Consider the following 67,152-nt stretch of genomic DNA (forward strand, 5'->3'; position numbering starts at 1 on the left):
CAATTAGATAAACAAATACAGTACTGAGTATATAATGGGATCCTTTCAAGTAAATTATGCTTCCTAACTCATGTGTAAAAGAAAAATGACTTTTAATGTTTATATTCCTGTAAAGTAAGAAACCATCAAGGCTCTCCTTCTGTTACACTCTAAATATTAAAAATAAATAAATAAATAAAATTAAAGGCGGTTTAAATGATGTCCATTTTATGACGTGAGCAAAGGAATAAAATAAAGTCAGGCTGACATTGCAGCTTTTCTGCTCACTGTTACCGGAGAGAGAGGGAGAGGAAAAAAGTTCTCCGTTCTGTTCTCATTTACAGTAGCACAAATCTCCAGGAACTGCCCTGACTTCAGTTGGTTATTTTGGATTTACAGCAGACTGAGGGAGATTAGAATTTGGTCACACATGAATGAAGAGCAGAACATCCACATTTACTGTAAATGTCTTTTCCTTTCTTAGGTACACAAAGGAACAATGCTGTCCTTAGCTCATGTGCTGTTGGTTTACCTGAAAAATGAGAGATATTTATGCAGGTACTGAGTGGGATGCCACAGAAAAGCACATACTGTCACCTTCACCAGCAAACACTTCCATTTTATGTCCATAAAGAACCACACACTCTGCAGGATCAGGGCGTTAGGCAAAAGGCTAAATGCATACATACAGCATTATGCATCCAGTGATGAGAACCACCTGTTTGTGAGTCTGTTCTATTGTTTCAGCCAAAGACTGGCTCTAAGTCACAGCAATCTCACATGCAGATTCATTAGCATACATGGACTATATGTCTTTAAAATACCAAGTAGAAAACTGTAGTAGTTATTGCAGAGCACTGTTAATGAAACAACACATAATTCCTGATCTTGATGAAGGAGGGCATTTTCTACGCCCAGCTTACTCAGTTACGACATTCTAAGATCTAAACTCAGCAGCAAAAAAAACCACAGCAAACAGCTCTCTATAAATTTAGAACCAATGACTTCTGCATAGCTTTAGATCCCTGTGCCCTCATTGACTTACTCAGCGTATGGCCAGTGACATTTCATTGTCTTGACACCTACCGATTTTTAATACACATTCCTCTTCCATTCTGCAGGCTTTCTAATGAAGTCTGCAGGCAAGGAATAGGCATTAAGAGAGGGAACACAGCAAAAGCAATGTCAAAACAGGCTGCATGAGGAAATCAGTGGAGATTAGGGATGGATATCTGGGGGCTTGCTTTTGCTGTGAGCATGCTAATGCCCAAATCTCCAATTGAAATGCACTGGATAGTTTTTCTGAGGCCTCTAAGGCCATAGTACAAACTAATAAATGCAGTAAAATGATTCACAGATTAAAAATGTGGAGTTTATCTTCAATTTCTGTGCCTTTTTTGGGGTTGTTTTTGTGCTGAGTTAGAACCAATGAATTGCTATTGTCCAAATGTGTAACATTTATTAAAAAAACACTGCCAAGATTTCAAAGTCAAGCACTCAAAAGTTAGGAAACATCAATGCCAACAGTTTTGAGGGTCCAATTTAAAATGGCTTGGATTTAATTTTTCAGAACCTTATTTTTCACACAGCCCTTCATATGACTAGTGGACTGATCTCCAACTTCTCAGTGGACTCCCAACAGTTCAGCTCAGCTGCTTCCAGGTTCCTTGCTGAACCATCCGAACTCAATCAGCTTGACTCTTGTTTGTTTCCTGACTTTAACTCCTGCACTTAAAACCTGCTGCCCACCTCCTCCACTATGGTGGTGCTCTCCTCACTGTGCTGTCCTTCAAGCACTCATGCTCCCTCTGATGAAAGCTAGCTCTCTTGAATTAGGTTGTGCAGAGCTTAGCCTGTCCTTCCTCAGAGCCCTTCCCCAGTTTGCTTCTAACCACAAGAATCTTTTAGAAGCATTTAGGCTGTTTTGTTCTGTTTTGATACTGATGACCACAATAAACTTGTGGATTCCTAAGCACTACTGCAGTACAAGTAAATATGAAAATAATATTGCACGCTTAATGAAGAAGAGGCAGAAAAATTTCCAGTTGTGACTGCTTCCCATTCTATCTCATAAATCAGATATAAACTTATATTGAAATATGTCAAAACAAAAGCCAGGTACTTGCTCCCTACATCTGGTAGAAAACAACCCTCTGACTATATTTTTCTCCTTTGGAACATCGGAATTTACTGGACAGAAACGTTTCATACAGACAAGTATTCAATTAAATTCCTCTGGAAAAGAAGCAAGCTTCCCTTGGAGCTGCGCCAGCCCCCGGCTTCTGAGCAGCCCAGCTGGTAGTCTCCCGAGGAGTGGGGCTTCCAGCTCCCACAGCTTCAGCAAATCTTGCTAGGCAAACTGCCTGAAGATAAAGACCCCTGGGGCTTTTGATGCCTGCAGTCCAAGGCAGGCTACCAGGCTCAGTGTCACAGGGATTGGAGAGCTCTGAGATACCTGGGTCATGGCTGGAGCCATGGCCAACGCTCAAGCATCCAGCCACTCAGGCTCCAGTCCTTTTCACAGGCAATTTCAAGCAATTGGAACATCAAGATTCCCTGAGAAATCAAAATACTTTTCTCCTTCCAGCTCAATTGCATACGTATTGGCCAAAGAAAAGTAGATTCTGTCTTATTCCTCTGCCCTTCTTCAGCTGTTCCTTATTATTCTGTGCTAGCCTGGTTTGTTTCTTTGTATAAACCAATTGTAGTTCTTTAGGGAAATAAGGTATTTTTCTACCTGTATTTCTAGTATAATGGGACCCAGATTGTAGTTGGGCATGGTACTGTAACACAAACAACAAGGGGTTATCAGTTTCTTTTTTCCCTCGTCAGAGAGGAGCTTATTGAAAAATCAAAGTCTTCCCTGTAATCATTTTCACTCTGCTAGCTGTAGGCAACATTTGTTGGATAGTAATTAAAATAATTAAAAAGCATGTGAATTTTGCATGCATATTGTTTCTTATTTTTTCCACAGGCAATGTGTTTGTTCATCCCCCAGCTGAAAAGCTAGAAATCAGAATTTACTTCCACTGTTCTCACCTCCTTCTCTCTATTTTATACCATATTGCAACTTGTCATATTTTGTTACGAATACCTTACGAACTGTCTTATTGACATATTAGTTACATATTTATGTGGAAGAGCTTTTTTTCTCCATCACTTTTAGAGATCAATATAACATGTCATGATATCTGTCTCTGTAATTATACTGAACGTATTTCAATTATATAATTTTTACAGTACATCACAGGGCATAGCACGAGCTCTTTATTTCCCTGCGTAGATGGCTAAATCCCAGCTAGCCTTAAAAATGACACTATTCTACTTGAAACAGGTTCACTATACCCACGAGACAGTTCTTGGCTTTGCAAAGTAAAGACGGTCATTTCTCATTCAAGGAGACTCAGTTTGATTTTCTCAAAACAAGCAGGAGTTAATGAAAAGATCTAAGGGAAAGAAACCAAAATATTCCCATAACTCAGAGTGGTGCTCACCAGCAATACTGTGGTATTCCTGTCTCGCTCATGCTGTCAGTCCTTATGAACCAAACTGCAAACCCATACATGAATAATTACTCTGAGTCCTTCTGACTGAGGCTATTCATGTGATTAAAGCAACTCTGAACCAACCGATGGTAAATAAAATCGTTGGAACATACTGTTACATACTGTAATGTGGACTTCTAATTTTATATTTAGTAATGTAAATGCAAATCATTTAAAACAGCAACACCAAAAATAAGTCCCTCAGATAAGTTACTACTAAAATAAAATAAAAATTTCTCTAGGGCTCCATTTAAAATGCCAGAAGAATTGCATAAGCACGATCCTGACTTTCATGAATGTAACCAGGGTGGTTATGCCCCAGAACTGAGTAATAATTAAAAGCTAGATATTGGCAGCTTCAGGCTTGCTTTACTGCAGGAGCCCAGGGGGTAAACTTTAAAGGCAAACTTCAGAACAGCCACTTCATTACAGAAAGAACCTGCACCTTATCCCCAGAGAGGCACTCACAACATCTCTGTGGCAATGCAAGGATGGCCCATGCTTTCATGCAGCCACCCATATGGATTTATAACCTGAAATTACAAATTATACTGGATTTTGGATATTTTACCCATCTTCTGGCAGCTCTGCTGGCTTCCTTCTGCTCATCACTGTGGGCTTGGGTTATATGTCCCCCTGACATCAAAGCCTTGCTACTAAATTGGTGGGAAACAGTGGGGCTGCAGCACCAAACTTGTGAAGGAAATATTCCCGGTTGTGTCCCAAAGCACACAGAATAAAACAATCTAATAGGGATGCAACTCGACCCTCCGCAGAGTACATACCCAAGGAGCGTGTGTCTATGCATGTTTCAGGGGAAGGGAAGGCCCGTTCCTGCAAGGAAAAATAAAAAGGAAGGTCAAGGAAGTTTTTTTAAAACAACACCAAAAAAATTGTTTAGAAATTTTGCTGGTAATAAAAGTTACAGTGTTACACAGAGCAAGCATCACTTTGAAGGAGAGAGAAGTCTGGTCAACGAATTCCTCTTTAACTCTAATTTTTGTTTTTATAAGAAATCCCAGTGAATCTTCACTTAAGACTCTTTAGTTCCTGACACGAACTTTTAGTTCTTTTTAGTTCTCTCCCTGTTGACACAACCTGCTGATTGTTCTTTCCAGGAAGGACACAAAGCATTCTCTGACCCTTTAGAGCCTCTGCAGGGAAAATTATCTAGATTTTAGTAACTTCCAAAGCAGGTCCAGGACACCACTCATGACAACACTACATAAGGTATTTAGAACCCTTAGAGTTGGAAGGAACCTTTAAAGGCCATCCAGTCCAATTCCCCTGCAATGAACAGGGACATGCAAAGCTAGTTCAGGTTGCCCAGGGCCTGATCCTGACTCACTCTGAAAGTCTCCAAAAAGGCATAACAAAGAAAACCTTTTTAAGGAAGAAAAAGGAATACATTTGCTGCCTTGAAAGGCAACCTGTCATTCTGACGCCTTCTTGTTTTTTGGGAGTCAAATTAAAAGTAGCACTTGGGAAGGAGGTTGTGATGGCACACGGCAATTGGTTTTGGAAGCATATTATCTGCATCTATTTCACTTAGGAGTGTAGTGGTAAACATGGATAGTGATCTGCAAAGAAACTGTGATAGCAAAGAGTCATCCAGGATGTAAGAAGTGTGGGAGCTGATAATCTAGTGTCAATATCATACAAATGTAAATGATATTTATGGAGAATTGCTAACTGAATCCAAAGGATTTTGCAAGCAGTTAAATGTCTGCCTAAGCTGAAATATCAGAACCATCTCTGTTAAGTATCAGACATGAATACAGCAATTGATCACATTGGAATTATGAATGCCTACTTTCACGTTTCTGAAGGAATGAAACCACCTTAAAATAGGAACTGCTCTGAAACAGGAACAGACATGTGGACATGTCTAGTAACACACAACATGGTACAGAGATCTGCAAGCTGACAGTGATCTGCAGTAATTAATCCATATGGGGCAGCACTGAGCAAATGCCTCCCAATGTTCTATGGCATCAAGTTACTCCAGCAAAAGTGGTGAGGACATAGTGGGCACGTCTGCTCTGGTGGAACTTTGTGTGCACCCTGTGAACAGAGCTACCCTGACCCCAGAGCCGAGCTGCCATGTAGCATCTCTGCATTTGCTGGTGCTCGTTGTGAAGTCAGTGCAGTTACATCCAAGTCACAGTTACTGTGCCAATTACTGCTGGCAAGCTACAATGGTAGTGCAAGGAAACAAGAAAGCTGAAGTGCACCTCGCCCATTCAATGCTAAGTTATTCCCCTTCATCCATGGAAGCAGGTGGGAGCAGAGGGGCATTTCCTTCCCAGGATTGTTCTTGGACTTGCTGCAAGGGGTATCTAGACATTAATTGTAACAAAATTCCTGTCCAGACACTCAATACTAGTTTCACCACAGGGAATATTTTCCTACTAATTCTCTCAGATTTCACCTGTGTAGTAGCAGTGACCTAGCTCTTCAAACTTATTGTTACACCCTTAGTTCAGCTGCCTGCTCACAAAGAACACCATCTGATACAGAAGTCTACTTCCAATTACAACTGCAGGTACATTAGCAAGACCAGGTCTGTGACACGTACAACCCCAAAAGCTTCCCACCTAAGGATGGAATATGCAACTCATCACAGGCTATGACATGTTCCCAAAAACATACACATACTCAGAACCTCAAAGTGGTGTCAGAATGTTTATTGAAGACAGCAATCTAACTGGCTGAGCCAACCTGGGTACCCGGTAACTTTTAACATAAGCAAACAGAGTTACTGTAAACTTGCTGTGCACAGAAACCGTGTTTATACTTAAATTGGTCTTGGAAGACTTAAAATAATTTAACAGCAAAATACAGCTTAAGTTCCCAGGAGCTCTGAATGACCTCAAGATCACTGTGAGAAAAACAGAAATATAGGGATATATCCATTGAAGCAAACAGTCATGCTAATATTTCCAAATAGTCAGCTAATAAAATACATTCAGCTACCTACTTGTCCTGAAAGTTTTACAAATATTCCTTTTAAAAGGCACTTTTTTTTTTTTTTTTTTGTTCCACAGAACACAATATTTTGTCACTTGCATGATCAGAACTGACAACAGGCATTCTGCGATGTATGCTGCCTCGCTTACCTCTTAACAAGCTTTGTAATTGCTAAATATCTTCTTCTTAGCCATATTGTTAAGACTCTCACCACCACATTAAGAGATAATAAACTTTATTAATGATTGAGTGGGAAGAGATTAGAAAAAAGAAAGTGATGGGAGGGATTGCAGGTTATTCTCAGTGTTGTTAACGTATTCACAAAATAATTTGATTTATATAGTAACTAAAGCAGCTGTAAGTTGGAAGGGAGGTAATGGAGTGGTGCTCAAGAACTGTAGAGGTGTGGCAGAGGAACTTGGTCAGTGGGCATGGTGGGGGTGGGTTGGGTTTGGATTGGATGGTCTTCGTGGTTTTTTCTCTATGAGCCACCCCAGGTGCAACTTGAGGTCATAATCCCTCGCCCTATCAGTTATCTGGGATATAAAGCACTGAGTTGCACCTCAGAACAACCTCCTTTCACGGAGCTGCCCAGAGCAACGAGGGCTCCCTCCAGCAAAGGCGTACAGGCAGATGGGACTGTGCTTTACCATCCAGGTCCTCATCTGGCAGAGCCTAACACGCAGCCAGAGTCTGGATGAAATTCAGACAGAACTCAGCCCTGACGTTACACCTCTTGCTTCTGTTCAGTGCCGGAGCACAGCACTAATAGCTATCACGTAGAAATATCGGACAGGCAGCAAGCCTTCGATAAAGCAGCCTCATGCATAGGTATTAATATGCACGGAAAGCATGATAAGGCCCCTCCGTGCCGGTGCAGCAGCCCATTTTCGGGATGAAGGCCGGCGTTTCAGCTCCTCTCGGAGCACGGAGGCAGACGGCTGCTGCACGAGCTGCGGCCCCGGGCTGTGCCACACCGAGGCCCTGCCTCGCCCGGCCTGCAGCGGCTGCGCGCGCCTCTGCCCTTCCTCCTCTTCCTTTTCCTCCTCCTCCTCCTCCTTCTCAAGGCGGCACTCAGCGGGATGGACGCCATTGAGGAGCTGGCGCTCCAACCCTGCACCTCCTCTCTGTACCTACGGCCTTTCCGCCTCACCTACCGGCAGGTGAGCGAGCGAGAGACCGCCGGCTCGGCCCCGCGCCCAGCCTCTTCCCCCACGTCCCTCCGCCCCTTCCCTCAGTCGCGGCCGGCGGCTGACGAAAGGGGGAGGAGGGCCGCCGTGCTGCGCCGTCCCGCGCCCCCTCCCGCCATTTTGGTGGCATCGCCCCGCCCCGCATCGGGGTCGTCCTCGTTTGGGTAGGGGTTGTTTGGGCCGTAGAAGTGCCAGCGCTGCTGTGCGCGCACGTGGGAGGCGGTGGAAGCGGGGAAGGAAGTGCCTGTCATGTTTTGTATCGACGTGAATCAGCTGAGCGTCGCTGGGAGCTGGACAGCGCTCGAAACGAGCTCTGCAGACGTGTCCTGTTCTTTGCTCTTTGCTGCTGAACACATCACTTGATGGGGAATGGGATACACATAGATGAGGCGTAGCAGTGAGATAAACTGCAAGGAAGGCCACGCAGCGGCTCAGAGAGCTTGCATCCAAGCAGATGAGCTGATTTTCCTTTTTTGTCTTAATCTCGTTTTTTATATTTTACATTTGGCTTTCCTAAAGAATCACAGACATCAGAAGGGACCTCTACTAAAGCAGGTTCTCTGCAGCAGGTTGCTCTTCTGATTGGCTGGGATTTGCAAACAGCTCTTAAGTTTTGCACAGAATTAATTATTTTTAGGTATGAGAAGGAAATTTGAAGGATGTTCCTTCATACTCTCATTTTTTGGTTGGTTAGGGTGTGAGTGACCCTCATTAGTTTCATTTTCATTTCTGAGTCGTGCTGTATTTACTCAGAAAATAGGATCCAATTAAAATGCATGAAACAGTATGACAAAATTGCATTTAATAGAATACAAATGCCTCGGACAGGTTGAGCATGTTGAGAAGCAGCAATGTGTTTGTTCGCTTGCTGTGATTTGACAAGGGATGGCTTTGCCACTAAAAGTAGTGCACTTGCGTTTTCTGGTGTCTGGCTGCTTGACTTCCTCTTCTCTTACAAGGGTCTGTGCAGCAGCATGGTGAGCTGGGTCAGGGATCTGGTCCAGGTCAGGCCTAGTCTGGTCTAAAGAGAAATAATTTTTTAGCTAAACGAGATCTATTGATTTAGTTCAAGTGTTTATGCTAACTGAGGAGAGGTGGTAATCTGGTGATTAGGGATGAGTGTTTGGGGGCTGACTGAGGGTAGAGATTGTTTCTCTTGTCCTCAACACTATCCTAAAATGAGGGTAGATGGAGGTTTATATGGCATTTGTACAGAAACTAGCGTGGGCCCAGCCTCCTAAGAGCATATGCTGAATGGTGTACAACTGCCTGCACCTGACCTGGGAGACAGGCCCAGGGTTTATTAAAAGCACACTTTTTAATTGAAAAACTGACTTCCCAACCAAAGGAAATGCTAGATATTTTTAGTCATTTGACTAATTGTTTTAAAGGTGTTTAGGCCTGCTGAAAACCTCAGTAAATACGTAAACACTTAAGCGTCTGAATTCTGAAAAGTCTTTTTGAACAAATGGAATCATCTAAATGAGGAAAGTTTAAGTAATAGCATTTGTTACACTGGGAAAACTGAAGCCAGTTTCATAGGTAGTTAGTGAAATGCATGGGATCTTGCTGTAATTGGAAGGCTTGAAGTGCTCTTTCTGATATTGTTTCGCAAAAAGTCACATCCCCTAAAATTCGTTTGTAGTCTGAGGAAGATTTATTGATGCATAAGTTTGTGTTTATCTAATTTTGATGAAGTTTTTGGTCTTACACATTGTTATTTTAAAGTTTTTGGCCTTACACATTGTTATTTTAAAGTCTTACTCAAACAGCTGTATTTCTGAAATAGACATTATACTACAACATAACTTGTTTGTCTAGGGATGCATGCAGGTAGAATTGCAGGTTTTTACCAAGCTGGGCTTTTTTTTTTTTTGTTCTTTTTTCATAACTATTTTTCTTCATGAAGGGAAAGCTGAAAGCATTTTTACAATGTGTCATGTTAAGATTATTTCCAAACATTCAAGAACAATTAAGCTATTGCATGGATACGTACATATTTCATCAACAAATTGCACTACTAATGTGGAGATAATTTTGATCCCATCACTATGGCTAAAACAATGAGGTCTTCAGCAGTTAAATATAAATTTAGATACAGATGATTTCTATCACAGTTTATCCTGCAAGTCTGTTTATATCCATTAAACCTGCATCCCACTGAGCTGTAAACCACCATTGCTCTAGCAAGTTTGCATGCTGCCAGAAATCTGCAGGGTACCAGGTGGTGTGTGTGTGTGTGTGTGTGTGTGTGTGTGTGTGTTGTGGAGGGTGGGGGTGTTCAAATAAGAAGTGCTGAGGGGACAGTGCTGTTAGCTTCTATAGGTTACTAATGCTGAAGATGATTATGTCAAACCTCATCAAGTGGAACCAAGGACTTGGAAGACTTCTGTACGTGTGAAGCTCCCCTGAGCAGCAGGCAGAACTGCAGGCCAGAAGATTGGGGCAGTGTTTCATCCATCTGAATGTTTTGCTCAGTGTCGGGGTGTTCAGACAAGGATCTGTGGACACATGCAGGAACGAAGTTGTGTGTGCCTTGAATCTAGTCTGGTGGTTCCTTTCGTGTTAAACACAACTTGTTAGGTTTGTGCTCAAGTCTAAGGTCTGTCTGCATTCTGAAAGCTTGGATTTGTTCGAGTCTGCAAGAGTAGAAACAGAAGTGCAGTCATAGAAGTCAGTGAACTGCAGGCAGATTTGGTAAGACCCAATGCAGAGGGCTTTGTTTAAAACTGTTTCAAAATAAGAATCTACCAGCTTTTTAGAATGGACCTCACTTTCTAGTTGAGATTTTCAGCCATAAACCATGTCCTCACGCATGTATCAGATGGCATCTGGCTGTTAACTAGTGTGTAGTTGCCCCCATAGTGCAAACTGATCTGTTGTCTAAAATGGCTCCTTTTTAAAACATATATCATCTCCTGCAGAATTCGCTTCTCTACCAGGAACTCCATGGTAAATTTCTTTTCACTTTTTCCCATTGAAGTGTTTTTGCTTTTCATAAATAATTTATTCAAGAGACCAGAGGGATGGCTAATGAGAGATTAACTCTATGCCCAAGGGCTAGGGCATTTCCCTGGGATGTGGTAGTCAGGCTGCAAGATCTTGCTTCAATTAATATTGCTTCCCACATCACAGGAGAGTGCTCTCACTGCTGGGAAACACATTTGTTTGTAAATCTTCAGCTCTCTTTTGTGTATGTTAGCCAGGCACTGGCCTATATTCTTGACAGACAAAAAATAAAAATAAATGTTACAAAGCCTGCAGAGTCTTAAGGCATGGAATAGACTCTGAGTAGTAACAGCTGAGCAGAGTTGAGAAGATTTGGGGCGGCTTTAGGTGCCTAAGTGGGAATCTGCATTTTCTGTGTTCTTAATAGCAGTTGCATGGGGTTACAGTGCTTCTTAATGTTGGATTTGGACCGTAGCATGGGGTTTTGACAGACAGAGCTCTGGTGAATCTTCCTGTAGTAGTATGTTAGTGCATGCATTTGTTTGTCTGCAGTACTGGTAATTACCCTCTGAGAATTAGCAGAAGCAGAAGTATTTTTGCTCCAGCTCTCACTCTGCTGTTCCAGTTCAAACCCACCTTTGCTAGCCCTTGAACCAAATTAGCTCCACACAGGAGTGAAGTGACTTTGCATGTTCTTTTTGTGACCTCTGAGCTGGGAGCAGTGTCCTTCCGTGGGAGGCAGAGTGTGAGCTGAGGAAGTGTCTGGATAAAGGAACAACACCTTGAGCACCTATGGGAACTTTTGCCCAGAGCTCACATAAGAAGGTTTTGTGGATCTAGCCCAGACTTCTATAGATCTGTTTTTGAAGGTTGTTCTGGCAAGGGAGTTCTTGCCACTGTTTCCTTGAATTGTATAAACATATGCATCATTCTGCCCAGGAACTTTAAGAAGTTTGTTACTAGACTAATATCAACTGTCATTAATTTTCAGTGTGCATGTGAGTGAGGCTGTGTTCCAAAACTGTAGAATGGTAAATGGGCATCTATTTCCATTATGTGGAATGAACCTGAAAATTCTGCGTGTCGACATAAGAATATAATCAGTGATGGTAAACTGGAACTCTTTGCTCTTCTGTGAGCTTCACGTCTCTGCAGCAGTTCAGAGTAGTTGTGCTCTTCCATTGATTCAGTGTTTAAAATAATTTATTTTGAAGTTGGATATGTCAAAAATGCTCCCTTTAATTGAATTTTAATGTATGATTCTTTCATTCTGTGTTAAGGGAATTAAATTAGAATCTCTTAAAAACTTTCCCAGTCATTCTAAGGTAATTTTCATTACTACTGTGGATTTTAACACACGATGAACTTCATTATGGAAGGAAAACGCACCTCAGGAGTAGTGTACAATTCATTTGAGAATAAGGCATTTCTTATTTCTAATCCTAGGTTTGATATTGCTTTCTTCTGGCGCTCTGAGCTACCATTCTGCTTCTGTGCCTTTACAATTTAACTGCCTCACAGATACCAAGAAGATTAAGACCCTGATTCCGTGATAAGCTGTGTGCATGTGGAGCAGAAGCTAGACCTGTATCACTTCTGTCATGAAAACTTTGAAGTTTAAAAGAGCAAAGCAGTGCGGTGTTAAAATAATAGAAATAACAATCTGATTTTGCGTTCAGAGAAATGGTTTATATGGTAATAGCAGCGTGAATGTACCCAGCTGCATGAAATGTTCTCTGGAACTTCCGTCTGCTTTTTTTAATAAACATAAAACACTCTTTTGTATTTTGACAGTTAAAAATGATGCTGTCGAGGGAGTAAACGGATTTTTAAGTTAGCTGTTCAAACAAGTAAGTCTACTCTTGAATCTTCAGAAGGCTCCAAGCAGTAGGAAATATGCTACTTGGTAATACATTTATTTTGCACTTCATTTTTTCACAGGAATGGTGCAATAAAAGGAGATGGCTGTTTTCACTGCAAAATTTGTCTCATTTTCTTCAATTTGACGAGTCTGTTATGTCAGTGTATAATATCCATCTTGCTCAGGAAGTCTCTGAGCTGCAAATTGCAGAAGGCTGGGAGTATGTTAATATATTCTTCTTTAGGCATCTTGGATCCTGGATGAGATAGATATTTTCTCTGGCTGATAGGGCTGGTGCTGTGTTGACTGGGAAATTGTGGTTCAATTGCAGCATGATTCTTTTGTATGGCTGGAAGAATAGAATCGTGAAAGTTTCACAAGAACAATGTCAGGGAGTTAAGCATGGAGGGAACACAATTTCCTTTAAAGGGAACAGTATTCTTTGCAGCTCGAGCACAGGTTCAAGAAAAGAAATTACGGAATCTAGGTGTATCTGCTTCTGAGTCAGCTACGTGGCCTTGAATTCAGCTCTGGAAATCTGCACAAGATATTTTTGTATGAGATGTTTATGAATTACCACAGCAGGAAATGAGAAGCGTTACTAAATAAGAGCAGGAGTTGAAAAGAAAGCAAGTTCCCATTTTTGTTTCAGTGAGTATTACGCTGTGTTAAGTATGAATGCCTTTATCCAGCATGCTTTCAGAAGTGAATATAGAGGTGTTTGAAGTAAGCACATGAAAATTAGTTGGCAGCAACGAAACTTGGCATTTTTAGATCAGTCATCTGGTGAGTCAATTAACTAATGTCACTTACCAGGAAGAATAAGGTTGTGTTGTGCATCTTCTGTATCATCCTTGCACTGTGCTGAAATGTACCTACTCCTAGGTAAGTGAGCATTAAAATAGGATGAAATAGTTATTTGGAAGGGACCCACGAAGATCATGCCAAGTCCAACTGCTTGGTTGACTTTGGAGTATCTATGAAGTTGAGACGAAGTATTAGGAGGAAATGTGTGTGTTGTAGTTAGCTTAAGCCAGTACTTTTCGGGTTCTCATACGCTGTTCTGTGAGGGTTGTTAGACTAGCAGGTGGTCCATCAGTCAGCTAGGAAAAATAAACCAGTTAGCAAAAGGTTTTGATGTGTTTCTGAAGGTCTGCAGCTTCCCTGGGAGATGTTTCCAGGTCTGGAGATGAAGAGGCTGCAAAAGATTGCCTGTAACAGCACTACTCTAGTAGCCTCATCTGTGAGGGCTTGTCCACACAAGACTTTCCTGATTGACTCCAAGTCTCATTTTACAACAAAGAGTCTGGTGCTGTTTACGTTAAACCACTTTCAAAGTACCACTGCACTTTGAATTCATACCCTACCTTAATCCATGCTAACTTTCCTGTGCATGCCCTAAGGGAGCAGTAAACTCAACGGAATGACTTTGTCCACACAGGGGTTTAATGGAGTTTAACTAGCAGAATTCAAGTTCATCAAGGTACTTAGTTCAGATGCGTTTTCTTGATGTCCTGGTATAGACAAGCCATAAGAATGAAAGTGTTTTAATTCCATGTGATTGAACCATGTTATAAAACCCCATCATCGAGATCTATGTGTTTTTTTGTTGTTGTTTTATTTAACAGGAGTGTAAAGTAGGCATTTTTGTCTCATTTGGTACTGTCTCCTTTGTAGTAATTGCAGTTAGATCTGAGAAATAAAATAGTGTTCGTGTACTCAACAACGAAATGCTGTATTTGTTTTTCAGTTTGGATCAAAATACATATGTTTGCTTAAATAGCAGATACTTCTTTTTCCCAGCACAAAAAATCTGCCATCTGAATCATTACTTCAGCTATGACATTATGTGTATTATGTATGTTTTAAGCAGATGAACGCTGTAACATTTTGAGTGTTTACAGCAAATCTGAGTATTATGGTAATGAGACCTTCTCTGTCAGTGGGAATATTCTCTAAAATGTCAGGTTTTGATGGTCTGTATGGGATGTAAATATGCCTTCTGATATTCCTGAAAATACAAGTGCGTTTTCAATAACTATTTTACCTCAACTCCTGCTGTATTTAAAACACATTTGTATCTTTGTCTATGACTTACAGAAGGTCAGCTCTTGTGCTCTGAAAACTGCTACAAGCTCATGCTGCATGAATATGCTTTACGCAGCAGGCGTATGAAGTTCGCTGCCTCTCTGCCTTGCACTGGGATTCCTTCTTCTCCATAACTTCATAACAATTTTCCTATCTCAGAACTCAGCTTCTCAGCGCTGTCCCCCAGACATCGATCAAAGGCTTGTTAGCACAGTAATGCTAAAGTTTACTGAAGTTTAAACAAAGTAAAGCTCAGTTTTTCTTAGTGGTCAGCTCATGTCATCCTAAAGCTGCGATCGCTGTTCAAAACAGCATTAATTATTTGTTTCACGTCGTGGTTGCTGTGTCAGAATCCTTTAAATACCACATGGAGCTGAGAGGGAATCTGAGGGCCTGTGACAGAGCAGCTGGTCTGGACATGGGCTGATGCCCTGGTTGACAGGTTGTTGGATTAGAAAGAATATCAAAGGCAGTGAGCAAGATTAGGGATAAGTGAACATCTGACAGCAGTTTGCAGCAGGGGAGAACAGATGATAAACAATGGGAGCGGGGCATGTGGGGGGGGGAGAGGTGAGAAGGCCATGGGAAAAGTGTGGCGGCAATCACTGAAGCTCCAGGTTGCTGAGCCTCATGAATGGGACAGGAAATGGGATTTGCTAGGACAGATGTGCCGAGTGGTGATGAATACATTATAGGGAAATGAGGCTAAACTCCTGAAGGTGAGGGATGTGCTTTCTCTGAAAATACAAAATATGGGAAAAGAAAAATGTGCCCTCTTGGAGAAGTAATCATGGATACTTGAAAACTAATGCAGAAAGAGTAATGCTAGTGGTAATTTTAATTAAATGGTGATTCTGTCGTGTGACAGGCTCTGTGTTGTGTATTGCTGACATGACAGTGTTAAAGCATTATTATATGTATAGCACTGCAAGTATTTATTTTGAACCTAAAATTGCCAAAATGACTGAGAAGCGTGAGCAGTGGAACAGCCTGAACAGAAGCTCTGAGTGTAACACTCAGATGTATATTCTGTATCTGGCATGCATTATGCAGCACTCACATAATGTATGCTTGATCCTGCCACCGTTAAGAGATGTGCTGGGAATCTTGTGAGGTCCTTCCAGCCCTGCATTTTTCTAATTTTGTAAATTGTTGCGTGCTTGTAGGAAATTATACATAACTGGACTGCTGCTCAGAATATTGCTTCTGTACTTCGTGAACTTCTTTGTTTTCAGGTCTTGCTGGATCTTTTTCCTATACTTACGATACAATTATCTCAGAAAGCCAACTGAGACTTTCTGCGTGTTTACTGATAGGGCTCTGTGCCAGTTCACAGACTTAGAATTTCTCCGGTGTTCTTTTGTTTTGTTTTTGATTTCAGTTTTTCAGCAAACCTCATTAAAAAAAAATCATCTCACTTCAGCAGTTTTACAGTGTTTTACTTTAGCAGGAGAAGCAAAAAGTGTGCTTGTTGATGTTCATCTCAGACATGAAAGAAGTTATTTCATAATGTATTCTTATTCAGAAAAAGAGCTTGCCAAAATAAAGTAGGAGAACAAATTGTGAGAGCCAGCAACTGTAAAACATAAAGCTTGGTGTTGTAAGGAGGTGACTTAGCTACAGTGACAGTGCCCACCATCTGCCTTCCTGACTTCAGATCCCTCCCATGTGCTGCCTCCATCCTAAAGTTGAGGATATATGTGTCTGGCCTCCTTCAGTCCCTGTTTGCTCATAAGCCATGTGCACTGTAACTAGCTTACTTAATTTTTGACAGAGATCAGTAACAACAAATAGTTGTGTCCTGTAGTCTGACATAATTAAAGTAGAAATGCTTCATATTGCATTTTGACCACAGTGATGTCGCTCAAGTGCAGCCATTGTGATGTCAGTTGAGTGCTGGAGTTCTTGGGTACCAAAGTTCCTCCAGATCAGTGATCAACAAAGATTGTACTTCACATGGCCATAATAATGACCAAGAAATAAAATGGAAGTCAGCACGGCAAAAAAATAATGGATCTAAACAGTATGCCCTACTGATTCTGATTGGCGTTAAGTACTGTCCTGATCTGTTTTCTTTTCAACTCTGATTTCTACATTTGCATGGAACCAGCAGCACTTGGCCATTTGTTACAAGCAGTTCCCATTTTTAAAGAGCGATTAAGGATAATTTTCTGTTGGCTTGCACGATTGTTTAGTTTAAATCTCTTCAGTTTTAAACTGTTCCAGCACCTCTGTCATTATGAAGCTTTCAGAAATACTGTGCTGAAATGCAGAACAGCATATAAGTCACTCATCAATTTAGTTAATCGCTAATTAATTCAGTTAATTGAATGTCAGTTGTATTTCTCTTCTCAGCAGCAGGTGCATTTCCCTGTACCAGTGCTCCCTTCAGAATAGGAGAGAGTTTAGGAGATGTTTTGGAGTTGCTGCTTCAGTCTTTTCTGTGCCTTACTCCTTTTCCAATGGAAAGACAAGAAGGAGGTAGCTGCTGTTATTGGAATCACATTTCAGTGGGGTCTTTCACAATTGGAAGGTAAAAGTGAAATGAAGAAAACAGCAGAACCTGGAGCTAGTTGCATCTGTCACTTTGAACTCGGGTTTGGGGGGGGGGTGGGCTTGGGAGAAAGGAGAGGATGAAAAGCCCTGAGGATCTTTGTGAGGAGGGTCTGTGAGAAAGTCTTAGGAGAAAAATCTAAAGATTGTTACTAAGCCTTGGCTTCTATTAGCCCCCTGCTGCTGTTCTTCATCAAGTTGTTTTAATGGCTTTCAAAGCAAGTGAGTGGAAAATGGTTTCTCTGGAACTTTAAGGAGCCTGAACTGAAAACTGTCATTGCTTTATAAGTAAAACACATCAAAGATTGATGGAAGAATTGCTTGTTAAACACATTGAAAATTTTAATTAAAAAAAAATGGGAGATATCATAAAAGAGACATCAAATCATCATAACTACCTAAAGGTGAAAGTTTAATGGCTTGTCATCTGCTCAGGAACCTGCGTTAAGTATCTCTTTCATAGCTTTTGTGACCCTCTGTGTATGTGCATTTGTGCAAAATGGCCATGGCTGATTGTTTTTAACTTTTTTTTTCCTTGTGCACACAAGTATAGAATTGCACGCGGTGGTTGCTATGCTTTCTGATTTTCATTTCCCTGTTTGTAGGGACGTCTTCTGGTATGTTGGGGGTTAAAATATCTGCATCTGTACATGAGTTGGACACTAGATCAGATTCTCAATGAATAAAATTGTTTTTCCAAAGAGTTTGATATGCGATTATTTCAGTAACTTGATTTTCTGTACAAAATGGTTGGAAATAGAGTGTATCATCATTAGCACTATTTGAGTGAGTCCATAAGATTTTCATGATGTACAAGATCTGTTTAAATTAGGATTACTGACTGTGCAATCAACTGCATAGAATTTGATAATGCTATTATTTTAGTGATCGATTTCAATAATTTTAGCTGGTGTTTTCGTTACTGTTACTTATAAAGTTGAAATGTATACAACATCATGTTTTGCTGCTTAATGTTCTCAACTGTAAAGTGTTCCAGATTCTGGAAGGCCAGGTACTGAGAACCATAGTATGTGCTCTCATAAACTGGAAATCTGACCTTGTTGAATACACAACAGTGTATTTTTGCTTCTTATATTGATGAGGCCAGGTCTCTATTGGCATTGTTTTTACTTGATCCTAATTAGGGCAAATGTAAAGCAATTTGTCTAAAATTTTCTTTACTTAGAAAGTAAGGTGATTGCAGCTGTAGCAGTGTGGTGGCCGCTGCCTCGTTCCTCCTGCAAGATTTGGGCTGCTGATTCAAATGGCACTTCGCAGCAGTGCAGTGTATACCGTGTAAGATCAGTAACTCATCTGCTTTGTACCATCCCATTCAGTTGAAGAATAATGTGAGAGCCTTTGCCTTCCATTCACTGTAACTAGTCAGTAATCACTGGTACAGAACTGACTGCTGTAGTAGTTTTCAGGATAGCTCCTCCAGAAACTTGATTGTTTCCATAAATAGATCCTTGCTGACGGTGGGTGGTTGACCCATCAGCCTGGAGAACCCTGTTTCTTTTTATCTGTTTTATCTCATTGCTTTCTCTTTGATCTGTGTGGAGCTTCAGTGCTCTCACATGAACCACCGGAACATATGAGCCTCCCTGGAGCACTGTGATACCTCTGTAGCGAAGGATTAATTTGTACAAGTAATAATATAAATGCTGAGGTTTAAGTGTAAGGATTATGTTAGGAGGTGGGGAGCGGAGCAGTCAAACAAGCAGTCAAAGAGACTTTCTCACTAAATGGGAAAAAGATGTTGGAATTCTTTTATTTATTCATTTATTTTTAGAAATAATTAGAAAGAACAGCGGTTGAATGGCAGTTGGCATTGTGTCTTTTCTCCATTCTGCCTATAGGTTCTCCTCTAGCCCTTGTGACACATCAGTGGGCTGACAAGCCATGCCTGACAGCTGGTTGTGCCTTGAGCTGGGGTTGCCTCAGTGGTACGTTTTGTATGTTCTTTCAATCCTAAGAATGCGCCTTGCTCTTGCAACGGAAGATTTGCAATTGTCTGCAGTATTTGTGGAACCTCATTTTTCACTCTCAGTCCAGCCCTGCTAAACGCGTGGAGCAAATCTGTGCACTTCATTCTTTGTCTGAGAATCGAGTTACACCTTTATACGGATGTCTCTTCTGGGTAAGGACCGAGAGCTTGCAGTGTCTTGGTATTCTGTTGAAGGAGCAAACAAAAAGTAGATTTATAAAGCTCGCAGTATTCAGAAGCACTGAACGGACGTGCTAAAAATGCCTAGACCTTGTCTGTGAAAACACCTGTAGTTAAGTGGTAACCTTGAGTTCCAATGGGAATAGAGTGTGTCGGAGGCGTCCCTCCCTGCCTCTGCTTCTCCATGGAGACACCACGGTGCTGCACCTGGCTTTGTTCCCAACTTTGTTGGAACTTAAGCTCTCCCGAGTGCTAACCTTGGTTAATCTTGTTAATGCTGGTTCTTTGTTGGCACGTACCAGATTGGTGTGTGATGCAAGGTGTATTGTTCCTGCACTGATTTGACTTCTGCATCAGAAATATTTTGTCCATCGTAAGTTATAAATAAACAGTTTTTTAAATAACTTTTAAAAACCATACTTAACGTGATGTACGTTGTTGCTTTACAGATGCGTTTGTAAACCAAGTAACTTCAAAGTTATGTACAATTAATTTTCTGCCTTTCTAAAAAAATCTAATTTTAATGATGCTGTAATCTAATATATACACAGGCTTTTTCTTATCTTCAGGTGACAGTGTCAGCAGTTCTAATTTGGCTTTGAAATCACAGTGACATTTATCTAGTGTATGGGTTTTAATGTAGCTTTATTAGCAGTCTGGGAGTGCACTAGTCCAGGGCTGCAGTTGATGAGGGGTAGGTTGTTTTTCTGCTGGTTCTTTGTCAGCCAGAGAAGATGTTAATCAGATCATGTATAAGTTGCAGTAGAATTTGTTACTATGACTAAAGAGGTAGTGAGAAATATTAGACAATTGATGGTAGTGGTTAATGTTTGGCCGAAATAACCAGTGGTAACATATGCTGTGGTTTTATAGGGTTGTCAGTGTTGTTTTCCTTGAGTGGCATAGCAAAATTAATGATGAAAGGACACTTTCCTTCCTCTTCTGGATGAGGGTCATGACCTAGGGTAGCAAAGAAGAAATTACACTTGTAGGCGTAGTGGTTGCCTTGGGACTGATGATTTCAAGATTCATTTTCTCCTTCTACTGACTGCTTTTGCATTTGCTTCTATCCACACTGTGCCTGCAGAGATGGGCTGAGAAGCCTAAATCCTGGCAGTCAGTGGTGTGAATGTCTCCTTCGGGATCCGATATTCTAAATTGGTTGTCCTCAGCAGTCCCGAATTCTTTGGGATTGCTCTAACTGTAAGCAGTCAGGGGAATCATGAGTTACAGGAATGTGATGAGTGTGCAATATGAGTAGAGGAAGGAGTTTGAGAAGTGAGATGTCACGCTACGTAAACTTGTGTCGAATACCGTGTATTGAACGATGAATTCTGTGTGTTGAGTATTACTCTGTTCTGAAACAGCAACCGCAGACATAACCAACCCAGGTAGGTTATATCGAGTGCAGACTGTTTTCCTCTGACTGTCAATGATTATCACTACTCTGATATTTCACAGTTAGGCCCCTTATCTTGGTAACTGTGGCCAAAATGTTGGCTGCCAACGTACCAGAAAAGATGAAAACAGAGGTTTCCTGGAGATGTTTTTCATTCTTTTGGTCTCTTTAAACATTTAAAACAAAGGCTTATTTCATATTTATAGTTAGTTACATCTCAGTTAAGTTGAGTCTTTTGGAAAATGTACTAATTTGTAGGAATAAGGAAAACTCTGGAAAAAGAAATGAAATACAGAGTATGTAGGAGTTCTCAGCAGCTCTGCATTTGGGTGTTTCCCTGTCTGTTAGAGCTGCAGCCAGCAGCCGTGTCTCCTGTAGCACCAGAGTCTGTAAGTACGTGACTGCTAGCAGTGATGAGCTGGAGGTTGTGTGGTTTACACTGGGAATGCTACTCTGGATCCAGAAAGAAGAAATGTAATATACTTCTTTTGTGATTTAAAAAAAATTAATAAATAAGATGGGAAGGGGGGAGAGGTTGGGTCATTTTGATTATTTCCCATTTTTAAACTGTCTGGTTAAAAATCTGAAGTATGCTGGTTTCCTTAATACTGCATTAATATTGAAAAATTGGATCAGTGTTTCTTACCTCCTAGATTGTTTGGGGAATTTTATTTTTAATTTCCCTTAATGTTCACTGGATGTGTGAGGTGTACAGTAATCTAATCAAATGCCCATATTCCTTCTCCGCAGGGATACGCTTTTAATGTTGTCAGCACATTTACTCATTCTGACATAGGATTGATGCAATGAAGCATTACCAATTTCTGATCAAGGTATACCCAGGACAATTGTGTCAATTGCTTCTAGCATCGGATCCTCTTCTAAGATATGTGCATTAATCCCACTGAACTCGATAAACTCTTGAGTGTCCATCATTATTTGGAGATCAAGACTGGAGACACAATCATGGTTACACTTGTCTCACATGGCATGTACCTTGGTGCAATGGCAGCAGGCCTGGCAGTGGAGAAGCTTTTTTTTCCTATGTCTTTTATCCATCTTCCATCTGTAGTGTGGCTCAGCGTGTAGCTAAAGAAGTATTTATGCTGTTAGCAGGGCAGGAGACCATGCAGGAAGCAGGGAAAGGGAGGGTGGTCCTATGTGGATAAAAGTGCTGACCTAGGTCAGCCTGGGCAAAAGAAATCACCGTGGTTTACATTTCCTGAGTTTTTCCTTTTGTCTCTTCAATAGTAAGTTTGCATAAATAAATAAATAAAATCAGACAGCTGCTGCTTTAAAAACAAAAAACCAACGCAACAGTAACATAAAACATAGGAAAAAGATTGTAAAGATACTGTTCGAATTTGTTTGCTGTGGTTACCCTGGACTGTGTGAGATGCGTGTTTCCGAGCACAGTACTTATTTACCAGAAAAATCCTTAGGTGCCACATCAGCTAAATTAAAAACTTGCAAATGACATTGCCACATTCGTTACTAGGAAGCTATTCCTTAGCTATGCCCAGTCAGAGTTTCAGATGTCATGTTTTGGTGAAACTTTGTGAGAAGACAGCGTTAGCAAATGTGGAAAGTCGTGTGTTCCTTTTATCTCCGTGAACTGAGAAAGTGTGTTTCAGACAGGGAAAACACAATTTAATGAGTGGAAAGATTCATGGAGCCAAAATTCAGTGATATTGTAGGAATTTAGGTAAAAGAGCACTGGAATATTCGCTTACAGCTTGTTTCTGAAATCTGCCTGTTAGCAATTGGTCCTTTACTGCAGAATTTGTTGGAATCAACTTGATATTAGAAAAACCCCATCTGTATCTCAGGTTATAACATTACCAACTCAGTATATAACTTAAAATGATGCAAGTGATCATTGTACATATCGAGTTTCTTACTGCAAGTGCCATATCCTTACTGTTAATAGTATACATTTCAGTATGCTGCTACATATTTGACTTTGAATAAAGCATGTATAGTATGTACATGCAATCTATCTTAATAGTAATGCATGTATGATATGTATATGCAATCTCTCTTAATAGTAATTCATTTTAAAAGCGTAAGAAAGCAAGGATAGAAAGGAGATTTGACTTAATGTATTCATATATGCTTAATTCTCATGTTTTATAAATTTCAGTCAGAGGTAAGTGATCTTACTGATAGCTGAATGCCAAACTAAACTGCAACAATTCCATTGTTGAAAAGTACACACAAAAAACAAACTGTGACCTGAAAAGTAAACTTCCAGAGGATTATATGAGAAAGTTTACTTACACATCAGGTATCTTAGTAGTAATTGTTCTGGCAGTTGATGTACATAAAACGAACAAAGTGGCTTGGCCCAGTATTGCATTAACAGTTGAATAAATTAGTGTGTTCTCCATTGTTTATTTTACCTCCTAAAGTGTGAAAAAATTGCACCTTTGAACAGCAAACTCTATTGCCATAACCATCTGTTTGCAGTTTCATTGCAAACTCCTACCAGAATAACCCTCACTTTGAAGAGAAAATTGATATGGGTTGTAAAAATTGTAGTCTATGACCTTAGGTTTCACATCTCCTTTGGTAACTCTGGTGTGGTCTCTACGGGTGTATATTAACATTTCTTCAAGGAACTTTGTCTTCCAGCTAATTTCAGATAAGAAGTCCCTCCATGCCTCAAAGAATTTGCTGTTGCACAGAGCTGAGCACCTTTATCACTCAAGATCCCCGTACATGAAATGAGCGCATTGGTGACCACAGCAGCCTTGCCTTGCTCTGCCCTGCCCTGCCCTGCCCACAAGTGCTGTGTCAGCTGGTGCTGGCACAGTGCTCTTTAGTGAGTAGGTTGATTTGTCCCTATGAATTTTACTGGTCTTGATCTTCCTTACAGAATTGTTGAGAGCCAATTAGCAGCAGTACTTCTGTACTTTAGATGCACCGTTTATTTTTGTTGTATTTGAAAAGCCGTCCATTTGTGTGTTTTTGCATGCACATTCCACAAAGGCACAAATGACTACAACAGTCATTTCTAACTGAAACATTGGAATGCTGGTGAGTTAAAAACTGCAAAATGCCATTATTAGTAATCATGATGCTTTATAAAATAAACATTCAGAATAGTTTAGGAATGAAATCTTAAAGCCTTTGTTTAAAAAACAAACACACCCTCCCCCCCCCCCACAACCCCCCTTTCCTCTTGAGTTTAAACAGTGGCTTGTTTAAAAAACAGTAAAATTCCATAACACTTAAACTCTTTTGAAGTAGTTCTTCAACATCAGCAAGTAATTCTGCAAATTGCTTTTGAAGATGGGGCTTCATTTACTCCAGCATGTGCAGTCCGATGGAGTGGATTAGTGGGTGTGAACTGAAATAGTAATTTAGGCTATTTTGTGTACGTGTGTCTTTCTCTCCAACAGTTCTTATCAGGTACATCTCTATATTCTTGCAATCATTTTGAGGAGACCAAGACTATTCTGTTTAATAGTCACTGGTGAAAACCTGGTATGTATATCATGGCACTTACATTCATGTCAGTTGCTAAAATGTATTTTTTCATTGTTTTTTGTTGTAGAGCCCACTTTTTTTTAGATCATGATCCAGAACCAGCTTGCAGCTTGGTTGCACAGTTGCATGGGGTGGGGTAGGGGTCGGAACAGGGAAGAGATGTGTAACTGGGGTAGAAAAAGAGGCAACCTGAGTTTACGCTGACTTTGCAGTGTTAAGAAACTGTACCCTCAGAATGATTGCAGTAAAAAACACTTTCAAATAAAGTGAGTAGTTATATAATGGGATAGCCAGGCATAAGACAGTTCCCTAATTCTGACACATACCTTCAAAAGGAAGAGGGCAAGCACTCAACTAATGCAGATTAGAATTATTTTATTGATAACTTTTTAAGTTGCATGTTTTTAGGCCAGCTGAAAGTGCTCCTGTTCTTTTTGAAAGATATGTAATATTTCTATCAAATCTGTCAGTTTTTGCCCAGAAAGGTTGTGGATGCCCCCCCTCCCTAGAGGCATTTAAGGCCAGGCTGAATGTGGCTTTGAGCCACATCCTCTGTCTAGAGGGGGATGTGCCTGGCTGTAGCAGGGGGTTGGAACTGGAATATCTTAGAGGTCCCTTCCAACCCAAACCATTCTGTGATTCTGTAGAAAGATGGCCTCTTATCTCTCTGCTTCTCACAAGTCAAACCTTTGAAGTAGGCAAGGAAAAAGGACCCTACAACTGTAACAAGTCATTACTTCAAACAGATTTGAAATAGTTGAAGATGTTTTATTAACATGAAGATGTGGAATATGAATTATCTGTGTATTTTTGACTGTTGGCTTACACTGTTGGTTTTTTTTGTTACTGAATACAGTATTTCAGTACAGCACAACAGCTCCTTCCTCCTATAAACAAAAAGAGACAGATGCTAAGAACTCCACTAATTTACTAATGTAACAAAAATACTCAACAGGAAGCAATGAAACTTCTAAAGCATGTGGAGCAGCTACATTATTTTATTCTTATGCATGAGTCCAAACCTGCTTTAGCTTTTTTCTCCCCATATAATTTCTGTTCTTCAAATAGATTTCACAGAATCATGTTGATGATTAGTACTGTATTTCCTTAAAACAACCCCAAATTCTGGGGTATGGGGATTTTCTGGCATAAGAGGTAATATGTTTGTTTAGATAGCATTGAGAATACTGTGAAAAATACACAGGCAGTGCGTGGTAATTTGATTTGATTGGAAAGTGAAAATGTAAATTATTCAAAGTTGAGTTTGGCCCAGAAGTACATCTGATGTGGGCTCATCACTACTGATACTGGAAATGTTATGCATTGATTATATATAGCGAAGTATTATAGCATTAATAATTCAGCTAACAAGAAATGGTTTGTACTAGGTTATAAATCCTCACAGATTTCCACTGAACATTACTACATGTGACATCAGATTCCATTCAACTGAAAAAGGAAATGTAACAAGGAAATTTCAGCTGATAGGAGCACTTCTGTACTGAGGGAAGAAAGGACGGGAAAGGTTCATGTAGAGAAGACTTGGGGCTGATGTTGTAGCATCTACTGTTCCCTGTCTCACTAGATTTACCATGGGGGAAGTCCACTTTGTGTACTCCAAGAACTATGATCGATAGAGAAGCAACAGTTGATGCACGTCTTCAGGACATGATTTACCATTGTAGAAGCATATATTGTATAAGCCAGGAAGTACTGAATTTCTGAGTTAGTGCTATTGGAGATGTACCTGTTGGCAGATTTTATTGATCATAAAAAGGTGAACTTGGGTGAAAAACATCAAGCTAAGACCACTTAAGTAAATAAAGTAGTGTGAGGCTGCAGGAACTGCCTGAGTTGGTACAGATTTTTGTCTGTCTTTCGGAATCAGTTCCTTGATTCCCAAGGCATGCTTTTCATGTGGATTAACCTGAAGAGCCCCAGCTAATAAAGTGGTGAGTTTGGTGTTCTCTTGCCATTCAGTTCTGGGCAACAAGAGGATACCTCAACAAGGAAGTGTGTAGTGAATCTCCAGATACAGGCAATGTTGTGCACACTAGTACCAAATTGTATAAATACATTTATAGAAGATTAGTTGGATACCAGGAGTTGGATTTGATGATCTTCATGGGTCCCTTCCAACTCAGTATACTCTACAATTTTAGTTAAGTTTGGAAAGTGTGCAATAGTAAATAATAGTGAAAGATGTGTTCATACTTTTGGGAATGTTTTTCTTAGAAGACAGCAAAATCTGGTTGTTCCTGTAGGGAGTTTTACTGCTTTGTGCCATGTAAATTATTAAACAGGGACTGTGCTCTTGCTTGACACTGATGGCTCTGGTTTAAGACCATTATTTGCCAACTAATTCTCTTATCTGTTTTTCTTTATACCTATAGAGTTACTTTTATTGCTTAAAGAATACTCATAACCCTTGCATTAAGGACATGAGCTGTTCTTGTATCTTAAAACAATGAAAATGGAGTAAGTCGAGTAGTGGAGAGTTATTTTTATGTTATATCAATATCAGGAGTTTTATTTTTTTCACAAACATGGAATGTTCTTCATTTCTTGGGTAACTGCATTAAACCCAGTCTAACTGGTAGAAGCTAGGGGATCATTCCTGTTGTCATTTTAACCTCCATAACATGTAGCTTATCTATACAGTGTATACTATGTATCTGCCTTTCTTCCTTAGCTGCCTCTGTTTGTTTACACCAGCTTTCTCTGGACTCTAACTGAATTGTAAGATCATTCAACAGGAACTGTTCCCATTACGTATTTTTAATGCCTATCACAATAGGTCACCAAATGTGTTGTCTCTCTTGTAATGTAAACAGTAAGAAGTTAATCATTGTCAAGGACAGATTTATTTTTTTTCCCTCTTTTTAGTGGCATATGTGAAGTTTGCTTATTTTGGACATAAATCTACTGCATTTTAAGTGATCTGCTTGCTTAGCTTGCTATTAGTTTCCTTAAAAGTCTAACATAAGGAAGTCTGATAAGGTATTAGCCCTTTACTGAGGTGACTTTGGTGATCCTGTACAGTTCTTGGAAAGTTTGCCCAAGCAGCAGCTTCCTCTGGATAAACATAGGAGATGCTCCTGGCCAATGTTTTCAATTCAGTAGCTGTTTAAACTGTCCAATACTTTAAAGAGGAAGAGGAGCTTTAAGCAGGGCCTGGGCAAATATATTTTCCAGTCACATGTTATCTATGCAGAGCTTGTTATAAGGAGGCTGGCTATCATTTAAATAAGTGCAATTCTAACTTATATATATATATATTTTTTTCATGTGGCCTAGCCTCCCAACACAGGCACTGCAGGGAATTTTGTTTTGTAAATTTCTGCCATATTTTGTAGTTTTCTACAAATTGTTTTGTAATTTTTGAAATTGTTTTGTAATTTTCTGCCATAGTGTAGCATGTCTTTATTCTGCTCTATATTAGCTACGCTGGGCTAATCTTCAGTGAATTCCTTTAGTAAGCTAAGGTGATTCTCTGTGTTTAGTAATTTGACAATGTGACCACATCATTCAGACACTACATGCCATAAAGTAGTGGAGAAAGGCAGAGGACGGCTTTATCCCTGGCGCAGTGAGTCTCTAGGCATTTTAGCCAGAAGCAGCATAGTTGGATAAAAGGATGGTATTCGGATCAGAGGCTGCAGACAAGTCCAACTTGTCTGTCATGATGGTGTGAACAGACTCCTGTCTGTAAGTATGGCAACGAGCAGGTGCAGAAAGGGTCTTAATTTCCTGGAGAATGTGGAGATCAGGTATGGGTGGCATCATAAACAGCTCTCTGCTGGTAGGGGTCAGATCTGCTGCACTTACATCCACTGTCAACACTTAACTGAGCAGAGGGCACTTGGCAGTGCATGGTTTTCCTGGAATGCCTAGAGCCAAAAGGATTTGAGTTCTCCATATGTTGACTGGGAAGCTTGCAGTACAGTGCTGTGATTCTAAGTTGTCAATGGCATTATCAAGTCAAACTTGTGACAAACTATTGTGCATTCAAGAATAGTAATTGCTATTCCTGCTTGCTTCTCTGGTTGGAAAAGGAGAGAGTTTTGGATGCCTTTTGTGGAGATTGTCTTCTGACATCTTTCAACTGTCCTTTGTCAAAGGTCTGAAAGACTGTTCTGGAGAAGCACTGCAGTATGCTTTCTCTATTCTTAAACTTTCCTTTCACTGTCCAAGATGGTATATCAGGCAAGATGGACATCTCATCTGACCTGATACGGCTTTCTTATGCAATTGGTTCTTACGTAAATAATATGGCTTCTGGGTAACCTGAAACGAAGTTGTCTCATATGCTGCTGCTTCTGGAATACAGCTTCATTAATTTACACATACTATATGCACTAGTTCAGCATTGCAATATCCCAGAACCTGATCACTGAACACAGAACGAGAGTGTGATTACTTTTTACTATTAAAGATTTACCAAATCAACTGTGTGTTAAACAGTGCTGTTGAGAGTATCAAAATGGCTATTCTGAGCAAATAAATACTAATATAAAGTACTGTCACCGTGTCATTATAAAACGTGGAAGGGTGCATTTCCCATTTGAAGGATAACAGCAAAATTTGTTTTAAATGTAAAGTACTAAGTGTCAATGTTAAGGTCTCACAGGGATCTATTATGCTTACTTCTCATGCTTCATTGAGAGATAGTTTGATTGTTCCTTAGCAGACATTGGAGAATGGACTACTTAGAATAATACAAATAAATATGTATTAAAATGAACAGCATTAAGTGTTTGAGAGAGCCTTTACATTTCACCAGGACACTAAGAGGATGCTGATCACTTGCACCTTTTAATTCTTTGCAGTGGGATGATAAGAGTGCTACCAAAGGCAGAAGACAGGCTATAGAGAATGGGATAGTTTAACAAGTGGTCACAGGTACCCAATTTTTGAAAGTGTGGATTTTGATCAGATCTGCAAATAAATTTTTTGTCTTACAGGTAAGATAGAGATATTACATACAGCTTCACATAGGTGGTTAGAAACTGGTTAGAATTAATGATCTGTGAAGTATGTAAAGCAGCATAAGAATAACTGGTAACTGTTTACATGCTATTAATAATTAGCAACCTTCGTACTACTCTGTTAGAAACAAACCACACGTTGAGTACTCAGCTCCATACAGTTGGGTTCAGATTACATTTTCCTTGGACAATAGGGCATGAATGGTGCTCATTTGAGTTTCTGCCATTGTAAACAATGAGATGTTGGAATGTTTCGTTTGTTTATTGATTTCTTTATTTGGACAGGTGTGGGTTGCTCATATAAAATATTTTTTTAATTCAAATATAGGCAGACAAGAGCTTAGTAACATTGTCCAGTCAGACTGTATCATCATAACCAGCATCTTGAATGGACAGACTGAAATCAATGTAACCTGTTCCTGGTTTTGAGTCTTAAACTAACTAATTTATATTCTAGTGAAAGTTCTTTGTATTGTCCAACTGCTTAGAAACTAGGGGAAAAAGAGCTGTCTTGTAAGATTCTGAATCATTTCTGTTTTTAATTACTAAGTTTCACCATTTACTTCTTTGTTCAAAATGATATCTACATCTATGAAGTAGATTCCCCTGCTGTCCATGGGGCTCTCCCATGAGAAGAGGGTATACAGATCTGATGGATCCCATCTGGTTAACTCATTCCTCCAGGGTTTAATTTTCCTCCATTTAATTTTCAGCCATATGAAACCCTTCCTAAGTACTCCAAAGCAATCAGATTCTATAGGTCACAAAATGATGGCAAGAGGCAAAAGTCAGAAGGATTGTTGCTGGGGTCATACCACAGGAAGTAGTATCACAGGGCTACGAGCATAAATTAATTAGAGGTAGCCTTGAGGTAGGCATGTCTGTCTTCTCCATCAGCTGAACACCCATGTTTTTGTCAGGGGAGGGAGAAACTTCAAAAGGAGCATGGGTGGGCGTACATCTTACTATTGGTGGCAGCAGAAGGTTGAAGCTGGTTAACTGATACGAATGTACATACAGAAGGTGTTATCGCTAGTTCACAGTTTCTCAAATCTCTCAAGTCAAACAGTGAATTAAACTGCAATCCGCAAGTATCCGCAAGGGAGACAGAATACCATGCAATCATATCTTACATGTAGAAATAAATCTGCAAGAGGATTGAGCAGAACTTAAGCATGTAATGCCTTAAATTATCACACAGTTCTGGCCTGTGCTTTTAGGTTACAAATGTGTTGTGTCATAGTGTTTGCAAAGTTGTTCTTCTGTCTGTGACCAGGTGGAACAGATTGGATATACTCAGCTTGATGGCCAAGGGTTTCAGTATTTCAGTTCAGGCTGAGGATTTGCTGTCCTTATTTCTCTTTCAACGGTGTTGCATTTAAGCAGTGACAGGGCTTCTTTTCCGATGCATACATTTGATTCCTGTCTATGCTACAGAAGTTATGCATGGGCATTGATGGAAGAGTAGACTAGAGTTTCTCTTGAGGTGGACAACTGTTTATAATTAGAGCTGTGGGAATGAAGGAAAACCCAGCTAGCAAGCAAACTGTCGCTCTTCCAAAAAGCTTGGTAAACTCATAAAGCTCAGGAGCTTAATCTCTGAACCAGAGTGCTTGTTATCTAATCCCCACCAGCTGTTGTGTACTTGGTAGTCATGACATCTGTAATAGAGCTGAAGGGCCTGTCTATATTGGTTGGCACCTTTACCCACCAACTGAACTTGTTTCTTCTTTCATTGCTTGCATTTACCTGCTTTAAATCACTAACCAGTTGCTTAGGGTTTGATCATCTGTTTGAGCATACGTTTTAACGGAGAGCTTGTGCTGCTCTTCACATGAAGCATACATATTTTAGGTTTGAGTAGGTCTTCAGCTGGTCTGGTTTTTGCCTTGCTAATACAAAGAAGGTATCAACTGAATGGATTTCCTTGAGTCCCATTCTGATTCCACAATACAAACTTAAAGCTGACATAGGAGGGAAGTCTTTTGAGTTGTACAGCTGAAAAATATTACCACAAATCTAATAGACTTACAATAGGTAATAAATTATATACACATCTCTGTTAACTCCTATGCATAGACTGATTCAGGTTCTTAGCCTGGATCCCAAATTAGTTCAGTTGGTGGTAGATGCTGAGCTGTTCTGAAAAGATAAACTCCACTTCTTCAAGTGTACCATGGAAGACCGTAGGTCTATGTGTTATTTTACTGGTTGAAACTTAACTGCATATAACTTCCTAGTACCTGGTGATTAGATTGGGGGGTTTGGAGTTGACACTGGGCTCAGAGTTGGGCCCAAAGACTGTGTTGTATGTTAGCAGTCAGCACAGTATCGTGGATTTGAGCTTTAAAATGCCCTGAGAGAGTTCTCAGCATCTGTAATACTTACTGTCAAAATCCAGAATGATGATCTCATCAATAAAATCAGCTCTACTGAGGGTTTTTTTTTTTTTTTTGAAACATACATGTTAAAAGTTTTGCTCAATTTCGTTATAATCAATTTTGACTTGGAATTATTTTTACTGACACATTTATTTATTTATTTTTCCCCAGAATGGCTCTAAGAAGTTTTGGGACTTTATGAGGACACATGACAGGTAACAGAACAAATAACATTTCTTCCTTTTATCTTTAAGATTTTTTTCACACAAAATTCTCCCAGTGGTGAAATCCTAATATTTTGAATATCCCATTTTTCCTCCAGCTTGAGTTGTCAGATATTAGAGTTTTGGCACGTATTGCATGTGATGTAACAGAGTCACAGAAATTGTAGGGATTTTAAGGGACCTCTAGAGATCATCTAGTCCAACCCCCTGCCAGAGCAGCTCCCTAGACCAGGTTGCACAGGTAGGCATCCAATTGAATTGTATGGAATTCTCTTCTTTGAGTGTGAAAATACTGACTGAGGGAAGGACTCTGCTCCCATACACTTATGTGTATATACGTATACATGGTGTACATGTATATACAATTGTGTTATTCATGCAGATAGATAATATGGACTCAAGTATATGAGCATATTCCCTCACCTGTGAAAATACAAGCCTACACACTGTACTAATGTAAAGGCTGTGAGAAAACAATCTTAAATTATGGTCATAGTGTTTGATTTTGTCACTGGCAATTATTTGGAATGAGACATAGATTCTGTTTCATGTTTAATTGCATCCTAGTATTGTGCTAACATTCTTTTTTTCACTGTTCCATCACTGCCATAGAATGATGTTTCAAGCAAAGCACAGTACCTTTGCAAATATTTGAAACTTCAGACCATTCATTCTGTACAACAGAATACTCTTCTAAGCACACAGAAAGAAATGGATGACTTCTGGCTTTATTCTGTCTTTCCAATTTTATTTCCAGGGAGTTTTTGCACTTTCTCTATCCATTTCTTCAGGCGGAAGTAAATCCTGACTTTAAAGATCACTTTATGCAAAATAATAACAAATCGGGAATATATGAAGCAGACCCAGTCTCAGGCTTATTTACTAATAAAACATTTGACCTTTTGAATTGTATGAATATATGATCTAGTCACTGGAAATCCAAGTATTGGAAAATAGAAAAATAAAAAGCAAAAGTAACAACTTTTCAATGGAAAAAGCTTTTCTGAGTTTATTCATGTAAAAATGTAGCCAAGCACTTACTGCAAAAGTAGCTGAAGCAATCAGTCATCGTGAGAGATGTATTCTTCGTGCATATGAAGTAAGTAAAATCATTTGTATTTTCAGTAATTTTTCTGTCAGAACCCTCTAAGTCCTTGCAGTGAATGTAGGTTCTGGAGATAGATATTTGCATCACTTTGGTGATAATGATACTTTCATCAGTATAAAGATTATAAACACAAGGCTTCCAGGATGTCTACAAAAATATTATATTGATGAAACTTAAAAAAATAAAATAAAAAGCCTGTACTACTTGAGGTTAAGAAGAGAAAAGAAAGTGATATTTCATTACTGAACTTTACACTTGCTTTTGGAATTTGCCTGGAAGACTGTTCTGTCTTTGCACTTTGTCTATCCATATGGGCATGTGCTGGGATTTATGATCACAGATACAACGGCTGAAATGATAATTGATTGCTGGAAATTTAATATGTGCCTTGTACTTTTAAGCAAGTGAATCCAGCTTGAAGTCACAGTGCTGAGAAGGGCATGACTTCCAGAAAAATAATTTGTCATTACTTTTCTTTTAACTTATCACTGTGTGATAACGTGTGAGTATATGCAACTAACAAAGCGGGGTAAATACTGAAGGATTGTTTTTCCATGAACTTCTTGAGAACGGTATTTCTGAAGGACTTTTGTGAACATTTTTAAAATACTTGAGTACATAACTGTATAAAAAGGCTACAGACACATGTCATGCCAGTCATCTCTGGCCACATAACATTTGTTAGCTTCAGATGTACAACAGCTGCCATCCAAACTTATTAGCGATTACTGTTGAACTGCAGAATGCATAATGCTCTTTCACAAGTAAATTCATGGCAACTTCTGAAATCAAAGGTAGTTGATGTGAGCTTTCTCTATAGGAAGTCCATGCTTTTACATAGTCTCTCTTTGTCAGTGGAAATTCAATTATTATCAAATGGGTTAGTCAAAAATTCCTTGTAAGGTTTTGATAAACTGTGTTTTACTGTATCTTTGTAAGATAGCTGTGATGCTAGTTGTAGGGAAAAGTCATTTCTATATGCTGAATTATGTAGGGAAACATATGCTTAGAAGGCCCTTACAGGTTCAAGGGTCTTAATGAAGGATAAGATATTGAAGAAGGGGAGAAGTTTCCATAACACATATGCTGGTGGTCAGGATTTCCTAGTGCATAAAATAAGGAAGTTATGCTCTCGTTCAGGGAGCTGGTAGGAGTTTCCCATAATGAAGCCACCTTTTTCAAAAGTACTTTTTTTTTCTTTTTATTTTCCCCTGAAAATGCCGTAATACCATTTAAATGCTCCATTGAAAAACAAACAAAAACAAAAAAAAAGCCTGTTTTATCTAAATTAAACTTCACGTTGGAATGCCAGATCTGCAAAATATACACGTAAGGGCATTATACATTTACATGCAATTGGTATGTGCTGTATGGACAGTAAACTGAGAGCTTGTGCTCTGAGTTCCTCTGGGACCACAGTGTTTTTTCTTGCTTTGGATGAGGTCAGTGTAAGCCAATATTCAGTAGATTTTTATCAGAATATGTACTTGATACAGGGAAATGTTTAGCAAGAGAGTTCAAGTTATTTCCGTATAAATCTATCCATTCCAACTGTTCAGATGAACAGCTGATTAAATTTTAAAAAGAGGAAAACATGAGGACTGCAGTAGTCATTTCACTTGCCTTAGGTGTGAGTCACCTACTTTAAGACTCTTAAATATATATCAGGAGTGCTCAGCACAAGATCATTTATCCATACACAGGCGGGCGTCACGCTACCACGAGCTGAAATGGTACATTTTTATTAGATTTTCCTTTTTTTTTTCCCTTCTTTCTTAGTTACTGCAGATCTGAATTTGAGCCTTTAGTGCTTTATTTAGTTTGTAATTTATGCTGAACAATTTATGCATACTCTCAATCCCACTATGCTATTTAAAGACCAAAAAAGAGTTGGGCTTTTTTTTTCGAAATTATTACTAGTCACACAATAAACTGTTACCAAGGCAGACTTTCAAAAGCTATGTTGTTAAAAACTAAGTTGCATCATGTGTGGTTCATGTTGGTTGTTAGAAAAAATTTCTTCTTGGAAGGAGTGGCCAGGCACTGCTACAGGCTGCCCAGGGAGGTGGTGAAGTCACCATCCATGGAGGTGTTCACAAGCTGTGGAGATGTGGCACTGAGGGATATGGTTAGTGGGCACGGTAGGAGTGGGTTGGCACTTGGACTAAATGATCTTTTCCAGCCTTAATGATTCTATGATTTTATGAAAAGACAATTGAGTATTGCTATAGACAGAATAAGGAGAATCTCCTGCCATATTTGAGTTTAAAATGATTAGAAGGAAAACCCAGTACATACACACACCCACAGAGAGAAGCCAAGTCCTTGAACACTGTGCAGGAAGGGCGGAGAATCATCCATCCGTAAAGACACTCAAATCTGGAGTAGACAGAGCTCTGGGAAACGAGACGTAGCTCTGAAGCTAGCACTGGGTTGAGAAGGAGGTTGGCTTGGGTGATCTCAAAAGACTTTTAGGACCTGAAGATTTCTATGGGTTTTTTTAATAAGTAAATTAAATATAACAGTCATTAAGTATATTTCTCATCTGATGTCTGTCAAAAAACTGTAAACTTGTCAAGAAAGCTATCAACTTGAAAGCCACTATTCTGCCTGTAAATAATGCATTCATCATAGTTCCTGTGGACCAGCATGTTAGTTCATGTTTCTTTGACACATAAATATGAGTGGTACTTTTCATCCGAATACTCAACTGATTTGCTTCCACGTTATTAAACACATCTTTAGGAGAATCATGCTGAGGGCAAGAGATGAAAATTTAAATGCTGGGTGCTTCTTGAAAATGAATGAAAATTCAAATGCTTGGGTCTTCTAAAAGTACTTAGCAGTTGGTGGTGGTGGTCTTTAGGGGGGAAGAATTGTTTGATTGTTTGAAGATCTCTGCTGTTCAAAACAAATTGCTTGACTGGGAGAACATTTTACTTCTGCAAATTTACAGTGATATTCTGTCAGAAACAGAAATAGACCAAATATTACAAAATAATCATCAGCGTCTGTAACAAAAATCTTGTCTCTAAAACCAGACTCACTCTCCTGTTATATTCCCCCGCATCCTAATTTTGCTATATTTAGTACAGTAAGAGCCTGAAATGTAATACTTACAGTTTTACATTCATCTACTCTATAAAGCAATAGACTTAGTTCGTTTCAGGTTTCAGCAGCTCCCCTTAAACGGATTCAAGGCTTTTAAAAGAACACAATTTGGGAATGGATGAAGGTCAGCGTGGCTTGCTTTTGTACTTGGAGAAATAATGTTCAAGAGCAGGAAACTTTTTTGTAATTGACGAGTAGAAGGACACCTTTCAGATTGGATATAAAGCAAAATTATGGCTGCTTCTCTACTCAGAACTATGAAAATATCACTGTGAAGTGCACCACATTTAAAAGGAAAAATATAACAGAGGAGATTGAACTGCATTGTTAGGTGAGTTCCTCCTAACCCTGAAAATGTCATGTGATGAGGAAGAGGCACTAGGACTCAAAAACTTAGAACAAAGGTACAATGCACACGTACTTCACTTTACACTACAAAGACATGTCACAGTGTCACGGAATAGTTGCTGACTTAAAAATTCTGAATGAAAAAAAAACCTTTGCCTTTTCTCTCTCATGTCTCGAAAAAGTGGGGGGAAATAATGTTGCTGCCTTGTGAGATTGGCTTCTTTGAAGGTAAGAGACCAATTCATTGCTCATTTAAAGCAACTTCATTCTTACTTGAAGTGTTTGCTCAGAGAGGAGGCTGCAGGCTGTATGTGCTGCGGAGATAGCTGACAAGTAGAGCTTCCCATCACTTTGCAGTTAAAAGGGAACAGAGGAAATCTGTGTGGTCTCCCACAGGATCTTGAGCCCCACGGATCACCTGGCAGTGCAGTGTGGGAGGGGAAAGGTGCTCCTTGGGGTGGCTACCCACAGCCCTACTGCCAACCCCATGGCCACAACCTGGGTTGCTGGAGCCAGAGGCAACCGGCTGCTATTCTGGCCTGGCGGCTGCAGCAGCAGTGCTGGAGATATGGTGGAAGTCATGTGCCCTGAGCATGTTATAGGAACAGATTAAATTCCTTCTCCTGTTTCATATGCCGGATCGGTTAGGCTTGATGGAAATTTAATCCCTCATGTATTTTTCTGGTTTATGTCCTGGTGTATCATAAGATGCCGTGAAATTTAACTCAGATGCTTCCTTTGCACAAGAATTATCACAGTAGCTTTACAATGGGTAAAATACAGCCTTTTAGCATCTTTATAGCTTAAAAAATAATTAATCTTTCTTGGATGGCATGTGCCTCTTGTAGTGGTACGTCCTTGTGCTGTAAACCTCCTCTGTGTTTGTAACGTCTCCAGGGTGTGAGTGCTGTGGAGTTCTCATCGTTATCTTCACAGATAGTAGAGCAGATAATATACCAGATGTAGTTCAACAAGCAACAGGAAGGATGAAAAGTTTAGGGAAATAATAGCTGAGAGAAAAAGTAATGATGGCTGGGCATGTTCGTGCAGAGAATGGTGCAACTGAAGAGAAGAACTGCTTATCAGGAAAATGGAAAGGAATGTTATAAAGCAGACCAGAACCATTTCATAGTAACCAATGTCAGAACAAGAAAGAATGGGATCATACAGAAAGTACTTCAGAATTGAAATACTAAGGAAGTTGTTTTTTGTTTTGTTTTGTTTTTTGTTTTTTTTTGCAGTAGGCAATAAGAAAATCTGGAAAGGCATTTTCTGTAATCACTGTCACTGGTAAGAATCTGCTATTAAATCACCATATGGCTTATAAACTACCAAATAGGGTAACATGGTGATAAAATATTTAATCAGGGCATTGATTAATTGGAAAATTACATGAATAAATCATAAAGATACTTAAATGTAAGCACATACATAAGAGGTTTGGTTGATGAGTCATACATTTCTACGTAGAGGTCTTTGGTGGCCAAATCAGAGACATCTAATCTTTACAACTTCAGGAATTTCTCTTTTAAGTATTTTTCAATATTATGCAGAAGAAGTGGATGTATTTGTTTTCTTCTAGAGAGTTAAATCGAGAAGTATTTGTTTGTGAATGATTTTGACTTAAACCTGCTCTGTCTGAAAGGAGTGCCGGAAGTATTTACATCATCTAGACACAGTAACACGGACATAGCCTACATCTAGGAATGGTAAAAGTAATCTTATAAAAACCAGGAAGTATTCTCTAATTAAGAGTGCACACATTTTTGGAATTGTATGTGGAAATATCTCTCTGAAGGGAGGGAGCTATTCAATTGATTATTCTAGAAATAGGGAAAGTAGGTAAAATGTGAATTCTCAATCTGTTTCTCACTAATGGTGGCAAGACTCAACATTTATTCCTGAGAGGACGCTGCTATTCATTTCATTTCGTTAGATTTTTGAAATGAAGTTGCTGGCTTACCCCTTTCTAGCATGGGCAGAAAACTTGAGATTTTTATTTTGTGTGCTGTCCTTGACTTCTGAGATTGTATTAAAACTTTGACTTTTGCCTTTTTGGAATGAAGTCATACCTCTGCCTTTTAGATGGATCATTTAGTGGTCTTATTATGTGATAACATTTATAAACAGTGGTTTCACAAATAATTAATAATTGGAACAAAAGCCCATCAGACTCTGACTTACTCTATGCTTAATGCCCACAAAGATTTATTTAATTAACCAAGTTAGAATAAAACCTGAATTTATTTATTGAAATATTTTGTTTGAAATAATCCCATTGAGATGCAGTGTTTCATTTCCAAGGGTATCCTGGGATACAGGCCAAGATGTGACTCTTGAAGAATGTTATTGAGAGCAGTGTGCTTTGATGTCTCATTTATTTTGCAGTTGAATTTACTTTCTATTTTTTCCTTTGTTAGATGAAAACAGCCTGCTGGGAGGATTGTTTGTTCAAAACAAGTTGTCCTGCACCTTATTCTTTGCCTGGGTACTAATTGCTACTTTACGATTAGATAGAGATTGTTTTAGAATTGCACGTATATGGATTTGTTAGCACTTCTTAAGTCATTCTTCAGTAGAAGAGTGATGATTAATCGAACATATGCGTCTTGCTTTTTGGTGCCATGAACAACTTCCTGCTGCACTTCAGTTTTCTGAAACCAGCCTTCCTTTTGATATTTTTTTTCAAGGTAATATTAATTTTCTTAAGCACAAGCAGCTCACCACTTCAGTCCTGGTTTTACTTAGTATTAAATATTTAATTGTATTAGAGAAAGCATTCAAATTTTATTTGAACACAGAAGTCTTCTAGACATCTCTAATTATCTTTTGCCAAATCCACTTTATCTGTGATTAGTATGAAAGGGTGAATGTTTTTGTCAGGAGCTTATAGCTTTGCTTTTGTAATAGGCTGCATTTTAAGTAGCCAAATGGATTGGTGTTGGCCTTTGAAAAATGTAAAATGCTTTGAAGGAAGACTTAAATAGACCAGTAAAGATTGTGCAAGCACACACATTTAATCTCAGGACTCTGCATTATAGTTCAAGCTCTGGGAAACTGAAGGAATTGCGCTGGAGAATAATCAAAGGGTACAGCTTTATTATTTGTTCTGAAAATGGACTGTTTCCTCTGGCTTAAGACACTAGGTGCTCTAGGTACTGTGATAAAAGAAAAAGACAGTGCTTTAGGTACTATATATTGTAAATCTTTAGGGATGTGCAACTGTGAAGTGGATGGCTCATCTGAATACAGAAGTAATACAGGACGTGTGCAGTTCTTTCTCATGGTCACCAGAAAAAATTCTGAAATAACTTGAGATGGCAAACTCCTTCCTGAAAGATGAATCCTCCCTTAGAATTACTTTTGATCAGAATCATAAGTTGACTCAGAAAGTGATGGGAAAGATCATTTTGTCAGCTTTGTATTCAGAAGACCAAATCCACATAACTTTTAAGAAGAAAAATAAATTTATACTTTGAACAATGGTATCACATCTAAGTGATATTTTTTCTTACTACCTTTCTTTCTTGAACGATTCATGAATCTTCCTATTTGCTCCCTTAGGAGACCATATAAGGAAAAAGTTCTGTATGTATATTCCATATTCACATGCTGTCCAGCTGAGATCAATACATTTATTTCTAAATACTTCTGTGATTGCACACTACATTTATATTCTTCTGTATCAAGGGGATTTTAAATACCAAATATGCTGATAGTCCAGGGAAGGGACAGATGAAATCAATCAGTTATTTTTATATTCCTGCATGCCATTCTTATATTTCTTTATTGTGAATTTTATTTTCATTGTCCATTCTATTTTCACTGTATTTGAGAATGTCAGTTGAATTAACATAGGTTCCTATAGTGCTGTGTGGGTTTGACTTCTTTACCTTTTCCTTCCTTTTTCCCTTTAATCAAATAACATTATTTCTTGAAGTCTCCACTATGGAGCATTATCATTTCCAAGCAGCTCAAAGATGATTATAGATTTTCAAGTAATTCTGAGATTTTTAGCCTTTAGAAGTGGGTGGAAGTGGCTGGTTAATAGCTGGGAAGCCCTGGCTTTCGATGTTAATGCCAGTCTTTTTTAAAGCACTTCATCTTCTTTTATTCAGTTTCGATTAGAAGTATTTGTGACACGAACATTCATACATACCGTGTTGCACATCTACATAAGGAGGGTCCTGAGTTAACTCTTAGAATGATTAAAGAAAGGTCAACTTCTTTGCCCTTATTACCCCATCAATTAGTTAGCATACTACAGTACAAGATTATCTTTGAAAAAGCCTCATCTCCAGCCTTGAGAGTCTCATTTCGTTCACAGAAACACAAGAGAATCTCATCCTTTTCTTTGCTATTATTTAACTGGGGTTTATTTACTTGTTTACTTATTTATTTGTTTTGCAAATCAGCATTTGAAAAGTAGGCAATGAAGTCATGTGTAAGCATAATGAAAGGCTGAATGAATCTTTGTTTATTAAAGGATTCTAAAAGTTTGTCTCATGAAAAGCAATTAGTAAGTGTTAGCAGTTTCTTGTGGATTAGCAGTAGCCCAGGTCAACAACTGACAAATCATCAAGACAGAAATTGCGAAGCCAGTGATTACAAGCTGAAATTCTCTTTCTATCCCCAAAAAGCAACAAGAAGCAAAGCCCATACCTCAGCAAAATCAGAGGAAAAAAAAGCAGGCTTTTAGTATTGGATCTCAAGATGTACTGGTTCTTGTATCTTTGGCAAAGCTCATTTACTGGTCTTAATGGTTAATTCTAAAGAATTGACTTTCTGTCACTCCATATGTGTGTGCACAATTTAAAAAAAATGTCAGTTTTCATCACTTCTCTGCCTCAGCACCGCTGTGGTCAGACCCCGTGTTTTTTTACATCACTTCTAGAAGCACCACCTTCCTTTCTCAGCCATGAGCATGTGTAGCTGACATGTCTTTTCTCTATCAGTATCTGCTCTACTCAAATGCCATAAGGCACCGTTACCAGAAGCTCAATAAATATAGAGCTGTCCTGTGCTCTTGAAAGGAAGAACCTGTTGTTCAGGACAGTGGCATGCCACAGAGACATTTTGTAAATTCTTTTAAGGGGTATTTTAAGATATAAAAGAAGTGTTCAGGTGGATATCACTCTTTTAATGGGAGTTTTAATGGTAGAAGAAGAATTGATCACTCCAAAAGTAATGCCTCCTATTTATTTCCATATTTCCAATACAGCAGATACAAATAGCACAGTAATGCTGTTTGGAAGACCAAATTCTCAGCTACAAAACACTAGTTTTCAACAGTCGCCACCATTAGTATGTGTTTTCTTCTCTGATGAACAAGAGCCTGCATGCTGTGCTCGTAAATATCTGTGCCAGTGGGGGTGACCCACTACCATCACTGCTGCTGAAACACACCACCCACTGCCTTGCTGTGCTCACATCCACTGTTCGGTCTCCATAAATGTTCACCAAGCATCAGTGAGTGTCAGTGGGTGCCATTATTTCTGCACAGAGGAATTAACTTCTTTGCTCTGTATGTACTTCCATGTCAGGCACCATTCTGCTGCCATCTGTCACATGCCAACAAAATGTAATGGAATATTGGTGGGAAGGTTCAACCTCTACTGCCATGCCACCAATATCCACCTCTGACATTGTGGGCAGACATAACAGAATAGGAATCTCTACATTTGGAGCAGCTCTTATACTTTCCTTGTACTTGTAGGCCAGACTTAATGACAGAAACTTATTAGGGAATTCATTGAAAGCCATGGTTATGGGTATCTTCAGTTTACATCAGTGGAAGAGTCTTGCCCTACCTTTATGCCATACTCAAATAACTGTCCTGAATGCTTCAAATGGCTTTTCTTAAGTTATACACGTGGTAACCTGTGGAAATATTTCTGTATTATTGTTTCTTGTGGAATAAAAAATACCAAATGGCATTTATGGAGTGACACTCATCTTAAAGTATTTAATTTTGAACTTTCTCCTCTGTGGCTCTTCAGCTGACAAGAAATACTAGAACTTGTACACTGCAGTTTGTTAAAAAATGTAAATTTATGTTCAGAATTGTTTGTCAGTCTCTCAGAAAACTGAAAGTAATTAAATAGAAAGTTCTGCAGATTTGTGCCATCTCTGTACCCTCTCATCTCAAGATGGTGTGAGAAGCAGACAATTGTAATAACTTGCTGCTACTCCTTTCCAGCTTAATTTGATCTTGTTCCTTAATTCTGACAGATTGTTTTTAATTTTCCCATCTGTTCCATAAAAATCTCAAGTGATTGACTCTTAGCAAGAAAGTGATGCCTAATAGCTGAGCCATTTTTAATGAGTTGGTATGATTTATTTAATGAGATGTGCAGAAGAAAGAAAGTCAAAGGAAAAATTGGGCTTGGGGTGGTGGGTATGAAGAAAAGCAATGGACAGCTGCATCCTTTGGAAGTCCCCACTACTCGATTTCACCTTAGCTCTGGACTGCTGCTGTTTCCACATTCAGGCAGTGTGCTCTGTCTTGAAATTATGATAAAAAAAAATAATCAGTATTCAACAGAAGTAATTCCTTTTTGCCTTTTACTCGGTATTTGATTCCAGCGGCTCCAAAAGCTAAAACCATTGCTTAAAAATTGCCTACAAATGGCATCTTATGGGGCAGGAAACCATCAATGCACACTGTGAATCTTTAAGAATAAAAACCATGAATATAAATATTCTCATTTGGAATTCCCTCTCCTGTTTTGGTCTTTAAATATCATTATAATAAGCTTTAATAATATTTTTAATAATCATCAAATAAGACTTACTCTGTCAGCTCGGTACTTCGTTATGAAATCGAATAATAAATACACAGCTCTTTTACAAGGAAAGTTGAGAGTTTTACCAAATGCTGCAAATATGCCATTGTTAGTATGATCTTTTGTAGAATTCATAAAATAAGGAATTAACTTTCCATTTGTGTATGGTGGGACATAATAAATGAATGTTGCTGTGGTAATAAGCATAACATACACTTCTTCTGCAGGTTTCAATGGGCTACCAACTTCTTTTAACAAGTAAAATGTGGGAGTAATTTGACTGGAGATAGCAGGGAATGAAATAGCCTTATTTTTATGGAATTTTTGACTCGTTGCTATCTAATAGCTGTGTCTCTAGATTGGGTATTTTTGTTGTTGGGAAGAAGGAATCGATTGGTAGATTGCTTTATCTGTACAACAGGAGACAAAAGTGACTTAATTTGGGCTTTGGGAACATTACCCATTATCTGTGCCTCTTGATGGATCTTGGTCAAGGATCTTGTTGCACTGTGGTTTAATAATAAGTTTTCTATGTATTTATGTAGCTAAAATGCAATTCACAAGATGTCAGTTTAATAGTGCTCCATGAATCCTTCATCAAGCATTGATCTGGTGTTTTTTATCTTCTCCCTCAGTGTGTCAATCCTGATCTTCAATACTTCTCGGCAGTGCTTTGTGGTGGTGAAGCAGTTCCGCCCAGGTAATCCTCTTTTTTTCAGATTTACTTCTGCTCTCTAGTGAAGCAAGCTTTTAAGGGTTTAGCAGCTAAAAGTTGGTGCATCTGTGGTGATAAAATCTTTGTTCTATATTCTGTTCTTTGTGCAGTAGCCCACCCTCTTCAGCAAGCCAGAATTTCTAACCAAGGAAATTTCCATTCCAGATGAAATGAATGACGAGGGCAGCCTCACCGCCTGCTTTTGGGACAGTCGTCCTCTTTTGCATGAAATTTCAAACAGCTCTGTGATGGTCATGCAATCAGTTACTTTTATTCAAAGCTCATTCTTGACCTGGCTGGCTGGCAGCTTTTGTTCAGAATTGCAATATTCCTTTTTTTTCTTTTTTTTTTCTCTAAAGTATTTTGTGCTTTTTTTTATGTGTGATATCCTTGGAAACTGAAAATGAGAGAAAATCAGGACTGTTTATAGCTTCATCAGTACAATGACAGGTTCATTTTATGGGATATTATTATGAATATAAGTTAATACCCTCTATTTTCTGACTTTTGAATCAGTTATTTTTATGCAAAGCAATATTTATTTTTTGGATGTTAAAAACGAAATGCACATTGTCTGCATGAGAAGTTGAAAAAAATCACAAGATATTTCACTGACTGTTGCTAAGAAACCATTTCAAGATTGTTTGTGATAGACTTCATTGGAAACTTTCTGGGGTGGTGTCATGCTGTCCTTACTTAGCAGCAGTGATTGACATGCTCGGTTTTGTGCAGCACTGTTACAATAAAAGTGCTTATTTCTCATGAAGCACTGTATTGACTATTATAAGGAGTTTGTTTATCTGTTTATCAGTAATCCAGTGCCTTTTATTTGCCAGCTGAGTAAAATCACTCATGTAGCTGTTGCTCTCTTTGAGGCAATCTTAGGCAGAAGCTGGCATAGATATATATGCTTAATGATGACTGTTCTATCATCTCCATGGAGATGTCAAACCTGGCCTTAGGGGTCAGTGGTCACTCCAACACCCCATAGCATCTCAGCGAATGCAGCCACGTCCCTCTGTTAGGCACAACACTGTAATTTCATTTCCATCAGCTGGTTACTGTCTGCATTGGTGCCTGTTTCTCAGAGCAGAAATTAAAACAAAAGCTTCTCACTGCCTCTCTCAGGGTCCCACGGAAGATGATAACACAGCTTTCTTCTTGCGAGCAAACAGCTGCAGCTCAGGCAGCAGGCTCATCCCCTGCATGTGTGAGGGATGACATATGTGCTTGCCTTGCTTTGGGGTGTGGTGTGCTGATCAGGTTTTCCCATTTAAGTCCGTGCTGTTTCTGAAGGCAGTTGTCCATCTTTGTACATACATCCCCAGCACATTCCCTTATGCAGCACCAGCAGAGTTCTGATGTGGCTGCAGACAGATTATTTTAAACTACTGTAGGGGTAGTTTACTACCTGCTTTAGCAGGGGGTTGAACTTGATGCTCCACATAGGTCCCTTCTGACCCCTACAATTCTGGGATTTTGAGGTTTAAGCAGCTTATTTGACTGGCCTGAGAGAGGTCAAGGATGGAGGAGGCTTCCTGGTGGTATTGAAGTGGCTGTTTGTGACAGAAGTAGCCATCAGAAGATGAGGAAGCAATAGGACACAGCATCAGTGGGTAGGTGACTGCTGGAAGAGGAACTCTGGATTCTAGTTTCTACTCTCTGAACTCTTCATGCCTCTGCAGTAAGCAAACATTGCAGTGAGGAAGAGGAATGCCTCAGGCTTCCATCTGAAGAGTGCGCCATAGCCAGCAGACCACAGGCTGATATTTGATCTGTAACTTGATGAGCTCAGGTGCAACACTTGTGCAGTTAGTTCTCCACCTTCACAAGAGGTCTGAGGGACTCCTCTGGTCCCTGGAACTAGCGGCACCTTGATCTCCTAGGCTTTGCTCCTGCATGAGAGAGGAATGCAGTCTGAACCTTTCCAAGCCTGGTGGTCATGAGTCAATGCTTGATTGAAAACTGAATTTTGGACTCTTTAAAGAAATGACTAGTAAGACTTGTTCTCTTCCTTATTGACAGAGAGAAGCTGCTAGTGTGCTTGAGCGCTGGCATATCCCAGGGTTTTTCTCTGAGGACTGCTGTATCAGGACCTTCTAGGAACATGACTTTGATGTACATGGAGCCCAGTTGTGCTGGGGGGGAAGGAGGATGGCAGGTGCCTGCTGGAATGACAGAAGGGGTTTCAGGGATTCAGCAGCCTAACAACAGAGAGTTACTGTAGTCACAGTTTCATATTTCCATTCCCACACTCTTACCTATATCCTGGATTGGTGCCTGAGTCCTTTATTGGAATGTGTGCTTCACTCCTTTTGTACGTACTGATAACGATATGTCCATACTGACACAGCAACACAGATCACTCTACCACTTCCTGAAGGGGGGATGTGGTGAGGAGGGGGTGGGCCCCTTCTCCCTGATAAATAATGACAGGACGAGAGGGAATGGCCACAAGTTGCGCCGGGGAAGATTTAGATTAGACCTGAGGAAACATTTTTTTTCTGAAAGAGTGGTCAGGCACTGGAATGGCCTGCCTAGGGAGGTGGGTGAGGCACCATCCCTAGCGCTGTTCAAGAAGCGTTTAGATGAGGTGCTAAAGGATTTGATTTAGTAGTTGGGTAGGGATAGTGATAGGAGGATGGTTGGACTAGATGACCTTATAGGTCCTTTCCAACCTAATGTACCTATGAACCTATGAACCTATGAATCTTAAAAGTGTTGGGTTCATCTCAGAGAGATGGTGGAAGTTGCTGTCATTCATAGTAATTCATAGCTTTTGAAAGTTTTTGTATTAACAGCAGTGTGTGCACTTCAAGGATTTTTTTCCCCTCTTCCTTAGTGTGTTTTAAGAAGACAACAGCTCTTCTTGTGTCTATCAACTTAAAAAATAAAAGCTTCTTTTCCTTAAGCATTTGCATCGCAAAGGACTAAATGTACCAACTGCAAACAGTTTTGGGCATCTTGAGCTCAGGACAAAGATGAATTTTAGACACACTTCTGCATCTCATGTTTCTATTCAGACTGATCTGGACAACCCCCATGAAGTGCTGATCTCTTACACAACCCCTGTGAGTTGCCACAGGAAGCCTGATAGAACTCCAGGCACCAATTTCTGGGGAATAGAAAGCACTTGGGAAGTCAACACCGTGGTAATTTATTTTTACGCTCCAACATTTCTTTAGAGATTTTGTTGTGTATCAGTCTTAAGAAATAATGAGCTAATAAATGAGCTAATAATGAGCTAATTTAAAGAACAAAAGGCTGCCTACTGAACTTGAGATCTTTTATATGCCAGCTCTGTAAGATTTAGGAAGGGAGATCAAGTTTTCATTTGAATACCCGGTTACCAAAGGTACATAAAATATGGGTGTAAAATATTTTTGTGCAATAAAGATCATTTCAAGTTTTAATGTAGTTTTATCCGAGGTGTTTTGTAGCACCTTCACAGTAACTGCCCATGAAAAGCAAGGAGATTGACGTGAAATTTCAATAAAGATTCGGGTGGAATTGCATGGGTGAATAAAAGTTACAGTGACCTGGAATTGTCAACAATGATTTTTTGTGTTTACATCCATTCCTGCAGTTTTTACTCAGACAGAATTGCACTTGACATCTGTGAGAGGTTTTGCTTAAATGAGGACTAAAATGTGGCACTTTCTGTAGGAGTGCATTGCTGTGGCAGCTGTTTGTAGATTAGTTCAAGAAGTGTTTTTCAATCTGCACACAGGAATCTGTGCGAGGAACTATATGTTCAAAAGAGGATTTTTTTTTTCTTCAAACAAACATACATGCTTTTCATACCCTTTCTAAATAACAGCTGAGTTGACAGGCTGAAAGACTCATCACTGTGCACATGGTACATTATGTGCAACCCAACTTTCCTGCGAGATATCTATGAAGTTTATATTAAATCCTGATAGCCACATTGCCTAACAAATGGAAGCTGTTAGAAGCTTCTGGGGTGTAGACTTGGACGAGCTAGCTTCCTTCTTCATGTGCATGGACTCATCCCAAGCGATAAAGGCACAAATAGAGCTCAAAGAATAAATTTACAGAGGTGGGAGAAGAGCCTTTACTCTCTAAAGTTCTATTTTCAATGTGTCATAATTTTGATAGGTAGCACAGCTACCATACTCACTGCTTTCAGATGCTCTCATGATTATATCTTCGCACCAAATTTGTGTAGTCTATGTATATTTTTTCCTTTGAATACGAATAAATTCAAAGAAGCCTCTTGTTTCTTTTCCTTATGTGTTTGTCTGTTTGTTTTCAGCCGTTTACATGTGTGAAGTAGAGAGGCATCATCCTCAGCTCTTTCAGAACCAGGACAAGGAGAGTTTCTCCCACCTAGAGGATCCCTTGCCTGCTGTGGTAGGAGTGACTTACGAACTCTGTGCTGGCATCGTAGACAAGCCACACCTTTCTTTAGAAGAAACTGCCTGTGAGGAGATCTTAGAAGAGTGTGGCTATCGTGTTCCCGTTACAAACCTAAAGAAGATCACTTCTTACAGGTAAATAACAGCAAGTGTCTTTCTTGTGTCACCAATTTCTGCAGTGGCTTGAATGTGAATTAATGCTCCCTGTTCCCTTACTTACGTGATGTGTTGGAGCTGTTATCGAGCTCTTAAGAGCAGTTTGTTACAGTGCTAGAAAAATGCCTGGCTTTCCTGGGTCAGTCTTTTTCTACTTCTGATTCTTACTATTCTGATATAAGCTGCCCGCAGAGGGCTCTGATTTTCCAATTGTTTGACTTTGTGGAAGCATGAGAACTTTTGTTGTTATATTTAGGGCACAATTAACACTTCTTTGAATGGTATGGTAATTAATGTCATCTATGAAGATTTTGATGATTTAACAGCCAAGGTTTTACATGACATTTGTTAAATGACTATTGAAATAGATTCTCATGTGTATTATAAATAATTATGAAGAAGAAAAATACAAAATGTGAGTTGTTTCAAGAAAATGAAAATAAAAACTCATGAGATACTCTGCACACTGCTTTAATCCCATTATATCTCCTTCCCAGCTTTTAGTATCCAAAATCTATGTTTTTATTTTACAGAGAATGCTGCAGGCTTTTTCTTTTCTTCATTGTGCTTGACATCTCCATTGAACCAGGCCTTGTCATTGGTTTTTAATTTGGGAATTGAATACAAATCCACAGCTGTCAATCCTGGCAAATGTTATTTCCTGCTGGATTAACAAGCAGTGCTTCTGTTGAGGGGAGGGGTTGAATCACAGGAGCTGTGTCTTACAACTCCTTGACACTAGATCAAGGGTTGTTCTGCTGGAAGAAAAAGTGCCTTCCAGATTTATGAGAAAAAACTGTCCTACAGCATTTCATACGTTGGGTTACGCTGGTGGGCTGTACCATACAGATCCATACACTTGTACACACACCCTCAAAGTAAGAGTGCAGTCGAATTTCCATAGTTGTTAGTGTAGAAGTTTGGCTCAGTAACGATTCTCATCCTGCTAAAATTGCATATATTTTTGGTTGTTCAGTGCCTTTTTCTTTTACATGTTGTTGTTGTGAGGCTTTTTGTTTGTTTTTAATTGCAATCTGACTTGCAGAGAGAGTATACAATGGGAGCTTTCTGTGTTGAGACTCAGCAAAGGATGCTTGCTTAGTATGTTAATCCCCCAGTCTTGCTTTGTGTATGTGGACACAGCTTTCTGCCCATGGAGATCCATGCTGAAGTCAAAAGATCCTGTATAGTATTGACTTTTTCAGATTCACATAAAAGGTCGAAGCATCAAATATGATGTTTTTACAGTTTCTTTGTTTGACTTACTGTGTTGTGTATTAAAATTTGATTCAAAATGTTATGATCTTGCTGTCAGCAGTGTCCTGTTACTCTTCCTTCAGCCAAGCTGGTGCATCTCTTTGATCTTTGAGCATCTGATGCAAAGGGAAGAAATAATTGGTCCCTCTAGGCTCTGCTAAGGACATTTTTTTCCATAACAGCTATATTACATATTAGAATTTCAGGGCTTTTTCTAAGTGGAACAGATTTTTCCAAATGGTTTATGCTGTTTTGTGCTGCGACCGTCAATATAAAGAGATTAACAGAAAGTGTTACATGAATGTACATGCATGCCATTAATAGTTATGTCATACAATTCTTTTATTATTTGTCATCCCAATGATCTGTGTAATAGTTGCTCCATATTATCAATTGATCCGTTGCAGCAGTTCAGAGAGAAGCCTTGACAAATGGAATCGGAAGGAATTTTGGGAGGATCTCCTGTTCCAAAGAACAGGCTCAGCTGGATTTATGTCATTTCTAACAAGCATGCATCTGTGCTTTCTCTAAAATGACATCATTTCATAGCCTTTCCAGGCATTCTGTCTGAAGTGTCCTTATATAAGCAAGGTTTTCCTCATATCTGGTCTCATTTTCCTGCTCTTCATTTCCAGGCTGTGATTTATTGCCTTCTTCCCAGCGGACATGACATACATCTGCACCTTCCATGTATTTGCTTGAGCATATCTACTCTTGATTTTATTTTTGTCTATGCAAAGCTATCGTAGTTGATTTTACCTTTCTCTTTAGACCATGTTTTCTCAATGTCTGATCATTCTTTCTGCTGCCTTCTGCCTTCTTTCCATCCCATCTGCATCTTTCTTAAGTAGAGCCTGAAATGCAGCACAGTATTTGAATATGAAAGTCCTAAAACAAAATATTGAACTATATTAAATGGTCCGTGCCCAGCAGAATCCTATTTGGCATGCATACATGAGGACCATGTTCATGAAGTAGGATAGAAGTAGCCTCGTTTTACCATCACAGCAAGATTGTTTTCTGTGCCATCAGCAGCTAATCCACTCTTGTGGGCTTTATTTTCCATTGTGAGTGTTTTGACACCTATTGCTGTGCTGAGTTCTAGGCAGATGTGTGTATGGCCTCAGTCGAAAGTGGCAGAGATGCAATGGGTGTAAAGGAACCATTGAGTCCAACAGTGACATGAGGATCATACAGCAGTGGGATTGTATGCTGGGCCTTCTTGAGAATGGTTGTCCACAGGCTGTTAATCTGTGAGATTTCTTCCAGCTTTGTTTTCCCGAATGCAAGATTTCAAAAGGGAACGAGCCTTTCTTGTATATTTGATGAAACATTTTCTTTCTGTCCTTGAATCCCAGCAGCTTTCAGTTTGAATCCCATGTGGAATTAAGTTTTAATTAGCTCCTTAGCTTGAAATACTCCCAGCTATCTTCCTTGAGACTTGTTTCTTTACAAGACTGGGGCAAAGGAATGTTTTGTTGTTACTGAATATGTTGTCATAAATATTGTCATTGGAACTTGTAATGTTTTTTCTAGTTCTTGAAATGCTTGGTTGTCTTGAATAATATTTATAAACTTCAGTAATGTGTTACAGCATAAGGAGAAAGGCTACTTAGAGCTTCTGGTTCAACTTCTTCCCCCTTTCTTCCATCTTTAGTTTTTCACAGAGCTTGGAGAGAATATAAATTGGGTACAATAGGTCCTGCAGGTTCACAGCCCTCTGAAACATTCAGATGGATTAGTTTAAGAGCCTACCTATATTAATAATGGTACCTGCTTTAATCTTTCTACATTTGAAACTTTTCCAAAAGTATACAACAAAGAAGAGCATTCACAGAATTAATATTGGATGTTCCAATTACTGTGCCATGGCCATTAGTCGCAGTGCAGTGAGGTAAAAATGGTTTGTATTCACAGGTTATTATGTAGAAAGAGTAAAGGCCTTGAAAATGTTGGAGTGCATTATAATTAGAAAGATCACCTGCTAGTACACCTGTTGGGTGATGGCATAATGCAGTATAATTTTATGTTAATTACTTTGCTGCTTTTTTCCTGCACCTGCTGCTTATCAAGTCAGAATTGTGCAAAGGTCTTAAGAAGTGACAATAGGAGCTGCATGCTGCTGTTCATCAGTGTACATGTTGCGTGCCTAAGCAGATCTTGATTTCAGCAGGAATAACAGAGATTTGTGTTGTTTATTTGTAAACATGAGTGACGTATTCATTGTACATCCAAATCACTTCCATTTTTAGAAGAGTTTATATTGCATTTAGAGATTTCACGTAAACTATGCCAGATGAAACAGAAAAGCCTGGTTTTGCTTCATACTAAGTGTTGTTTCTTCATATAATCATATTATTAAATATTAAAAGATGAGACATTTAGCTAATAATTACTGCCTATCAGTAAGCTAATTAGTTGATAGTTAGTAGGTTAATCTCAATTAAGCTATTTGTTCCTCACATTTCAATAGAGGAGCACAGTATCAAATGCTGCCTGCATTCTCACAGATGCTTGTCTGTTCCTTTAAATTAAAATACTGAATGTAAAAATGGTTTTGAATAGGTGAGTACCTGGACATGAGAAAAGGAGAAGGCTGATCCTGTGTGTGTGCTTTGAGGTGTGACCTGCTCCTGATGTTGACGTGTGCGTATGTGCACGCGTGGGCACGCACGGTTTGAAGCAGAAGCTCCCTGTTACATCAAGCCATTGCCATGCTTCAGGGGCAGCCTGGAGTGACAGTGTCTATACTGCAGCCTTGTGCCACCCCAGTGCAGGAGGGCTGGAGAAGCACTTTGCAGTAATGCTGCAGCAGCTGCATCTCTGCTGTGCCGCTGCCTACCAGCGTTGCTCGCAGGTTTGAAAGAATAGCATTGTTTGAATACAGTGTTTGGGCATTTTGCTTAAAGTGAAACGTGGGACAGCAGCGTGCAGTCTTGTTTTGATGTAGTCAACTGAAGCTGAAGTTATTGTTATGATGAGAACCACACCACTTTGGTATCCTTAGTTTGACATGCTTACATTCTTAGACTTGCTGTTGCCAAAGGTGGTGGGGGTTTCTAATCATCTCTGAAGCAATGCTTAAAGCGTAGTGCTAAGAGGCTTTTAAAAGTCTCTCTCTTGAAGCTACAGAGTTTGTGAGCTTAAGCCGTAATGGTTTGACAGAGACTTTGTCAGCCATGTAGCTGCTAATTGAAACAACTATAAACTCAGAATATCCTCGTGATAAAGAGACCACGAAACCATAGCTGCATTTTGTATAGATCATTTGCATTTGTCCCACATTGGTAAATGAGGGGCAGGCACAATGCAGACACATCAAAATCCATCTGGAACAGTGAGCTAGGTGAAGCCAGGCATAATAGGTCTGAGTCAGTACAAGCCATGCCATGCCCGGTCTGGGCAGCTCGGGGCTAACCCTGCAAGTGAGGCTGAAGCATGAAGGGCCAATGCTGTGAGCTCAGACCCTGCTTGCCCTTCCCTAAACCATATCTCTCTTGTTCTAAAAGGGGAGACACCTTTGTCAGGGGGGTGGTTTTCCCAGGGCGAAACTCATCACTGGCGGTTCGGGTGTGCTGACCCCTGTGATTTTCACAGATGCTAAGCTAATGAATGTAGTTGTAATCTGTTAATAGGTAACTCATTTTAGACCAAAAGCATTTTATTTGTAATGTGAAATAGTATGGAAAGGAAAAACATATGTCGCAGACTCAGGATTGAGAAAGAAGGGAGCAGAAAAAGGAATATAACCACTCATAAAGACACACGAAAGATCCTTAAAGTGCTCAGAAAGTGCAAATAATTGTGCGAAAGCATAGGAAGTTTCTAGTAATAAATAAACCTGAAAGCACACCGAAAACATAATTGTAGCCTCTTTAGCAATCTCTTGCCTTTTGCCTTTCCCCTCCTTTCCTCCCTCTGTCCCCACATCAGTGAAACATGTACGCATTTTCCCAAGCATACATTCAAACACTTTGCTCCTTCATCGTGTAGTTAGGCAGTGCAGTAAGTCAGTGAACGTGTGCATAAACAACGTAATGCACTAGTCAACAAAGTCACCCAGCTAAACAGTGAGGGGACCTTAAGCAGTCTTAGAAGCATTAAATGTGCTGTTCAGGGGCAAAAAGAATAGAATAGTGTGAATGTTAATGACAGCACCCACTGATTTTATTCATAGCTCACTTGGAAGTTTGTACTCGTTTTTAATGCATAGCGCACTGCACAGTTGCACCCAAGCAGAAGCAAGTGAACAAATAGGAAAGGATGAACACGTGGCTGTGTCCTGTCTTGATTATGTATCGTTGCTAATTTGTTATTGATTTCCATGGCAAATGATATGCCTGTGTACATGGAGAAACGCCACTCGAGCTGGTTGTAACTTTGGGCATCATAGCAAAGCAAAGACTTGGATGTCCAGTGTACAGAGGGAGCAGCAGAGCTGGCTCTCTGGTTGACTGGGGAAAGTCCTCTCTGCCTTCTCACTGCAGAAAAGGTGGAGGAAAAGAGCAAAAAAAAAAAAAAAAAAGAACAAAGAATGCAGTGGTTCATCATTACAGTGACCAAAATCAGGAGCAGCCTTCATTCTGAGTCCTCAGAAGGGCAGAAGGTGCTTCACTTTTTCACTCTCTAGTCTGCATTTAGAAAAGGAAGTGTATATTGATGCAAGAAAGCAGTTTCAATAATCATTGTTAATTGTGCAAACAAGATAATTGTCAGTGTTCTTAGAAAACTGAGACATCTAATGGATTCTTGCTATAGAGTGTCATTGATGTTGGATTAGCTCAGAGACTTAGTTGACCAATGATTGAGTTAAGTGTAGATATGCACTCTAAGATCATAACACTGCTACAAGACTTGGGATCCTTGGTGTGTGTAATAAAACAGGCTAATTTTCAGCTTTCCCTAAGGCCTGATTCAGAGCTTCAGTGAACTCTGGATCCAGCTTCAATCCGAAAAGTCTCTTGTAATCATATGAAATGACAAAGTTGCAATTACAATGTGAATATTTTCTTGGAAGAACTAAATGAGTGGATTATGTACTAATCCCTTATTTAAAAATATCTAAATGAAATAGTCTCGAGGAAATAGAGGATTAACAAATAAGAAGTATAATGCACAGCAAGTGGTCTAGCTGAAGAAAGATGATATAATTTAAAATATCCTCGACTAAATCCACTGCAACAAATTTAGTGGGAAGGCTGAATTACTTCAGATAGATGCGGGCTTACAGTGGTCCATTTGGGTCGAGGCTAAAGTTCAGGAAGGATAGAGAAAGACTTTCAAGCTGCCTTTCTATTGTACTTCTCCAGCCCAGGAACAGAGGACTCCAGCTGTGAATGGACATAATCTTCTTAAGAGTAAAAAAATCTAAATATTTGTGTAAAAACAAGTAAGCAAATGTAGCGTGGTAGCACACAGATACACTGAGGAGTTGTTTGTAGATCTCTGTGGGTCACGGTGCAGTCCTGTTCTCACCAGGATGAATTGAAGAAACCTGTTGATTTCAGTATTTGCAGAACAGCTGTTCACCAATTAAGAACATGTTTTTTGTCTTCCCTCACACTAACGTCATCCCAAAGTTTGAAGAGTACTTGGTACGCAACTGTATTCAAAACCGATTCAAAGCTGCATATTTAATTGCCACATTAACAAATTGCTTTTGAAAGTTTTAAATGACACGAACAGAGAGTCGGACGGGTTTTGGCACTGCTTAGGGACCCAAGTTAAGGATCCAGGTTTCTAGATACCGCTTTTTGTCTCTAAGTTTCCTCTGCTTTTTTCCAGGTCTGGAGTAGGTGTGACAGGTTCCAGGCAGACGTTGTTTTACGCAGAAGTGACAGACCAGATGAGAGCGGGGGAAGGAGGTGGCCAACCCGAGGAAGGAGAGCTGATTGAAGTTGTAGAAATACCTTTGGAAGACTCCATGAAGTTTGCTTACGATGAGACTCTTCCGAAGACAATGGGTGTCATCTTCAGCTTCACGTGGTTCCAAAATAACGTAGCGCCCAAGCTGCCAAAAAAATAACATCAGAACAGCCCGATTTCAAGAGAAGGTCTCCTGCTGGTTCTGTGGGCACAGAAAACTGCATGTCTGCCTGCCTTCATCAACTCACTTAGCTACGGTTTTCAGATAATTCTCAGAATATATTTGGAAGTAAAATCTGAAGTAATCCATTATTAGCAAAAATCTAATGAGCTTCACCGGGGTCAGTATTTGGCAAGTATTAGTTCTCAGTCAAAGGCTAAGGAAACGTGCCTGGTTCCCCTATCTCATGGCTCATGGCATTGCTCTACCACTGTTTTGAAGAGATGCTCAGGGCCTCAGTGCAGCTGCTATGCCAGCCTGTTGCTGTTGGCTGTACATACCAGCAGCTGTGTATTCACTGGAGTTCTCAGTGCTGTTTGTCCTAATATTTTGAGGAAGGCAGCAAAGCTTCATAGTGACAGACAGCCTGACTACGGTGTAGAGTTCTGCACAGCTTTCAGGGAACAGCTTTCTCTGTGTAGCTCCTGTACCAGAGACAACATTTGCATTTCTGAACATGCAAACCTTTATTTCGTAAGCAAACATGTCTGTAAATCCTTTTGCTAACATGTCATTCTGACAATAGACCAGCTGTAGGGCTGTGTGCTTCTGTTTGCTCCCAGTAGAAGGCTGGGTGGCAGCGATGGGGGTGAGTGATGGGGGTTTCTAGAGGAACACATGCTTCTTTGTTTGCTTTATGGATAATACTTGCTTAATTAGATCAAACTTTGTCCTCTAGAGCAGGACCTGAGAGGCCAAATTCTTCTCGTTTGACTCTGAGGTGACTAAGACAAGTGATTTCTCTGTGGTCTCAGATTCCCTATCGCCAAAATGGGAAGAGTGGGACTTCCCCCTCCGATAACGCTCCTTGAAACCCAGCACTCAGAAGTGCTTTAATGAGAGACTTTATCATCATTTGTGCGGTTTACACTGAAGGCCACGTGGCTTGCACAGACATACTGAGCAACACAATTTGATTTAATAAAGCGGTCTAATTGAAATGTATATTATTCTGCCAGCGTGATTTAGATGTGGACTGTTTGTCACGTGAAACCGTTAATAGCATGAATGAGAGAGAATCAAGTCTGGACGTTTAATTACAGAGTTGTTTATGTTATTCACGGAGTTAGCGTTAATTAAGATGTCTGCATTATCTGCACTTGTAGGGCTACGGAGGTACGAAGTATTTTTAGAAGATGGGAACGTGCAAACTTTCACATAGCAGCTGGAATAAACGCAGCAGGGAAGTGATTCGAAATGGCTGCGGGTCTAAAGAGGTGCTTAATCAATTAATCTAAATAAAAAGCCTTTAAAAGCAGCGCTCGCCTCCTGTGCTGAAGGGAGGAAAGCTCATTGGGAAGTGACTGGAGAGAGCAGTGGCAGCCCATGGGGTTGGACACCTCTCATGAGAGCTCAGCACAACAGCACTGAGTTGTGCGTGGTCTGTGGACACTCGAGGGCTGAGCGATGGTGAAAAGGAAATGAATTTTCCCTGTCTGATGGATTCACATTGGAAGGTGTTTGCGGGCACGGGGTCCACTGGTGCGCATCGTTACGCTGCTTAGTGTAATGCGTCCTATTGCTGCTGAGGCCTTCAAAACTCAATACAGTATGAGTTATTAATAGTGCCTTGCCTCCCCACGAGTGTCGGTGTTGGCAGAGGGCTGAGGTCAGTGCCAGATTTCCCAGATCTCACCCACGCTGCTGCTGCTGTGAGCAGGAGACTGCTTAGTCCGTCCCTCCCCTGGACGCGGTCCATTGGACGGAGTTTAAAGTGTGTTCACCCTTTTCCTTCTTCCCTGTTAATTTTGGTGGTGATCTTTTATGAGTAATTAGGACGGTTTGAAAACGCAGGAGAAAGGGTTTGAACTTTTTTCCAAACGGCGGATGATTCACGTATATAAAAATACAATGAGAGCAATTCAGATCCCACGTTTTTTCGTCGGGGCTCATTTCAAAGATCATAATTAGAACAAATCTGATATACATCGGCCAAGCCCAGGCAGGAGAAAAGTGCTTCTAATGGAAACTTGAAATCACGTCTGCGCTTCAGACGCATCCTTCGGACGTGCCACCACACATATGGCCCCGGAGAGCCCGCGTTTGGGATGAAGCAGAGTCCCCATTTGCAGGTAATGAGTACAAAACCCCTTTCTCTTATCTCATCCCACCTTCCCTATGAGATCAGCGTCTTGCTTTTATTGAGCACAATCGATCGGGCCATACTTAAAAATAACCAAATCTTAGTGTCTCCCCGGTGTGGCTTCGGGATATGGAGATAATCTAAAGATAGTGAAATGGTAAAACGGGCTTTGTTAGAAATTACACCGTCGTGGTTGTGGAGTTGCTATCAGATTTGCTACGAGATGGCAGAAGAGCCACGGCCAGTACTTCGCAAGCACGCGGATGCTGTTTATTTCTGTTCTTTCTTGCCGTGTTTCTGCAACACCTACGAGCACCATTCCTGAACGATGACTCCCGTGCCCCGGCTGCAGGGCTGCTCCCCGCCGGCAGCCGCTCGCCTTTTCGCCCGCTGCCTCATTTCCATCCCTCCCCGCCAATGGACAAAGGCAGCGTGCCCCAACTCCCCGCAGGGCTGGGGCCAGCCCAAGGGCAACCGATATAATTGCTCCTGAAACACGCGCGGACCGTGCAGGGCGGCCCACCGGCCGAAGAGGATTTTTGCTAAATTAGGACAATTGCCGAGCAGGCTTCATCCCCTGGCCGTAGCTCTATAGATAGCTAGATGAAAGGCACGCCCAGTTGTGAAATCTGTTGAAACGGCACACCTGGTGCTGTCTGCAAGTCTATTCACAACCGTCAGCAGGTGCGACTTGGCCTTTGTGGCCATAAAAGTCTGCGCGCGCGGCTCCCGCTGTGCCGCCCGCTCCTTCGGTCCCCCTTGGCAGGCTGCTGCAGATTAGCACGCTTGTTTGAAGCCGCTCGGAGGCAGCGCCTGCAGCACACAGCAGTTCTGGAGGGATCGGGATAAGGCCTCGCTGTTCCCGATTAGGGACACGGGGTGGGATGGTCTCATCTCCTCAGTGGTGCTGAGTCCATCCCCTCCTCGCTCAGCTTCTCCGAAGAGGAGTTGCTGCGCCCGGCCCCCCTCACGTTTGGTTTAAAGGAGGATGCAGCTGCCTGCCACGGGGTTTGCAGCAGGTTTCCAGTGGCAGCGTTCGTTTGCATTGGATTACACGGGGTTTTGCTTGATATAAAGCAAAACCACGTTCATATAAATCCTTCTGCAGAACTTACTCCTCGACTCCTGGAACTGTGTACTTCTTGAGAGCCTGTCTCATTCTGTAATCAGGAACACATTTTTACAAGGGCTTTAACTGCTCTCCAGATAAATTACGAGGCAGCAGCAGAAGTCAGTACGGAGTTAAATGGCCCAGATTTGCGGTGCTCGGAGCTCTCTGGCCTGCCTCAGAACTGGAAGTACAGCCCTGCGCTTATAAACCCTGCCCTGCATTGCTTTCCTGCTGGACAATGCAATATCCTGTGCTGGCTTTGGTCACTAATAAAACATTCAAAAGCAGCGTTGCTCTGAAAACCTTTTTGGATGCTGTGCTCTGAAGAAAATGGGCTGCCCTGGGTGGTCGGCCTCTTCTCTCAGGTAACAGCGATAGGGTAAGAGGTAACGGCCTCACGCTGCTCACGAGGTTCAGGTTGGATATTCAGACAAATCGCCTCTCAGAAAGTGTGGTGATGCAGTGGCACAGCTGCACAGGGAGGAGATGGGGCACCATCCCCGAAGGCATCCAAGAACCGTGGAGATGTGGCACTGAGGGATGTGGTCGGTGGGGGTGGGTTCGGGGTTGGACTGATGATCTTAGCAGTCTTTTCCAAGCTTAATGATTTTATGATGCGGGGACGGCAAGGAGCAGCTTCCCTCGTGCCCCAACCTGACTTAAATAAAAGCTCCTGTGCTCCTCTTGTGTCCCCTGGGGTTGAGTGCTGGGTGGGGGTGTGAGGAATAGAGCATTTAACAGCAACTTTAACTTGATTAGATCATTATACCGGAGAGGAACATTGCTGTAATCATGATGGAGGCCACCTCCAAAGCGCTTTTGCTCATGCAAAATAACCAGACAGGGCACAATCAAGAACTCCAAAGTGCTAGAAACAATTTAAGAAATGTTCTTGGGACGAGCAGTGGGTGCTGTGCAAACACCTCCCGGGCTTTCCAAAAGCAACCCTGGCTGCCCTGCCCTGCAGGAATGCACTCACTCCGATAACCCACGGCTCCTTTCGTAACCTCTCTTCCTTCAGGCTCCCCAATCCCACCCTGCACTTTCAGGGTGTTTCTTTGGCAATGGGATCGGGAAAACCTGACACGAGGTATTTCAAACCCTCCTTTCCTATTCAGCATGAGGGTGAGGGACAGCCCTGCATGCTGCCTCTACAGAGCAGGGAGGGGCTGTGATGGGCCCCCAGCCAGGCCAGAGCAGTTCGAATCGTTAAGGCTGGAAAAGACCACTAGGGTCATCCAGTCCAACCCCAACCCATACCCACCGACTGTGATCTCAGTGCCACATCTCCACAGTTCTCAAATGCCTCCAGGGACGGTGACCCCACCACTCCCTGGGCAGCCCGTGCCATTGCATCACCACTCTGAGAAGAAAGTGAGTCTGGGGGAACGAGGGCTGGGGGAGGCCCTGCTGCCTTTGCTTGGCTTTGTGCCTTCTGCTGCTCTGATCCCTGGGGCCTAAATGAGCACAGACAAAATAATACTGATATAACCAAGGAGTAAGGGCTGATTCCAGGGGCTTTCAGCCCAGGCACTGAGCAACATTAACGGTTCTATTTGTCAGAGCAGTGACAGCTCCTCCAGCAGAGGATTTAGCTCCTAGATGGACACTAATGGGCAGCTTTTTCTTCTTGCTGGCAAAAGCGATGTGTAAATACCCTGCAGTTACCAATATAGCTCAGCTCCCAGCCAGATTAATGGGAGGTGTCAGCGAACACAAAAAGAAGCAAAAAAATGGAGGGGATGGTCCTGCTTCCCACAGCCCCATGGCTGATCGTCCTTTTTCTATCAATCAAAGCCGATTGGCAAAGCTTTTTAATTCAAGTCTCTAAGCGGGATGATCAGCCTTTACTTAGCCAGTGTTGATTTCCACTTGACCAGACTGCCCTGCAGCAAAGTATCATCTTATGGCACAAACCTTCTTACAGGAGATAAAGAAACTGAGACCTTCCCGATCCTGCTCTTTACGGCTCTGGACCTAATGAAGGCGCCCATCACACTGCCCTCATGCTGTAGGCTGGAGTCCCAGCACTGCAGCAATGTGAAACAAGCCTGGCTCCGGCAGCACGCAGCCCATGGCACAGCTCCCTGCCTATTTTTAGAAATGGGGCTGATGCAAGTGCCTGCCCAGCACGGGGCTCCAGCCACCGCCCACTGCATGGGGGATGGCAGCTCCAGGATGGGCTTAAGGATGTTGTTGGAGAGCCCAACCCCACCGAGCAGAGATGAACACATCGCACACAGCCCCATTGTGCTCAGCTATTTATCCTCATAGAATATCTTGAGCTGGAAGGGACCCACAAGGATCGACGAGTCCCAACTCCTGGCTTCCCTTCCCTGGCTTGGGTGCACACAGCAGCATCCACGTGGAGTGGCAGTGATGTTTAAAAAACAAAAAACATAAATACCAAAAGATCGAATGTTAGATGGTTCCTCTAAGCCTCTCTGTACAGTAATATTCCTATTACTGAGCACTGAAAGACCATGGCACTAATGCTCCTTATAAAACCAGCCTGAGTTTTAGTGCTCAGAAAGCTGCTTATCTGCTCCTCTGGACTAAGGAGACTCAAATGCCTTTTAATTATTAAAAGGGCTGAATTATGTCTCCATCTAAACCTGGAAGTCAGAGGAGCCACAGACCTCTCCAAGACCTCTAAAGGAGGCAAAGTCCTTTTAAACCCAAGCTCAAATTCTCAGAAAGAACATGTGTCTTCAGGAGACATCCCTTAGTAATTTATTTCCCTGTCTGCTTTCAGCTGAACTCGTTTCCGAGTGGTTTCCATTTAACTGCCTTGATGAACCTGGGCTTTCCAGTCCTCAAGTAAAGCCCCAGCACTGAGCGATGGGGCAGTAGCAGGGAGGGGCCCAGCACCTGACCCTGGTTTGCAGGTCCCACTCCTTCCCAAAACCATAGAGTCATACAATCATAGAATCAAGAAGATTGGAAAAAACCTCTAGGATCACCAAGTGTAACTGTCAACCTGTCGCCACCATGCCCACTAAACCACGTTCCCAAATGCCACACCTCCACATCACGGCACAGATGAACCTTAATAAGGGACATCATTTTAAATGGATGGGGACCAGGGGCAGCACTGGGACCTGTGCTGAGACAGCAATAGCAGAGCAGTGGGATGGGATGGGGCAGGATGAGCATCTGCCTCCCCTCATCACCCCCTGCTCCCTCTCCCCATCTCCCCCCCCCCCCCTCAAATTTGGAGGCTGGGAGTTTAAATTAACAAAGCTCAATCTGCTTACTTGTACAACCTAATACAGCCCTGTAATCCTGGGAGAGCTCAGCATCAAAGGCAATCGTTTCACTTGCAAGCTGTTAGAGCTTTGAAAATGGAGTTTTGCTTTGTGGAACGGCAGCCCTGCATAAGTGCCAAGCTCCTCCAGGCCCGAGGATGACAGACAAAAGCAGCAGACCTCTGGGGGCACTGGGTGTATGCTCTGGTTGCAGATTTATGGGTCTGTCCTGGCTTTTGTCACGCGTGCGGCACAAGAGCCGTATTTGACACTTTAAATCAAGAAACAAAGAACGTCAGAGGAGGCAGAGGAGACGAACCTGAGCCCAACTGATTTGTTTATCCTGCAAATCAGCATCTGCTAAGACCTATTTCTTTCAGCTCTGAAGTTGTCATCATGGAATATTTTGCCTTCTGTGCAGCCTCGTTGCAGGCGTGGGAGGCGAAAGCTGTTGTTTTGCTCCCATCCGTCAGCAGGACTTTGCCCAGCATGGTTAAACCCAGCTGTGCTGCCAGGCTCCAGACCCTTCTCCATCTTTGTAGCCCTCTTTTGGGCAATCTGTTTTCTCCCTTCAGGAGCACACTCACCTCTGCTCTTCCCCCAGGACCCTTCTTCTGTCCTGGAGTGTGTCTCCAGCTCTGTTAGTGACCGCCTGCAATGAGATGTTGTCTTCCTGCCCTAACACGGCTGCTGATCAGCAGCCCCGGCTCGGGGCTACCCCAGTGCTTCCTGGTTACAATGCATGGCCATTATTTCCTCTTTAGAGCTGCAGAATCAGGTAAAACAACCAACTTCTCCCCACCTTTCATATTCGCAGCCGTGGGCTGCAAACTACGGCTGCAAACTAATTAGCTTCCCTATCTACAGTCATCCCCAGCACTCCTATTGGGTCTTCTTTAAAGAAGGGCAGTGTGGAGCCTCAAGTGCTTAGGATTTTCTTGGAGAGATGAAGAGTTTTTATCCTAAAGTCACTACATTCAGATAGAAGCACTTTGCTTCCCTTTTCTGATTCGTCTTGGGAAGCAGAGCTGCTGAAAACAATCCCTGTGCACGGTGTTGGTGTCCGTGTGGGAGGGCTCAAGAAGTTGCTGCACTTCTGTGGCACCTCCCTGGATCCTCTCAGAGCAGTAGCCTCAGACATCCCACTGATTGCACAGGAGCAGAGCTTACAGCACAGCAACACTGCCATTTATGTATAAAGATGACATTAAAAACACATCGTCTGAAGGTCAGCCCAGGATGTAGCACAGCTCTACATCCATCCCCAGGACCACGCTGCGTCCCACACATCTGCCAGAGCTGGAGGGGAGAGGGAAAACGAAGGCAGCACGTAAGCAAAGTCCTCTCCCAGAGGATTCCACGCAGGAATTTGGAGCACTCGAATCGTCCATCTGCAAGGCATCTTTTCCAGGTCTGACCCTGATCCCGGTGCATGCTGAGGCAGGACTACGGGAATTTGTAATCAGTGCTGTAGACATGATTTAGGAGCCTATAATATGTATCTCACTATCACATCGCAGTCCTTTGCATTGAGGAGCTCAAAGTATTGTATTTTCATGCATAAAGCCGGCGTCTCAGATAACTCACACCACTGTAAGAGAACTGTCCTTCGCAAACAAGAACTTAGCTGATCTGCATCCTCAGATAACCCAGGGGTCACATCAGTTCTGGGCGTGATCGGGGCGGGGAGTGGTCACCCCTCCTTCACCGCAGCCTCCCCCATCCGTCCCTGCTCCCACCTTCCTCTTCTGCAGTCCCCAGCTCAGACACCGTGTCCAGCAGCACCTCGTGCATCTCACCCCGACCCTCTGCCTGCAGGCTGGGGCTTGGGGCTGTCTATACATGCAGTTTCGGTGCATGGATCTCTGCGGGTTCAGCCCCGAAACTGTGCTGAGAAACAAATCACTGATTTTGGCTTTTTGCAGGCAGCAAAACCTCCCCGATGCAAATTTCCCCGCCAGCCTGCAGAAGCTGTGCAGAGCTGAGCACGCACAGGGAATGCTTTCAGAAGCCACGAGCCTAAAATTAGACTTGTAATGCCACGTTTGGCACCTGAGATCTGACCTCATTTTCAGAAGTGAAAATTCACAACCTGGTGTGCGTGTGGCTGCAAACTGCATCGCGGCCGTGAGTCCGCAGCGGCTGCGGATCAGCTTCCCAAATCCTGCCCTGCACAGCTCAGACAGGGCTGCAGCACAGCAGGGTGCCCTCATTACGAGACCCACCTGCAGAGCTGGTGCATCAAATCTATCCTGCAAACCCTTCCCACCTGCAGAAATGTCTTCCCTTCTGCTCTTCCCTTTCAGGTGCTGTGCTCCAGCGAATTTGCACGTGCATTTGCTCAGCTGATGAGGACACGATACGGTTGTGAACATCAGCTCACGGAGGAGTCATTTGCCAGGTGAGAGTTCATTTAAAAGCATCAGTGTATTTTATGGCTTTAAAAGGAGCTGCACAAAGCCAGCAGCTTCTGCAGGGCAGTGACACGCTTCATTTTAGCAAAACCCACACGTGTCTGAGCTCCTTTGCACACACTGCACCTGGGGGCCGGTGCTTCTTCTCCACCAAATGAATTATATCCTCCTTGCAGGGTTTGGTAGAAAGGGTTTTGAAAGCAAATGGGATTGTGAAACACTTTCACTGCACCTAATGCATTGCAAATAACAGTGGAAAAAAAAAGAAAATTAAATAAAAAATGACAGCACTCTGGAATGCTGAGAAAATTGCTTTGATAAACCAAAGTGTTTAAAATAAACCTTAATAGCTGTGTTGGGAAGCTGAAGCAATATGAATTCCTCTGGAGTGAATGAGTTCAGCCTGAAGCCTCAGTGAAACTAGAAAAGAAAAAAAAAAAGCAGCACAGGGAGCAAGAATTAAATCAGTGATAAATTAGAGAAGTGTGTGTCATCTCAGATGACAAAGCACACCAGCTAATATTCTTTAACATCCTCTGGATGTATTGTTTCCCAGAGGAAGATGGCATCCCGGGCAGCACCTCGGGAAGGCGTTGGATGGATGAGTCCTCAGGACCCTCTGGGTCACGTCTTGCAGAGCTCTCCCTCACAAAGCCACCTCCCCACAGCTTTGGCCGCTCTTGTGCTGCCCCACAGAGATGGCATCCCATGGTTCAGCCAGTGCCCTGAGCTGGGCTGGGCAATGCCTGGTTTCTAAGGCAGCACTGCACTGGCTGCTCGCTGCTTTTTCCTGGAAGTCTACCAGCCAGCTGCTGCTGTGGCCTCGTCTTGTTTGGCTTACAAGGTCTGATAGGATCAGAGCCTGAGATAGCACAAGCGGAGGCCAAAAGGAGCACTGTCACCTGCTCCTCACTGACTGCCCCTGGGACCTGTTGGTGATGGTCTGTAGGGTCCCTCTTTGGGGCCCTCCTGCCTGCAGCCCTCTTCTCTGCAGACTGGATGTCCCCAGTACACATTCTAGGTCTCTCCTTTCAAAGAAGTACAACATAACCCTGCGTTTGTCTCCAGGTTTTCATCGATGTGGGTATGCAGAGCTACTTCTTAACCCCTGTGGGCTCTGTGCTATCCTTTTGGCTCATCCCCAGGCTGTAAAAATGAGGAAAAAAATAACAATAATGAAAAAAATATCTCTTGATAAAGTATCTCTGCTCTACCAGGGGCTGGACAAGCACAGCAGGAGTGCAGGACCCCCAGGTCCAGCCCCAGCTCCCCAGCAGCATCACCTAGGTGCTGTTCTTTGCTCCTTGAGGCCGTGCCTTGCTCTTCCTCCACCATAACCCATCCCACTTCCCTACGTCAGCTGAGACATTTTGCTTCGCTTTTCACACGTACCAACAGCACCCCTCTGAGAATTACATCCCACAATCCAAGCTTTTAAACATACACACCAATATACACCGTTTCTGGAAGTCCATTAGCGCTGGCAGAGTCCTTGTGTTGGGTTACAGAGCTATTTGAGGGGCAGCACTAAATCTCATCGGCACAGGCTTAGGATCAGGACGGCCCTTTGGGTGGCCAGTGCTGGCCCCATTGGCCACGTCCCCCCACGTGCTGGCGGCTGCAACTCTGCCTACATTTGGGGACCCAGGAGCCAACTGTGGACCCGAAATGGCAGAGCCTGGCAGCAGAGTGAGGGTGTGATTTGGTCCTGCCAGTGTATTTTTAGACTTTCTATTTCAGACTACTCCTCTCCAGCAGAACATCTGTTGGATCATTTTATAGTCATGATTGTTTACTGGAGACTGACTGACACCGACACCGCGGGGATATGATAATAGTATTTTTGTTGCGTAGCTGTAGATCCATGCCACTGGAAGGGACGGGTAAAAGAGCTGTGTTTAAACACCACAAAGGGAATACATTTTTAAAGCAATCATTTTCTCGCTACTTGTGGGATCATCTAGGCTGTAAAGGACAAAAGCAATCTCCGGGCTAATGTTTGCTATTCAGAGATTACCTTGAATTTGACCCTTCTGCTCAATTTACTCGGTATAAGCTGCCGATATGGTCATGTCCAAATGCCACGTGAAGTCAATTAATCTGGGCTTTACAGTGGCAACTCTGCCCAGGGACTGCATGGTTTCTGCACTGTCAGTTCCGCTGAGCGGCTCATCTGCAGGGCACGTCAGACAAAGGAGAGCAAGGGGTTCGAAACGATAAAGTTGTGGCTTATTCCAACCAAAAATGAATAAATAAAGGAGAAGGGAGAGGGAGGCAGGCAGACAGGGCACACGGTTTCCACGGGAAGAGAATCAATCCGGGCAGAATTTCCAGCAAGGCACATTTAGACGCAGGGCGTAATGGAGCTTACATTGATTTTCCTCCATTTACTGTAAGGTAACTGCGAGTGAAACTGTAACAGGAAACTTAGAAATGCTCTTCACAGAAGCTATATTTAGGCAGACACACTGACATGATACCACTGAATAAAATAAACATGCAGGAGACAACCAGTCCTGGGAGACTTTCGGCTGCATTCGCATGACATGCAGCGAGTGGGGTGAGC

The 67,152-nt window shown here is 41.3% G+C and overlaps 1 protein-coding gene across 1 annotated transcript; it reads left to right on the plus strand.

Annotated features, from left to right (window-relative positions):
* Window positions 1-7,566: 7,566 nt before the first annotated feature.
* Window positions 7,567-56,854, plus strand: NUDT14 (nudix hydrolase 14). Its single transcript, XM_065749407.1, has 5 exons — window positions 7,567-7,657; window positions 31,734-31,777; window positions 43,774-43,838; window positions 48,130-48,367; window positions 55,430-56,854. Exons 1-5 carry the CDS (start codon window positions 7,577-7,579, stop codon window positions 55,668-55,670), a joined length of 669 nt encoding a protein of 222 aa, XP_065605479.1. The 5' UTR covers window positions 7,567-7,576; the 3' UTR covers window positions 55,671-56,854.
* Window positions 56,855-67,152: the final 10,298 nt, after the last annotated feature.

This window comes from Cyrtonyx montezumae, unplaced genomic scaffold (genome assembly GCF_038088225.1).
Source record: "Cyrtonyx montezumae isolate F1298 unplaced genomic scaffold, pur_monq_1.0 scaffold_10, whole genome shotgun sequence".
NCBI lineage: Eukaryota > Metazoa > Chordata > Aves > Galliformes > Odontophoridae > Cyrtonyx > Cyrtonyx montezumae.

Coding starts and splice junctions, on each gene's coding strand:
- NUDT14 (XM_065749407.1), top strand. CDS start 7,577: ATGGACGCCATTGAGGAGCTGGCGCTCCAACCCTGCACCTCCTCTCTG. Junction 31,778..43,773: donor TTTATGAGGACACATGACAG/GTAACAGAACAA, acceptor CTTCTCCCTCAG/TGTGTCAATCCTGATCTTCA. Junction 43,839..48,129: donor GGTGAAGCAGTTCCGCCCAG/GTAATCCTCTTT, acceptor GTTTGTTTTCAG/CCGTTTACATGTGTGAAGTA.